General features: G+C 36.6%; 1 protein-coding gene across 1 annotated transcript; it reads right to left on the reverse strand.

Annotated features, from left to right (window-relative positions):
* Nucleotides 1-4317: 4317 nt before the first annotated feature.
* Nucleotides 4318-59627, reverse strand: ZC3H6 (zinc finger CCCH-type containing 6). The gene is made up of 12 exons (XM_059188373.1): nucleotides 59166-59627; nucleotides 33860-34040; nucleotides 32216-32338; nucleotides 22465-22714; nucleotides 20393-20526; nucleotides 15339-15455; nucleotides 14595-14708; nucleotides 13780-13887; nucleotides 13114-13367; nucleotides 11099-11595; nucleotides 10134-10367; nucleotides 4318-6805 (listed from the first exon to the last, which is right to left on the reverse strand). The coding sequence occupies exons 1-12, from the start codon at nucleotides 59195-59197 to the stop codon at nucleotides 5337-5339; spliced, it is 3513 nt and encodes a 1170-aa protein (XP_059044356.1). The 5' UTR covers nucleotides 59198-59627; the 3' UTR covers nucleotides 4318-5336.
* Between the last annotated feature and the right edge of the window lie 518 nt (nucleotides 59628-60145).

Consider the following 60145-nt stretch of genomic DNA (forward strand, 5'->3'; position numbering starts at 1 on the left):
GCTAATATTTTTCTAAAATGCTCTAGTTAGCTATATATTAACTCTTTCCTAACAAATTCAAAGTCTTAAAAACAAGAGATTCAAGGATAAACAAGACTATAAAATACTAGTCTAAGAACTCACAATCTTGTTTGAAGAAATAGATTTTTCTCTGTGCCCACAATGATTTTGCCCACTGTAACATGTGACAGTTCTATTCCAAAGGCGAACGAATGGTATTAAGGAACACACAAGACCCAATGTAGAGTCCAAGTCATGACTTTAAAGGGTAAATTACCATTCAAGGTGTTGGGATTAAAAAAAAAATTAAATGCTATTGGAAATTCACTAGGGTAGGCATAACTTCATAATTGTGGCTGATATTTTGAGAATGGGAAGAGAGAAATTAGATAAATATATTTTAAAATAAAAATATGGCTCTGATTATGCAGTGCTTTCTGGCTGCAGAAAGAATCCTTCATAGATCTACAGGAAGAAATTACCAATCAATTCAAACTTCCACCATGAAGGAGTAAAGTTACCTTGTAAGTCTAGAGAATTCTTAGAGTTATGAATTATTGTAGAAACTTTTAACTCCTAATTAAAGCTGCCATAACCCTACCTTCGCATTGTTTGGTTGGGAGAGGGGAGGGGAGACAAAGAGAGAGAGAGAAGGTAGGTTCCTGTGTCTACTGCAAGAGGTATACTTTATGAATTGTACTCTTGGATACAATCATGGAATGGCTGTGCCACATCAAAATCTAAACTTGGATGGATGTCGGGAAGCAGTTAACAAGCAATTAATAAAGCACCCACCCTAGAACCAGGGTGGGTGCTTTATTAACAACCAATTAATAAAGCACCTGCCTAGAACCAGGCTTGTTGCTGTGGGGAAGCAGCAGAGCAAGGAGGCACATACTGCCCTGCCTCCAAAAGCATAAAATACCATTTAAAATGTGCTTTTTATTTCTTATTTAAAAATTAGAAATTCTAAATATTATGTTGATATTAACCTAAAGTCCCTTCTCAGGTCTGCATCCTTTCCAAGGAAAGCAGGTTAATTTGGGCTCTGCTACAGCTGGCAGATACTGCTGATAAAGAACATACTCAAAAACAAAACCCCAGCAACTTGGTGATCAGTAGCTACTGAGACTGGTTCTATAAATCACATTAAACTCCTTGGAGGAAAGGCATTACCTAAATGCCAAATCTCAACACAGATGTGAGGAAAACAGCTTTAAACCGTCAAGCCCTGTTCGGTTACATTTTGTTAAAGCTTACAATTCCTAACTAAGCCTTATTTAAACTAATTATTTACTAGTGACTTACATACCCTACTAGATTTAATTTTGACCATAAATATGATCAAGAGCTGCCAACCTACTTCTGAAAAGATAATTTACAACTCTTCATTTTAGATATCCACAAAAGCCCAGTTCCTGAAGTTTGCAGGGGCCCTATCAATGGACCACTTGCCTGCAGACCACGCCCAAGTCTGCGTCTTCCGCACAGACCACCTCTCTGAGATGTAGCCCTCAAGCCCAGAAGGGTAAACTCAGGAAGAGCATCTCTACCTTGACTTTGTGTTGTGCAATTGGGAAGATTTTGACAAGACCTCACATCTAGGTCCCTAGGAACTTTCAGACTTTAAGTTGCCATGAACCAAAGGAAAACAATACCTTTATCAAAACAAATAGTCACTCCAAAAGATCTCCATGTCATGTGCTAGCAGAAATGTACACTAAGAAGTGGGAGTAAACATCTCTAATGTTTCTAAGAGCTAATGGCTTTTATAATGAATACACTGGCCACTCTGCCTATACGATACATGCTATAATTGAAGCAAATACACCATGCAATATGGACTGTCATAGCATTTTTAACCCTCCATCAATATTCAACTTGAATAAAATGGGCAGTCAGATCTTGCACAGACGCTACAAGTCCATACAGCTATAAATTACGAAAGTCCTATGTCTTACTAACAACACACAAAATGTTAAAGGGAATTGCTAACTTGATGGGTTCGTATTCTCTAAAACAACTTCTCACGCAATCCTATTGTGTCTTCAATATATATCATCTGAAACAACATAAAATTGGTAAACCACACAAATCATGTTATTTGGAATTTGTACAGCTTAATGCACCCTAGTGGAAGTGTAATGTTTATGTCCATAAAAGTTATAAATTATAATTTATTCACTCCTTACAGCAAGTCTGTGAGCAGTCAAAATTATACCCATTTCACAGGTAAGGAACTGGACATTGAGAAAAAACACCTACAAATCACTTCAGAACAAGAATATGAATTTATTATGTTTAGGCCACCAGCCCTCCTGAGTTCTCCTCTTTTCCTCTATTTCTTCCAATTAATTGAGTGAAGTGGCTTATATGTACACTTATACAGGATTTCTTTACTAATCAACTGTTCTTCCACTCTAAAAATAAGCAGGACAAGCAAGGAAAACTAGTCCTTATGGTAGGGTAAAAGACACACAGAAACTGAAGCAAACATCATCCCATCATTAGGCTACTTCAGTTGCAACCTAATTCTGGGGTTTGGCACACACAGCTGGGTAACACCGGGGTCCCTACAGAAGCAGACATAATTGCTGAAGCAGAATTTGAAATCACTCCAGTATTTGGTTTACTTTTAGGTTCAGAATGAGGTCCTAACTGGGAAAGCTCCAGAGACAGGAGTTTGGAGCAAAAACTAAATATAAAATGTGGGAAAGTAGTTGCCCAAACTAAATTGTGGTCACCTGGATATCCAATTCAACACACTGATATATCCCACTCTACTTGACAGCACAGTAAACAGGTATAAACCTTATGTCATAAATCAGTATGAATAGTTAAGTTATACCTCAATCAATGAATCTCATCAAGACTCTTCTAGAGCACAAGTTATTTCTGTTACCTGTAAATGTTTGGCTTATAAAAACAGGGACACAAAGTATTTTCCAGTGTGCTAGTGTGAATCAACTTACATGGATTCTAACAAATACCGATTCATCTTAAAGAAGACCTCATTCATCAGGAAAAAGGGCTACTTATTAAATTTTGGTGAGAAAAAGAAAAAAAGAAGACTAAAATAATCGAAACTGACAGGATACAATAGATTACCTCCTAAGCTAAAGTTATCTCAATTAAAAAAGACCACAAATTAAAATCATTATTTTAAACATAAATATTTTCATATAAAATATATTGTTAAATTTGAAACCATGCCCACACTTTCTTATAAAATAGCCTCTAGGACACTAGCTGACATAATAGAGACTCAAGAATATTGAACAAATGGACATGATAATTTGCATTCATTTTTAAACCTTATTTTTTAATAATCTTTCAACATCTCTCTTAAGTAAAAAGGATCTTCTGTTAAGGATTTGGATTCTATTTGGATCTTTAACAAGCCAAATTATCTTTTTGTATGATATTTAAAATATGAACATTATTACTTAATGTAATTATAAAATATACGGGGGAATTAAAGATTCGCTAAAAAATTTCAATTTAATTACGATAATTCAGCAATTTTACTGATTTTTTTCCTGATAAATATTATATATTTGTATGCATAGAAGTGTATGTGTGTATATACACACACACAACTTTTTTCTGTCAGTTTTACCATTTATTTACTTTTCAATTAACAATAAAAGTTCATGTGGACAGTAAATCAGAAAATACTTTCTATGGTCGCTTTAAAGGACATTTTTTAAACCCAAAAATGTTATCCAGAGCCATTTTAGGCAACAATGTAACCAAAGTATAAAGTATAAATTCGCATCCCCTCGAACAACTGTCCTTCCACTTAGAACACAATGACCTCCTTAGTTCATTGTGAGCAGAGTTCCTGTTCACTTAGCTGCAACATCATTTAAGTATGGAATCAAAGAAAAAAAAAAAAAAGGGAATAGAAAAATATGTATTAATATTAAATCATATGCTAGCTGAATGTTAGGTTCCCACAGAAATATTTTGCCGTAAATTTCTAAAATCACTTCTCAAGCATAGCTATTTTCATCCAAGGACCAATTTCCTTTACTTCCATTATCTTTTATAGTGAAATGCTCCATCTCAACTTACTTATCGGAGCCATTACCAGCAAACATGGTCACACACATCTAGTTCAAGATATGAATATGAGTGTAATACTTACTTTCCGTTATAAATCTGTATAAAACAAATAGGGCTGCCATTACTTATATACTGCAAAAAAGACACAAGAATGAATACAAATTATTTTTCATAAAAATGAAATTTCTAATCAATTTAAGAGATTTCCAACTATGAGGACATTAAATACTTAAAATACCAGGCAGTCTCTTCTGTTACAGAATGCCAGTCAGGAGAGATCTGAAAGAGATTCTTTATTGGTAGCCATATACAGTTGATTATACCATCTCTGTGTTTTCTTGCTATTTAAAATATAGAACCTGGACATTTAAAACATTACCAATGCAATAATCACTACAGACTGTCACTGGATCTTTTAAAAGTTTGTTAAAAATTACCAAAGTCATGATGAATACAATTATTGCAGCTATATCATTTGAAAATGTAATATAAATTATGCTGCTAACGACAAAAACATTGAGACACATAAACATCACAATGTAACACAGCAAGAACTCATAACTATTTAATATGAAAATTAAATTTAAAAAGTTATGTTAGAGAACTTGGGGAATATTTCATTTTAGCAAAAACAATCTATCTCCAACTTCTATGATACAGTATGCAGTAAAATACTTTTAAAAGATATGACATTCAAATGCTTCATTTACACAATATTGCCAATACTAATAAAAGTGATGCCCTTAAACACAAACTGCTCTGCTGATTGTGATTTTAAAAATGTTTTCTTTACTTCATTTTACATTTTAGTTAGCAGTTAGCATTACATATTAATCAGTTCTGTTGACAAACAGAGAAGATCCTAGTCAAAATACTGTTGCTCAAAAGTAATGTACATCATATTGCTTGAAACTAACAACCATATAAAAGTGGTAATCATTTATCTAAACATTGATTATGAAAGACGACTGGCATATATTTGGGCAGAGTGTCAAGTTCATGATGGGTTATTTACGATAAAAGTACTTTTACCGAAGCTAACATGATATATAGGTTTCTATGTCAATTACTACAGTCTCTTAAAGTTATAAAAATATTATATAAAATACCACAGGCTTTAGAGGATATAACTTCATGTGGTTCTGATACTAGCAGCTGAAAAGTATTTATAATTTAAAAATAAATAAACTATAGAGGTAAACCAGTTACAAAACAGCAGAGGACTGCAATAGTCACAGAGTGAAAAGAATTGCTTAATTACACTATAGCTAACAAAATGGTGAAGCAGTCGGATCAAAAGTTTTAAAAACCTCTTTCAGAGATTTGTCATCTGGTTCTCTACTGGGATCACTTTCCGGGGTGGGACTCGTATGCCCTGGCTGCCTGGACTGCCTTGGATCGCTGTACTGCGGTCTAATTAAGCCTGTTAATGCCTGAATAGGAAGACTGTGCACTGCTGGGACCTGAACTGTACCAGGACTCTTGAGGGTGTCTGCCTGTGGGTCAGCCGGCCCATCCACGGCGACTTCCACATTTGCACTGGTTTTCTGTGGCAGGACTGCTTCTCCAGGAGAAGGCTCATTTTTGTCACTACTTTTTAAACCACCACTTTTTTTCGGGTTCTCTGTATTTTCTGCTGCTAGCTCTGACGCAGATGATGAAGCATGCTCCCTAGGGTCATACAAACTAATGCCACTAAGAACTGAACTTGGGGTTCCCAGGGGAAGGCCAGCTGAAGAGGAGAGTTTAGGGGCATATGGAGGCAAGGCCCCCGGCCCGGAACTGCTAGTCACGGCCCCTGAGGGCTGCGACGAAGCAAGGTTAGATCTGGCTAAGTGAGGGGTGCCCTTTAATGTATGTGAGTCCTTCATAACCGCTGGGTGAGACTCTGTACTGTGCAGTCTATGAAGTCTAGGATCAAAATTTTTTTGAAGCCTAGGATCTCCTAATTTACTTCCTGAACTATGTAAGTCTCCAAATTGTTCTAGGTAGCCTTCTCTGTTTGCGGTGTTCACTTTGGCTTTGGCTGCTGATTTTGAATCAGTGGGCACTGTATTCTGATGAAGATCGCTTTTTGTATTCCACAACCTACTGAGCCTCTGGTCAGCTATAAGAGGGGGCAGAGGTAAATTGATTGAAGATACTGGGTCAGGTTTAGGTAAAGGGACTGGAAGTAAGTCTTCTGGAGCCCACACGATGTGTTTTGCAAAATTGGGTTTGGTTAGGATAATATCCATTTTAATGTGACTGAACTGCCTCAGCTGTGACCTCGGATCCTGGAGCATTATGCCAGGGGAAGAATCCAAAGGTATTAAGAAAGCTTTTTCTCTCAATTCTCTTTCTGTATCTTCATCATCATCATCTCCTCTTTTGTGTTTGACAGAGCTGGGATTTGCATGATGCGAATCAAATTTTGTTCCACCAACAGACGATCCTATGTGACCACTTCCATTCCCCCTCAATTTCCTGGGATCCCATGCTAGTCTAAGATCCAGTGGGGCAGACTCAGAGGATTTTCTCACGTCTTGCCTTGGGATAGTCTTAAGTCTAGGGTCAACAACTTGGTTTCCTTTGCTTTTCTCTTTAGCGAGTCTTGGGTCAGTAGGAGTGCTGAGGTCTGTGGAAGGCTGTTGCTGATTCCTTAAAGTTTCTGTTTGTTTCTGTAATGTTTTCAGTATTGACTTCACACTGCTTCCTTCTTCCTCTTCACTACTGGAATACCAGTTAACAGTATCATCTAAATGCAGATAAAAACTTATTGTAAAGAATGAAGCATTCATATTTTACCTTAATTAAGATAATCGAAAAACATGCAATATTTCTAGAAAAAGTGTAGTCTAACTTCAAGAAAATGCATCAGAGAAATGCCAGAGTTTCAACACTGGAATAAAATTAGATGCGGAATGACAATAATCAATTCAGTCATCATACTCTATAGAGAAAGAGGTGTGATATTAGAATACGTGTAGCGTCCTTCTGATCAGGGAGAAGTCAGGACCTTTTATTCGGATTGGCCAAAAGGGAACTTAAGAGTATGTGTGGCATGAGAGAGTTGGGGAAGGAGGGAAAATACTCTTGGAAAAGAATACTAAAATGTTTTGGATCGCTTTAATTTAAGTAATACTTAAGCTTTGTAGCTCTGGATTTATGGAGATAACAAGGATGCAATGTTTTTTAAAAATCTGGAAAGAAAACAAAACAATGAAGTACTGATTAAGGGCATTGGGAAACAAGCAAATGAGAGATGAGGTAGAGATTTTTCATCTATAGCTTATTATATTTCTAGATGTTTGACATATGTGAATATATTAGCTATTTAAACATTTTAAAGTAAAAATAACAAAACTAACAACCTGAAATTTATATACTTTAACTTTATGGGAACACTTTGGGCCGTATTCCTAAAGGCTTATATTTAACCCTAGTGTGTTAGACACCCTGTTAAGAAGCTTAACTGTCAGAGGTATTCTTTCTAGTAGTACAGCAGGGATTATGAACTGATGCTACAGGAGACAGTCCTTCCTTTCCATTAAAACATACACATGTTAAAAAAAAACATACATATGTTGACTCTGACTTGGTAACACACACACACACACACACACACACACACACACACACACACGTGTCCTAGAATGTCATGGATTAATAGAATATTGGGCATATTCTCATTTAACTCATCTCACTGCTCACTAGTACGTTTCTACTACACATAATTTCAGTGTTACACATATAGTTTGAACAGAGTTACAAAACAGGCATTGATATTTAGGGTGGAATTACGGCTTAAAATCATACAGACTATATACCACAGTGGAAAAAAATTTTGGCTTGTTTTTAAAGTTTTCTTTTTAAGGAATCTCTCCATCCAAAGTGGGACTTGAACTCACAACCCCAAGCATCAAGAGGCTTACGCTCCACTGACTCAGGCGTGGAAAAAAGTTGCATTCATATTTCAATGTCAGTGTCAGAAAAAACTACTTCTAGACACTAGATCTCTTTTCTTCCTCTCTTTGATCTTGGGAAGACCAAAGCTGAACTAGTGATTCACTTTAACCTGCTGCCATTATTTTAAATATTTCTGCATAGCAATTCATTTCTCACAGAATTTGTTACTTGATCCAAATATGTAAGATGATCCAAATCTGACCTACAAAAGGAAGATGCTATTTTAGTTTGCCTTTCTTATCAATATATTTCCTAAGCCATCTTCAATCATTTCTGGAATGAGAAGGAAAGCAGACCAATGGGTAGGCCAATGAAAAGGAGATATTAGATAAGAAATGACAGTTAACAGCTTTTTCAGCTTTTTATCAAAGGAGAGATTAAAATTATAAGGGCATTACAATTTATAAAAATGAACATGAACACACACACACACAAAAATCTAGCTGTTCACTACTAGGTATTTACCCAAAGATACAAATGTAGTGATCCAAAGGGGCACCTGCACCCCAATGTTTATAGCAGCATGTCCACAATAGCCAAGCTGTGGAAAGAGCCCAGATGTCCATTGACAGATGAAGGATAAAGAGGAAATGGCATGCGCATGCGCACATGCGCGCACACGCGCACACACACACACACCATGGACTATTAGCCATCAAAAAGAATGAAATCTTACCATTTATAATGATGTGGACGGAACTACGGGGTATTATACTAAGTGAAATAAATCAATCAGCTAAAGACAATTATCATATAATCTCACTCATATGTGGAATTTAAGAAACAAAACAGAGGAGCACAGGAGAAGGGTGGGAAAAATAAAACAAGATGAAATCAGAGAGATAAACCGTAAGAGACTCTTAGTCATAGGAAAAAAGCAGGGCTGCCAGAGGGGAGGGGAGTGGGGAGGACAGGGTAATTGGGTAACAGGCATTAAGGAGGGCACATGATATAATGAGCCCTGGGTGTTATATACAACTGATGAACCACCGAACTCTACCTCTGAAACTAATAATACACTATATGTTAATTAACTGAATTTAAATTCTTAAAGAAACCTAGCCATTCAAGATTTTTTCTGGACACAGAGAAAAAACCTTCATAAAACATCACCAATTATATTACTATAGTACAAAATTTTATATCCAGAAAAACTGTAAATTTTCTTATTTATGAAAATGTAAATCTAAGACTTTATAGAAAGATAATCATTAAAATTTTTTTTAAGTTTAAGCACTTTAAGAAGCAAACATAAATTGTATAGAAAACTAATTTATTAGGAATCCCTAATTTCCCTGTGATGTTAAATAAATGAAGTGTTAATGCTACCTTCTTTGAAAAGGTAACAGATGTTTATATAATAGCTTGTAGCTACCTAATGTTACCCAGTTTTACATATTTATAAATTTTATGCTTAAGAGTAGGCCAAAGGGCACCTGGCTGGCTTAGCTGGAGGAGCACGAGACTCCTGGCCTTGGGTCGTGGGTTTGAGCCCCATGTCGGCCATGCAATTTGCGTAATTAAAAAAAAAATACACACACACAAGAAAGTGGGCAAACATATCAATTCTGTAATTCATAAGAACTGGATGTGTTAAGCTTTCTCTCCTCAACTGAATTAAGTAACTGTTATATACTTATCAATATCAAAAATACTAAGGTAAACTTGAGGTTTCCACATAATCTTTTATGTTAAAAATAATATTCCTTCATAATATAGTAGAATACAACCTATGCCCATAAAAACTCTAATAACTGAATCATTTTAAACTTAGGCTAGAAGTCAAAATTTCTGCACTGGAAGATGTCTGGTTCCTGTTTTATTGGAAGATGTCTGGTTCCTGTTTTATTTCCTTCTTCCATAAAAGGCTTCAGCCAGGCCTCACACTATAGCTTCCGATCTACTCTCTGCTTCAGGTAAAATTCTTTGCAATTAAGTACTAAAGCATTAATGACTCTGGAAACCATGACCAATTCCAAGCAGATAGAAGCTACAAGATAAGCTGGAAGTAGAATAGATAGTTCAAAGGAACTTATTTTTCAAATTTTAACCTATTCAAGGGCATTTCAGGAACTGGGTAATTCCAAAGTAAGATACTACCATAACAACTGACACACCTTCGTCCTTGCTTGGTGCCCTTTGAGGTTGGGTGCTGCTTGGTTCATCTTCTTCTTGGTACTTCTGAGTAAGTCTGACAAAAAGAGCTCTCTGCACTGCAGGGAGGAGGCCTGGAGCAGGCAGGGGGCCGTGGCCTGTTGTGTTGCTGCTGCCATCAGATCCACTCCCACGGTTAGGGGAGTCTTGAACAATGGGAGGCTGATGCTGGGCAAAGTCAACATGCCACATCCCATCTATACACATAACACAGAAAACACAGATACTGATTTAGCACCGAACTCCACTAGAGAGTGCCGCGGTCAGTTACAAGAAATTGAAGCTTTAATAGTAACTACATTTAATTACCGTATTACTATGTGATTGTAAATGTTTTTTTAAAGATATTATTTTATTTATTTTAGAGAAAGAGAGCATTGAGGGGAGAGGCAGGGGCAAGCAGACTCCATGTTGAGCGTGGAGCTGGACGCAGGGCTCGTTTCATGACCCGGAGCTGAAATGAAAACTTGGGACTCTTAACCGACTGAGCCACGTGGGCACCCAATTGTAAATATTTTTTTTAAAGCTATCTAAAGTTCTGGTGTAGCAAATGTTTGGTTAAATTTAAAATATATTTTATGGCTTCAATTTCATTACATTTCACTTAGCTTTATTAAAAACACACATTCTTATCATGTTTTCAATGAAAAATAGAGAACGCCAAAGATTTTAAATTAAAAATGAGTTGGGGTGCCTTGGTGGCTCAGTCGCTAAGCGTATGCCTTTGGCTCAGGTCATGATCCCAGGGTCCTGGGATCAAGCCCCGCATCAGGCTCCCTGCTCCCTGCTTCTCCCTCTCCCACTCCTCCTGCTTATGTTCCCTCTCTTGCTGTGTCTCTGTCAAATAAATAAATATAATCTTTAAAAAAAAAAGAAAAGCTAAGCTTAAAAACAGTTAAAAATGAGTTATTTGAAAAGGTAAACTCACCACCAGAGTTACTAGGTGGCTGAAAATTAGGTATAGCATGCTGTGAATAGTAATTATCATAAAATTCAGCTGGGTTTTGTAGGGACTCATAACTGGTGTTGAGCTGCATTTCACCAGGACTTTGCAGGTATGAGGAACCTGGAGAACAGTGATTCTCTCTGGGTACTTTCATCATGTGTTCTGGAAAGCCCGAGCAATGGTAAGCACCACTCATATTCTGTGGTGTCAAAGGTGCATCTGGTTGAACAAGTACTCCAGCTTGACTGTGAGGACCTAAAATCCCAGGCGGAGCAGGCGGCAAAGGTGGGCTGTGTGGCACTGCGGCGCATGGATGATGTCCGGGGGAGCCCGGGTGCATCACAGGACTACTGTGTCCCTGAGACATATTAGGTCCAGGACCCGGACTTGATCCAGAACTATAGATATGCTGAGGATGTGGGCTGCTTTCCTGAAACTGTGGTCCTGGTGGTGAGGCACTGTTATAAAATGCTGGTGGCCTGTAGACAGAAAGAAGAGTATTTCTTAGTTCAAAGAAAAGAGGCAAACAAGAATGTTGTATTTTAAATATGTGCGGTTAAGTGTGTTTTTCTGTATCAGAATGTGTTTTTAAGAAGCAGTTTATTCTACATTATCTCCAAATAAAAATGCAAATAAATGCATCTTGCCTTCATTTTAGCCCACAGTCTTAATCAATTGACACTATTAGCTGTTCTAAAGCTTACAACTATTTTGAAAAATACAGAAAAGGGCAAAGATAAGTAAGAATCACCTCTAACCCTGCCACCCACAGAAATATTTTTTGGTTAGTTATTATTTTTTGGTTAGACTTTTTTCTAGGTATACATGGACCTTTCCTAAAATATAACAAAGTAGAATTGTACTATACAAACACACACCTTTTCAATTTCTAATGGATTACTGTCGGCATATAAAAAGACCTTTAGGTTTTGAGTGTTGTTGTTCTTTCTGGACATCTTACTAATTTAATTACTATTTCTAATAGTTTTGTCAGTTGATTTCTTCAGGTCTATTGAGGGAGACCACCCCAAAAATGAGCTCCCTCTCCATTTCTTTCTTTCTTTCTTTTTTTTTTTTGCCTCTCCATTTCTATCTTTATATCTATTATGTCTTTCTCTTTTTGCATTGGCTCGCATCTGATCTACAGTATTAGAGTATTAGCCAAACAATGGACATACTTATATTCTTCTTGACCTTAAGAGAAATAATTTTAATGGTTCACATTTCCTGTCAATTTCTTGTTCCTCATTTACTGAGATCTCACTGATTTTCTGAGTGTTCAGGGTTAAAATAATCAACAGTGGGACTTGCAGCCCAGGTGCACAGACTCTGGGAAAGGGCAGCAGGACTGGAATGGTGTTGTTAGAAAATGCAAATCTGGATCCAGCTTACCAAAGGCTTTCCTCCAATAGCCTAAGGAAATATTTCTCTAAAAGAATCAAATATTCTGGGGCGCCTGGGTGGCTCAGTGGGTTAAGCCGCTGCCTTCGGCTCAGGTCATGATCTCAGGGTCCTGGGATCAAGTCCTGCATCGGGCTCTCTGCTCAGCGGGGAGCCTGCTTCCTCCTCTCTCTCTGCCTTCCTCTCTGCCTACTTGTGATCTCTCTCTGTAGAATAAATAAATAAAATCTTAAAAAAAAAAAAAGAATCAAATATTCTGGAGACATGCTAATGCCACTATTTGAAGATGTTATCAATGCTGAATGTAGCCTCCTAATGAATTGGGAGACATACCAATTCTAGCCACCGGGCAGTGTCTCTCAGGGTTACTCTGTGGAGAGATTTTTAAAGCTATTAAGGATTCCACAGAGAGAAACACTGATGGCATGCAGCAGGGGACAGAGACAAAGGAAAGCAGGAAGAGCATTTGTGGTGAATGCCGGATATCTGCTATCTCTACCTAAGTTTAATTACATGATTAACATGGAATACAAGTTATTTTCTCAGTAGGAAATTTTAGAGGGAAAATGATGCCATTTTTGAAGATTTTAACTTACTTCTTCCCAATCTTATGTGCTAAATCCACAGTAGGTTTTACAACTATTTCAAAAAGAGATGGGATTTTCTTGAAATCATCAGAGAGATCTGTCTGAAAATCATCTTCAGGATCAGAAAAGGGAAAATGCTCTGGTGGAGTTGGCAGAAGCCCAACTCCTGGAGGTGGTTTGGGAAGAGGAGTTATGCCCCGTTTTCTAAGTTCTTCTAATTCTCGTTCATCTTCATTTGTGGCTTCTTCTTCAGTGTTCAACACCTAAAAATGATTGGCAAAGATTACTATTCCAAAACAAGCTTTCTTCCTTACATTTAAAAACTGTGAAGACTTCAATAAACCAGTTTTGTTATGAGAAAAATATCATTCTGAAGTCAAAATGGGTCAGAGAGAGCTAACTCATTTTTGATAATAAGGTTCAAAGTAGTAAAAGATATTTCTCAAAGTACATTAGCTTTTTAATGGCAAAACAAGGGTAAGAATGAAAGATTTTAATTCCTAGTCCAATACTTCTGCTTTTCTAACATACTACACTCATAGATTAAAACATAAAATAACAAATCCTTGATTTCTCAGGAGACTTTTCTGAAATATGATTTATAAAATATGATTCAAGACAAATGACTCTGTGGTGAGACCTAAGAAATAACTGAAGTACAAAAATATTACTTACTTTGTCCAAAAGTTTCCTTGTTTCTTTAGTCAGATCATCATGTGAAAATTTACAGTTGTCTCCTTGATAACATTTTGCTCCACTATGGTAGAACTTACACGGAAATTCATGTAAATAAAAATATTAAGGAACAGACCAAGTGACATCAAACTCTAATATTTTGAAATCCAAAAACATATCGGTGCTGAGTCAATAAGACTGTATTACTATATATTGCACTGAATTTTTTACACACGTCATATCAGACAATTTTTAAGATGAAATATTTCAATTATGCAGCAAAACATCCAAAAATTTTAATCTTCCTTACTATATTAAGCTAGAAAATATTTTAAAGAAAAAATAATTGTTATAGCAAATACAATAGTATTTCAATTATGTAAGTTCTGTTACTTTCCACAATAAAAATTGTAGACAGAGTAAATAAATTTTGTAGCAAGAGCTTATATCTATAAAGGAAACAAAGGGGCTTGATATGTCATATTAAAGTCAAATATCCCAATATGAAAACTATAAGCTAAGCTACCCCATGATTTTGGAAACAAATTTTAAACTTCTAAAGAAAATTTTAAATCCAGAAGTTTATTGAAAAATATGCCATTTTCAGGTGGCTTACATTCAGGGAATTTCTGAGGGGTTTTAGGAAATTTATTATTGTAATCAACACTTTGACAAGATCAAGAGGAAAAAGTCATATGACCATAGCAGATGCTATTTTAAATTTAAAACCAAAGTAGGTTTTCTAGGGATTTTGAAAAACTTCAGTAATGTTTTATAATCTCAATATTTTGGTTAACATCTTTTTAATAAAGGATATTATGCATATAAATGCAGTTCTCTCCTTTGGTACAATATCCTTGTAAATAAAACTTGCAGATCTCCTTTCTCTTCTCCAACTCTGCATCATGATCAAATTTACACTGATCTCCCTGTCACAAAAGAGAAAAAAAGAAACAATTGAATTTTCTCTATGGTGTTTCATGGTGGAACTACGGCAATATCTTCAGTGTTTAAATCATGATCTAATAATAATTCAAACAATCTCTTGGAAGTCTTGCCCAAGTCAGTGGGTGTGGCTATGCACAGAGGCAGAGGCAGCACGGAGAGCATGGCCTCAGAGCCTACTGCCTGGGTTCCACCAGCACTCACCGTTTCTAGCTGAGCCACTAGGGACACTTATTTAACCTCTTGGTTTGGCCATGTTTAAAATGGGGCTATTAACAGTACCTACTTCGTAGGTTTGCTGTAAAGATTAAAACATTTAATATTAATAATCCACTTTAAACAGTACTTGCCACACAGTCAGCATTTTGTGTTTGTTAAATAAAATCTGGGTTCAACAAATTATATTACTGCCCCAGAACAGAATTATGTATGCTCTGATGTACAGTATTTCCATAGACACACTTTGAAGATACTCTTTGAAGAACCAGCTTTATAATTACAAGTATATGAGAAATGAAAAAGAAAAAAAAACCCTAATCACCCCGTAAAAAGACTTTACATTTTAAAGATTATTGTGGAAGTTAAAATTCTTTATGATATCCCCCTAAATTTACCTTAATACATCTCCCTTCCAGAAAGTATTTACAGATTTGTTTTCCTTTGTGTTCCACTGTGTGCTGATTAATGAATTCCTGAGTCATAACCTTCCATTTTTTCCCTGGTTTACTATACTGTAAGAAAGAAAAATTCATTTAAATACAACATATAAAATATTAAATATGTACTAAAATGGACAGTCAAATGGATTAGGAAAGCAGTACAAATGACTATTTAAAGTGGTCAAGAGTGGACATTCAGATACTATTCATTTACTTGCAGAGACAGGCTTCTAATACACTGCTCATTGCTACTAGTGGTTGCAAAGAACCTATTTCTATTTTTATGAGGAAGTACAACTACTTTTTAAAAATAAAATTATGAAAAGCTTGAAAATTAACAATAATACTCTGTTGGCAAAGATGTTAAATATGCTTTCTTGTGATTTGCTGATAGCTATGTTATAAAAGATTAATAATACCCATACTGTTTGACAAAATTTGTACTTTTCAGGAGTATTCTGAAGGAATTATCAGGGAGGCACATATACTTTATTCACGAAAATAATTACTGCAGAATTACTTTGCATGATAAAACAAACAGACAGACAGACACCTAGAAATTACACATCCCAAATGATGAGACTAGTCAAATACATTAAGATGTAGGTCAGTGATAGATTAGTATGTAATCATTACAAACTGAAGAGATGGAGTGACAATTTAGGAACATAAGAAAATGTTCACGATACTGTAAGTATCGTATTATCGTATCATAAGTAAGTATCGTAAGTATTAAATGTTCACGATACTTAAGTGGAAAACTGATCTGAATTTTATAATAATAAAGACAAAAGATAAAAGACTCAAAGAATATATCCCCACATTTAAGAGTGTATGTCTCTAGATGGATCTCCAAAAAATCAGAGATTTTTTGCATGTGTGGTTATTCTGTACTTCCTTTAGGAAAGAAAAAAAAAAAAAGGAGGGAGGATGTATTTCCTTAAACTTTTAAAAAATAACAAAAAGAAGTATATGGTAGAAAATCTCACAGCCCTACCTGTTTTCCTTACTTCTCCTTAGACCCCTGTTCAACTTTTGCTGAGTACAAGAAAATTGAGTAACATGAGTATGATGCTTAGCCAGGCTAAGGACTTACATTCATGAGCTCTATAAAATAGCACTGTTTTTCAAACACCCGGTATGCATCATACTTTATATATAGCAGGAGTTCACAATAACTATTTGCTCTTCTAATCTGATTTGTTTCCCTTTCCTTCAGTTTGCTAGGAGATGGAGAACAAAACACAACCTACTGAAAATAGGAAACTGCCTCACAGCAACCACTTGAGGCAAAAGATGGCTAGACTTAAATCTGATCCTCAGTGCTCGCATTTGAAATATATGTTTTACTGTAAGAATTCTGGGGAAAAAGTACAAAAATACCAAGAACACAGATAATCCTATAGGTTTTTAAAAAATATATAAGTATACCGAAATTGCCCCAGGAAAAATACAATAAAATTGTTTATGCTATTCTCTAATCGGATCATTTAAAATGTCTTAAATTTATGTAAATTTGGCTCACAAACATTTTCTATTTCCAGGCTCATTTAGAGCAAGAAGATATAAGAAAATAGGAAATCCAGGAGAATGCATTATACAAAATCAACAGGCCAAATAGAATATAACAAAAATTAAAAAGTAAAATATTAGGTAATCACCAAAAAAATCCAAAACCACCCTGAAAAATGCACCAAGTTGTACCTATATTTCATCAATAATTCATTCTATGACTAATGATGTCCCTCACTGTTTTAATAGAGGGTTATAGGTTTTTCTGTTTTGTTTTTTAGTTTAGTTTAGTTCAAATGAGTAGAAAGTGTATCAGTATTTATAACCATGAGAAACCTAATTATAATGAAGATACTCTAAAAAAATCTAAAGAAACTTTAACAAAATTTTAGGAGAAAATAACATGACTAGAAGATCTGATCTTTCAAGTCTAAGCCTATAGAAGCAACGTGAATGTCCTCTACCGTTAAGATCTCTTGTAATAAAGGAGTTGGAAGAACCACAGAAATCATTTAGTTCATCACCCTCACTAGACAAATGTGAAAAGTGAAGATTAGAGAAATTAGTGACTTGCTAAGGGTCATATGGCGAGTCAGCAGTCAGGGTAAATAGAACTCTTTGCACTGTATTATACTACCTCTAAGAAAACACAATTCAGGGCTCCTGGATGGCTCAGTTGGTTAAACGACTGCCTTGGTTCAGGTCAGGATCCTGGAGTTCTGGGATCAAGTTCCACATCGGGCTCCCTGCTTGGCATGGAGTCTGCTTCTCCCTCTGACCCTGCCCTTTCTCATGTTCTCTCTCTCTCTCATTCTCTCTCTCCCTGCCTCTCAAATAAATAAATAAATAAATAAAAAGAAAATACAATTCAAGAAAGAGGGAGGGGGGAGAAAAGAGGGAGAGAAAGGAAAGACGAAGATAGGGAAAACTAAATTATCTACTTGGTTATTTCAAAATGTACTTCCTCTAGAAGATGTATTATACTGGCATAAGAAACAAGAGCACAAATTTTTTTTTTGAAATATGTAAGGAAGAGGGAATGAAAAGATTTGCTGGCAAAATAATATGTATTTACAGAAAATGTAACAGGTGTTATAAATACAAAAAAAAAGTTAAGAGGTTTTATGGCCAACAGACTAAATAAGTTCTTAAAACCTATCAAACATTTTCTTGTTCTGTGGCCACCCTGGAGTTTTCAAGACAGTTCATGTGAACATGCAGATATCTGCGAATTTATCTGGCTTTTAGAGGATCTCATACTCCTGGAAAAGATGAAAATAGATGTATGTTGGCCACTCTAGCATGTTCACTGTACCCTCGACAGGTTTCCTCCAGACCACTCCTAAATATGAGCTACTTGCTTGGGCTCTGGCACTCTGTTTGTTTCTAGAATCATAACAAGAAATCTCTCTTGACAGCCAATAAACTGACACAGTTGATAACATTTTAATATATTTTTTTAAAGATTTTATTTATTTATTTGACAGAGAGATCACAAGTAGGCAGAGAGTCAGGCAGAGAGAGGAGAAAGCAGGCTCCTCGCTGTGCAGAGAGCCCGATGCGGGGCTCGATCCCAGGATCCTGAGACCATGACCTGAGCCGAAGGCAGAGGCTTTACCCCACTGAGCCACCCAGGCACGCCAGTAACATTTTAATCTTAATAAGCTAAAGGAAAAATATTCTAAATCTAATGAGTGCAAAAGAAATAATTTATTCTGATTTTCTATAACATGATAAAGAATTTTTTAGTTGCAACCCGGATTTTTAAACATGTTAGTGCTTGACAATCTCCTTAGAGTTAATTCAACACCATACTTTCATTTTATAGATTAAGCAAACTGAAACTCAGAGACAGGTAGTAACTTGTTCAAAGCTACACTTTGTTGGAAGCTAATTTTTTTTTCCAAGCATAGTATGTACCTATTGGCTATAGGAGAGAGCTTACTTTCAGACAGCATTCATACTAATATGGTCTAGGGAAAGCAACATATTCTAGAGGAATATAGGAAAATGGACAGGCAGGTTACAATCACTCAGAAATTCTAAATTTGTCTCCAAAGCTGCTATTCCATGGAACAGTGAGTGGCTCAATCAATGTTAATAGATTGGGCAGGGGTTGGGAGAAGTTCAGGGTCAAGTACAATATAAAAACAATTGAGGGGCGCCTGGGTGGCTCAGTGGGTTGACCCTCTGCTTTTGGCTCAGGTCATGGTCTCAGGGTCCTGGGATCAAGCCCTGCATCAGGCTCTCTGCTCAGCAGGGAGCCTGCTTCCCCCTCTCTCTGCCTGCCTCTCTTCCTACTTGTGATCTCTCTCTGTCAAATAAATAAATAAAATATTAAAAAAAATACAACAACAACATCAACAACAAAAACAATGGATTGAACAAAGTAAAATAGGCTTTTTTATACCTAACTTGCAAGAAGCCTTTAATACATTAATGTCAACTTAGAATCCCCAAGAGTAGACTGCCATGTGCTGGGTTTCACAAATTTATTTGGGCCTGAACTTCTTTTTTTAGGTCATACCTATTAACATCTCCTTAAATAGTATACTTAGAGTACATATTAAGAAATCTTTGCTCCTTGGGGCGCCTGGGTGGTGCAGTTGTGAAGCGTCTGCCTTCGGCTCAGGTCATGATCACAGGGTCCCAGATCTAACCCCGCATTGGGCTCCCTGCTCAGTGGGGAGTTTGCCTCCCCCTCTCTGCCTGCCTCTCTGCCTATTTGTGATCTCTCTGTGTCAAATAAATAAATAAAATCTTAAAAAAAAAATTTGTCCCTTATTTAAACCCAGACATCAGAAAATCAGGCATTTTCAAATTACAATATATAGCTATCCCTTTGCTTTCACTTAAGGTTGTAGCTTTTAATACCCTACTCTTGCTCTGCATAATTTAATCAGTCTTGCTGAAACAGTGTCAGAATACTAGATTTGGACTACTTTAATCCCAAGAGTCTGTACAACAAGGCTGAAATGTACATGTTCAGAATTCAATTCAATATATCTTTATTCAATATTTACTATACATAAGGTACACAAATTCATCTTTCCAACCATTTATATTGCCTTTTCTTCTCTTTCAATGTTTTCGGTTCTAGTATAGTATCTCCCTTCTTATTAGCCATGCTTCATATTGAGCTATTAGCATTTTATTGCCCTTTGCATCTGGGATGACTCCTAGCAAAGGAAAGTACAATGAAGAACTACTAGGGTCACATTTTTGCTTTCCAACATACCAGTTTTACTTGAGGTGCTTTCAAACACATTAATTTTATTTCGAGGTCGCCTAAATTTGCATCTTTATACTAGTATCTTGACTAATTAAAACCATAATTCCTTTAATTCTTTTTTTTAGAATCTATTTACACTCATTTGATCTTAGCTGGAAATTTTTCATTTACTAGGAAAGTAGCATTAAAATCACAATGCTTTCTTTGCAGCCAAATAGGTTAAAAGATGGAAAAGCTCTCCTCATTATCTATAAATTCTCAGTACCTCTTGATAGTCATCCATTCCTGAAAAAATATTAGGCCCTTTATTGGTTCTTCCCCCACGGTCTTTGCGTTTGATTTTCTTCGGCAAACCACGTCCACGACCAACATTAAAACTTTTAACCCTCTGTTCAATACCTAAAAGAGTTAAAATGTACTTCAAATATTATAGAAAAACAACATACCTGTCAATCTATTAGTTTATAGGGAACAGCATATTTTAAAGAGTCTATAATATACAGTGCATTTTTTTTCCTCTCTAGATTCAATGAAAAAAATTAAATTTAAATTAAGTTAATTTAAATTAAATTAATTAATTTAAATTTTAAAAATTTAAAAAATTAAATTTTTAAAAAAGAAGTTAAAAATTTTAAAATAACATACAAATTTTTACCTCAAAGAATAGCGTTGGTAGGGAGTTGAGTAATTGGCATTTTCACATACTGGCGGGGTGTTATATATAAATTGGCCTATCAACTTTTTGGAAATCAACTTGGTGAGTGGATCAAAAATCTTCAAATGTGTGGCTATAGTTTTTGATTCAATTCTGCATTTCAGAATTTATTCTTAAGGAAAAATATTTGTGAAGATGTTCTCTGAGACATGTATAAATATACAGGGTTAATCACAGAGTTAAGAAAAAACTTGGTGTCAAAAAAAAAATCTGGGTGCAACTTAAATATCAAGTGATTATGATCACCCAAACCTAAGAATCTATTAGGCAAGCTACGGTACTTCTGTTTAATTGAATAGAATGTTGTTGGCATTAAAAGCTACTCATTAACATAAGAATGACTGAGATTCAATTCACAGTTAAGGGAAAAAACAAGTTAAACAGTATGCATAGTTTTTTGTTAAAAATAATTGTCAGAAAAATTCTAGAAGAATGTACACCAAAAATATTAATAGTAATTAGTTCTGAGTGTAGGGATTCAAATTATTTTTGTTTTATCTTTGATCTTGGTTAGGTTATTGTTTCCACACCTAGAAAAAGTTTTCTGCATTTGACCATATATTACTTTCATAACTGAGGGAGTAAAATGAATGTCAAAAATAAAAGAATACTCAGTTATTTAACAGAACAAACAGGAAAAGATGAAAGGGAAAACCCCAGGTGGGAATGGATGAGCAAAACCTCTCTATGTTCCCTTACTCCCCAAGTGGAATGATTCCTGACACCACTATGTCTAGACTTCAGGAACAAACTTACTAATTACAATAGCATATGTACAGACAAATTCCTTTCCTTTTTAGGTCAGCAAAGCCTGGATTCATATGTTTCAAAGGAATTTTGCTAGGAAATCAAGAAAAAATAAAGTCGTAAAAACAATCACATTTACTCATAACTGCTTCCTTTTTTCAACAATATAGAAAGTACAGTGACATTGGGTTTGGGGCTCACTCCTTCACCTCAGCCTCATCTTACTCCAGTTCTCTTGAAGCAGACATTGAATGGACAATTCAAAAGGTTGATGTGACTTTTATGTGACCCATAGTTTCTATGGCAACTTGCCCTGGTCTCTCCAGGGATTACGTCCCTCAATACAGCGGATGAAGTGATGATCACTCCAGAAATTTTTTTAGTTTATGTTCTTATTTACAATCTTGAAGGATATCCATATTTCCAATCTTGAAGGATATCCATAATCCTAAGTATAAGTACATTTGCACAGCCAAGATGATCATCATCTTTTCAAGTCTAATAAAAGCTACCCAGAATTCTGTCTGTATGGGTCTAAAATAGGCAATGTTTAGAGTAACAGAAACAACTGAAAAATGTAAGCCATTTTTTCCAGTATACAGATATTATACAAGGAAAGGGAAAATATGTAATGGGAAAGTTGTTTTTTTTTTAAATTTTTATATACTCTAAAAATATTAGCATATCTTTCTAATTCAAATATTAAGGTATCATGCAGCCTGAAATATTTGTAGATGTTTGTCCTCAAAATCTATAAAATAAAGAAAAACAAATGCAGGAACCACGGGAATAAGCTGATCTTGAGAAGGGACTAAGAAATTTAAGTTGTTACTCCACAGTTAACTGCTCAAAAACACTGACAATTTCACACTTACCTTGCTGAACTTTCATTCTTTGTTTTTTCCCTGGTTCTTTAGAAAATGATGATCCTAAAGCAGTAGTTGAGGTTTCTTTAGCTTGTCTGTATTGTTTCAGCTGACTGGCAAAATCTTCCTCTGTTTCCTGACTGTAGGTACCGAAGTTGTCATCGCTGTACGTACTGTACTCATCATATTCTTTACTTTTAAATTTTTTGTTATGCTGACTCCTCTTTGATGTCATGTAGCTTCCTGATAAGTGTCCATGCTAAGTGAAAATGGACAATCATTATAAGAACTTTTCAGTTAAATAAATGAATTGACAGTAACACAGGATATCTTTTTTCCCTCAGAAATTTGGAGAAAGAAAGGGTAGATTGTTGTAGTTCTGAGTCTTGGTTAGTATCTGTCTATAATGGTATTTAAAATTAAGTTCAAAAAACTAACTGCTACTCTGAGGCGCCTGGGTGGCTCAGTGGGTTGGGCCTCTGCCTTCGGCTCAGGTCATGATCTCAGGGTCCTGGGATCGAGCCCCGCATCGGGCTCTCTGCTCAGCGGGGAGCCTGCTTCCCCCTCTTTCTCTCTGCCTGCCTCTCTGCCTACTTGTGATCTCTTTCTCTTTGTCAAATAAATAAATAAAATCTTAAAAAAAAAAACCTAACTGCTACTCTGGTATTATTAAATATTATAAAGTTCACAGATCTTGCTGGTGAGTGTGTTCTGTTCAATTTTTGTTTTCCACCAGTGTCTCGATATTTGTACATAAAAGTATACTTAGAAATCCACACCATTATACATGAATTCCTTCTCCAAAATATCTAGTCTTTTTGAAAATATGGAAAATACAGTAAAATAGCTTGAAGTGGAAGAAAATATATATTCTCCTAATATTGTCCCAAATGAAAAATTTAAACATATTATACTTAATAAACAGAAATATGTGTGGAAATTTTAGAAAGAAGAAATATTTATATCAGAGGTCTAACAAGAACTTCCCTAAAAGTTAAAAACATCTAGTGGAAACATTGCTTGTTAGGAAATATTTATTGTAATACACATTATTAATTTTATTAATAATTTATTTTACTAAGGCATATGAAAACTTAGAATATACTTTAGTCCTCCAATTTTTTGTAAAGTAGCATGGAACCTAATGTGGGGCTTGAACTCATAACCCTGAGATTAAGACCCAGATACTTAACCAACTGAGCCACCCAGGTACCCCTAGTCCTACAATTTTATTTAATGATAGTATTCAATTCTATCTATACTCACTAAAATATTTGTATTAGTTCAGTCATATCTTCTGTCCAATGCTTTTAAAAGGAAGAAAAAATGCACCTAATTAAAGTTTGAAGATCTAGTAAAAACCAGACCATGACTCATCTTCAGCTTAGCACATTTAAAATATAATATAAAAAATACTGTCTGCGCTGGCAGATTACCAACATGAAACTATGATTTTAATAAAATGCAGGGAAATATTAAGATCATTTCAGTAATTATAAGATAGAGAAAAAAATAACTAAACATACCAAGAAAATAAATTAGCTCAACAATTTTAAATTTTAGAGATATTTTATTAGGTATCTGACTTATTTTAAGCAGTGTTTTCAAAATTTTTTTGTTTGTTGTTTTTAAAAATCAACTGTTCTCATCTAGCACTTTCAAAATTCAGAAGGGGATTTATAATTGTAGCCAAAAGGCAATGTTTCTGAAATTTTTAATAAAAACACTATTAAAGTAAAATAAAAATAATTCTTAGATTAAGGTGAAGATTAATTAATTAGTTGAATGATGCCGACTTTTCTTTTTATTAAAAAATGTGATTCTATGACACACTAGATTTAACAGATACATTCAGAATATTCTACCCTAAAACAGAATACATATTCTTTTCAAGTGTACATGGAATACTCTTCAGAACAGATCATGTATTAAGTCACAAAACAAACATCAAAAATTCAAAAGACCAGTTATACTATGCATCTTTTCCCACCATAACGTAAACTAGAAATCTAGAAATCAATCACAAGAAAAAAATCTAGGGATGCCTGGGTGGCTCAGTGGGTTAAGCTGCTGCCTTCGGCTCAGGTCAGGATCCCAGGGTCCTGGGATCGAGTCCCGCATCGGGCTCCTTGCTCAGCGGGGAGCCTGCCTCTCTCTCCGCCTCTGCCTGCCTCTCTGCCTGCTTGTGTGCTTTCTCTCTCTCTTTCTGACAAATAAATAAATAAAATCTTTAAAAAAAAAATCTAGAAAGAGTGCAAATAGGAAATTAAATAACATGCTACTAAACAATAAATGGGTCAACCAAGAAATAAATTAGAAATCAAAAAATAAATGGAGACACTTGAAAGTGAAAACACAATGGTCCAAAATCTTTGGGATGCAACAAGAGCAGTTTTAAGAGGGAACTTTATAGCAATACAAGTCTAACTCAAGAAGCAAAATCAATCATGAATCAATCAATCAATCAATCAATCTCAATAACCTCATCTTATACCTAAAGGAGTTAGAAAAATAACAAACAAAACCAAAAATCAGCAGAAGGAAAGAAATAATAAAGATTAGAGAAGAAATAAATGATATAGGGAATGCAACAGAACAGAACCAGGAACTGGTTCTGTGAAAAGACAACAAAACTGATTAAATCTCTAGTCAAACTCATTAAAAAAAAAAAAAAAAAAAAAAAAAAAACACAGGACTCAAATAAACAAAATAAGAAACAAAAGAGAAGAAATAACCAATACCACAGAAACACAAGAGACTGTAAGAGAATATTACGAAAAATATACCACCTAACGGGACAACCTAGAAGAAATGGATAAATTCCTAGAAACACATAACCTACCAAAACTGATCAGGAAGAAATAGAAAATTTGAACAGACTGATTACCAGAAATTAAATAGATTCAGTAATCAAAAAACTCCCAATAAACAAAAGCACAGGACCCAGATGGTTTCACAGATGAATTCTACCAAACATTTAAAGAAGAGTTAATACCTGTTCTTCTCAAACTTTTCCAAAAAATAGAAGAGGAAGAAAAACTTCCAAATTCATTCTATGAGGCCAGCATTATCCTGATTCCAAAATCAGATAAAAATACCACCAAAAAAGTGAACTACAGGCCAGTAGCTCTCATGAACATTTTTGCAAAAATCCTCAACAAAATATTAGCAAACTGAATCTAACGATACATTAACAACGACATTCAAGTGGGATTTATTCTTGGGCTGCAAGCGTGATTCAATATTCATAAATCAATGTAATACATCATATCAATAAAAGAAAGGATAAAAGCTATATGATTATTTCAATAGAAGAATAAAAGCATTTAACAAAGTACAACATCCATTTCATGATTAAAATCCTCAACAAAGTAGATTTATAAAGAACATACCTCAACATAATAAAGGCCTTATATGAAAAACCCATAGCTAACATCATACTCAATGGGGGAAAAAAAAACAGAGCTTTCCCCATAAGGTCAGGAACAAGACAAGGATGTTGACTCTCACCTCTTTTATTCAACATAGTACCAGAAGTCCTAGACGCAATAATCAGACAAGAGAAAAGAATAAAAGGCATCCAAATTGGTAAGGAAGAAGGAAAATTTTCACTATTTGCAGGTGACATAATACTATATATAGAAAACCTTAATGTTCTACCAAAAAACTACTAGAATTGATAAATGAACTCAATAAAGTCAGAGAGCCTACAAAATCAAAGTACAGAAAATTTTTTCATTTCTATATACTAATAATGAAGCAGTTGAAAGAGAAATTAAGAAAGCAATCCTATTTTGGGTTATACCAAAAATAATAAAATACCTAGGAATAAACTAAACCATAGAGGTGAAAAACCTGTACTGAAAACTATAAAACACCAATGAAAGAAATTGGAAGATAAGGGGGGCCTGGGTGGCTCAGTCAGTTAAGGATCTTGTCTTAGGCTCAGGTCAGATCCCAGTGTACTGGGATCAAGCCCCACATTGGGCTCTCTGTTCGGCGTGGAATCTGCTTCCCCTCTCCCCTGACTCATACTTGCACTTTCTCTCTCTCTCTCCCCCTCTCACCCATCTCTGAAATAAATAAATAAATAAATAAATAAAATCTTAAAAAAAAAAAAAAAGAAAAGATATTGAAGATGACATAAACAAAGGGAAAGACATTCCATACTCATGGATTGGAAGAACAAATATTACTAAAGTATCTATACTACCCAAAGCATTCTATAGATTTAATGCAATCCCTATCAAAACACCAACAGCATTTTTTACAGAACTATAATAAACAATCCTAAAATTTATATGGAATCACAAAAGACTTTGAGTAGGCCAAAATAATTTGATATGATTCTATTAATTCTTCAATGATATATTTCAATAGTCTATGACTAAAGAGTACTCTTTAAAGAGTATGAATTTTTCTTTGCAGATTAGATGCTTATTATCAAAACTTCTAATTCTTTTTTTTTTTTTTTTTAAGCAAGCTCCATGCCCAGCATAGAGCCCAATGGAGGGCTTGAACTCACAACCCTGAGGATTGAGACCTGAGCTGAGATCAAGAGTTAGATGCTTAACCAACTGAGACACCCAGATACCTCCCACAAAACTTCTTTTTTTTTCAGCAGGCTCCATGCCCAGCATAGAGCCCAATGGGGGCTTAAACTCATAATCCTGAGGATTGAGACCTGAGTTGAGATCAAGAGTTGGATGCTTGACTGAGCCACCCACATGCCCCCCAAACTTTTTTTTTTAAGATTTTATTTATTTGATAGAGAGCACAAGTAGGTAGCAGTAGGCAGAAGGAGAGGGAGAAGCAGGCTCCCAGCCAAGCAGAGAGCCCGATGCGGAGCTCAATCCCAGGACCCTGAGATCAAAACTGAGCAAGAGGCTTAACCCACTGAGCCACTCAGGCGTTCCAAAACTTTTAATTCTTAGTTTTAATTTAATTCTCTGATTTTTCACAGCTTTTACAAAAATAATCTCCACATTCTTACTTTTCAAAATAGAATTATTCCTAAATGTTCTATTAATCCCCCTAGCCAGCTTTCCCAATTGCAAGTATTCCTAATAGCCCTCTAATGGTGTAAACCTCCCCACATCCCAGGGCTCCTTCTGCAGTGAGACTCTAATGTTTGGGTCTGGGCATCACCCATGCAGTGCTAGTGCACCAAAAAGCACTAAAATGATGACATTACAGGAGCAGCCCCAGGTCTCTAGGAGACTATCTCCTTATACTTCAAATGTTCATCATTTGGAATGAACAAAATGCATCCATCAGCGAGGATCTAGCAAGTATTTCTTAGTCTTCCTGCAAGACTTAGACTTCCTCTTAGACTTCTTGCAAGAAGATAACGAAAACGCAAAAGTCTGTAAGTTCTTCCAAAGGTACAGTTTCCCCAATTACTTCGCTGACTGACTACTGGGCTATACTCTTGGTTAGAATGTCTGCAGGGCAGACTGGCTTTCTGTAAAATGAAACTGGTCCCATGACAATAACTGTAAACATGAAATAAGGGAATAGTAGGCCTTGAACAAGGATGAGGAAAAGGGAAGATACACTGACTCAAGTTTAAAGCTAGATGTTAATACGATATTCTATTTTTGGCCTAAACTATAGAATTTATACATCAGACATTTGTTAACTAGGAAAACAGAATTTTTAGGATGTACTTAGGGTATTTTCTAATCTCAGTGAGTCAACTCTAAAACAGATGTGGAGGAAATGGTACTGAACTTTCTTTCTCCTAGCAGACTAAATAAATTCAGATCAGTTCTCCTCCTAAAAACTGCAGAAAAGATAGACACCATATTTTTTAGATCCACTATAAACATCAGAGAGTTATCAAATGTGTGAGGGATTACTAGACCATTAATATTTGTGGAGTAGACGAAAATCGTGAGAAATGAACAGCATCTGGAGTAGTTTTTGTTCTGAAAACATTAGTCTGACATGAAAAATCAGCTGAAAGGTTCAAGAGAGCACTTGTAACTACCCCTTTAATCTATGGGAACAAAAGAAGAAATTCAGAGTCCAGAAAAAGTAGAAGCCTTTGTAATTCCCATCCACCAATTTTGGGTCAATCTCAAAATGTGGATTGGAGGCTACAGTCCAACCTGTCATCTGGGTGGCCAAGAAGAGTTTCAAACACTCAAGTTAGAGTTAAGTTTGTAAGGGTCACTAAAAATTTGTCACAGCAAGTAAGAATCTTCTCTGGAGGAAATGAATATCATCCCAGGCTTCAAATTATTTCTACAAAATGCACCATATTTTGCAAACACAATGCTCAGTACACAATACAAAAGCAAACAAAAAATGCAGTCGTATGAGGAGACAAGATCAGCAACAAGAACAGTGAAAAGCAACCAGTAAAAGAAACAGACTCCAGGGGTGCCTGGGTGGCTCACTCAGTTAAGCGGCTGCCTTTGGCTCAGGTCATGATCCCAGGGTTCTAGGATCGAGCCCTGTGTTGGGCTCCCTGCTCAGCACAGGGAGTCTGCTTCTCCCTCTCCCTCTATCTGTTACTCAGCCTACTTGTGCTTTCTCTCTCTCTGTCTCTCTGTCAAATAAATAAATAAAATCTTAGAAAAACAAACAAACAAATAGGCTCCAGATATTGAAATTCATGTGACACCGATTTTAAAATATCTGTGCTTGTTATTTTCAAGTAAATGACATGAGAATTTTAGCAGCAAACTGGGAACTATGAAATTACCCTGATGATTTGAAAAAAAAAAATCAAATTTCTAGATTTGAAAATACAAACACTGGAATTAAGAACTTAATGGATGGGCTTAAGTGCAAATTAGAGCCTCTAATGAGAAGAGAAAAGAAGAGAAGAAAGGTAAAGGATAAAACAAAGCATATGCAATAAAATGTTAATATTCTGGAAATCTGGGTGAAAGATACACAGGAGTTCTTTGCACCATTCTTGGAACTTTTTTACAAGTCATTATGACAAAATTAAAAGTTATTAAAAATGACAGTAAAACAATTTCCCCACATATAAGAGCTAAGAGATTTTATTGATAGTCAAACTGCACCACAAACAATGCTAAATAAAGACTAAGTTTTTACATTTAAAAAAATTGATACCAGATTGAAATTCAGATCTACACAAAGGAACAAAGAGCACTGGAAGTGAAATGTGGGTAAATATAAAATACCATCCTTTTTCTTTTCTTGATTTCTTTAGCTGAATTTTTGAAACAAAAATAATCACACTATATTTGTAGGGATATATAATAATATAGTGACAATAAGTAACTATAACGTTTGAGGAAATACGAGTCAGTTAAAACAAATGTAATGTTGTTTATACATACAAATTGATTTTATCCTCCAGAGTAGCCCCCATAGAAGGCTATATATTTATTAAAATACTTGTGCCACTGTTTTAAAATATTCTATACTTCCTTTTCTGGAATAATTTTTAGTGACAGCTTATGAATCAAGAACTTATACATCTCACTATTTGATACTTTCAAATGCTTTGCTATCTGAAACAGTAACAATCATTCTGAGCATTTTTGCATTGTTTGGAATAGTCTCTAAACAAGTTTTGATTATTTCTAAAAAAATAAGTCTACCTGCAAATGATGAAATTTAGGTATCAAATCAGTGTTTGATACACTTAAAAATTTTGTCATTAGCGATAGAAATAATTCTAATGACTGTTACACTGTTCTGAGAAATGGAAGCTCCATTTACTCCAGAATCAGCAGACACTGAATATACAGATACATTCACCTAACTTGATAAAATTATTAACTAGAGTAGAATTCTTTTCAAATTTTAAAATATATTAAAATAATCATTTATTCAATAAATACTTACTGAGCAACTTCAACTATAAAGAAGGGAATAGAGAAACAGAAGGCAATGAAAGAACTCTAACACACACAGTATTTTGTTTTCTAAGCTCATAAGAGATTAGGAACATCAAATTAGGAAAAAGAATAGAACTCTGTAGACAAGCATATTGACAGATTGGCAGAAATCAGAACTCAGAAAATCTGTGGTTTTTCAAATAAGTGCACATTGATCTGAATATTCCCCAGTGTTCCTGAGAGCATCCTGATTTTTCTAGCACAAAATACTATTTATATTGAAGACTGTTCATACAGGACAACATGCCTTACAAAGATATAAAGTATATCATGTTCTTTTCTATTTAAAACACTTCAAATAATTTTTGCACTTAAAGAGATAGATGTCACAAAATTCATGTGAAAGCCCTAACCCCTCCATACCTCAGAATGTGGCTGTATTTGGAGATAGGGCCTTTAAAGAGGTGATTAAGTTAAAATGAGGTTGCTAGAGTGGGCCCTGATCTAATCTGACTCATGTCCTTATAAGAGGAAATTTGACACACAGAGACCCTAAGGGTGTGCATGCACAGCAGAATGACCATTTAAGGACAAAGGAGAAAGATAGTTGCCATCTACAAGCCAGGGAGAAAGGACTAACAGATCTTTCCCTTGTGGTCCTCAGAGGACACTATCCCTGCTAGAGTCTTGATCTGGCACTTCCATCCTCCAGAGTACTAGAAAATAAACTTTGTTGTTTAAACCACTAGTCTATAGATTTTGTTATGATAGACCTAGCAATCTAATATATTATGATTTCCAAAGATTTAAAATTTATAGCATCCATCTGCATGTTTCTTTTTCTATATTGAAAAATATAAAACATTTTTTCAAAATATCAGAAGGCAAAGAATAAAACCGAAAATTTTATTTTTCCCCTTAAAAGGCAATACCTCAGGGGTGCATGGGTTGCTCAGTTGGTTAAGTGTTTGCCTTCAGCTCAGGTCATGATCCCAGGGTCTTGGGATCAGTGCTGAGTTGGGCTCCCTGCTCAGTGGGGAGTCTGTTTCTCCTTCTACCTTTCACCCCTGCTCATGCTCTCTCACTCTCTCTAAAATAAATAAATAAATAAAATCTTTTTTAAAAAAGGCAATACCTCAAAATCACAACGAGAGGTCATTTCACACACATTAGGAAGGCCATTATAAAAAAAATTAAAATAAAATAAAATAAAATAAAACCAAAGCAACACAAAGCAAAAATAAAAACAAAAACAATCACCACCCAGAAAATAACAAGTTTGGCAAGGATGTGGAGAAACTGGAAAACCTCATGTATTCTGGTGGTAGGAATGAAAATGGTGCAGTTGTTATGAGAAACATTTTGGTGGTTCCTCAGAAAATTAAACACAGAATTACTATATGATCCAGCAATTCCACTCTTAGGTGTTTGTTCCAAGGCACTGAAAGCAGGGTCTGGAAGAAATATCATCCACCCATGTTCATAAAGCAGCATTATTCACAACAGCCAAAGGGTGGAAGCCATCCATCTGTCCAACAATAGAGGAACACACAAAATATGGCATATACATACAATGGAATATTATCTAGCCTTAAAAAAGGAATGAAATTCTGATACATGTTAGACGAACCTTCAAAAAGTCATGCTAAATGAAATAGGCCAGACAGAAAAAGACAAATACAGTATTATCCCACCTATATGACTATAGAGTAGACAAATTCATAGAGACAAAGTAGAATAGTGGTAACCAGGGGCTGGTCGGGAGGGGGAAGTGAGGTGTTATCGTTTCATGGGTACACAGCTTCTATAGAGGATGATGAAATGGAGAGTGGTGACAGTTACACAACAATGTGAATACACTTAGTGAACTGTATGTTAAAAAATGGTTAAAATGGTATCTATATTTGATCACAATTTTTTAAAAAAGGCAATACCTGAGAAAATGGAATGTCATAATCCCTGTAGAAACCAGCTCTTTTTTTGTGGGAACTTTCTGTATGTTCAACATCTGAATCAAGGCTGTAGTCTGAACTATCATCACTAGATGGAGAATTATGCTAAAAGAAAGGAAAAAACAAATAGTTATATTTGCAAAAGGAAAAAAAATTTAACTAGTAACTAGATAGGCTTGTTTCAGCCCGAAATGCCAACCATAGATTATATCATCCTCTAGTAGGTTCTAAAGTATTAACCCAAAAATCCTTGTTCCGGGGGCACCAGGGTGGCTCAGTCAGTTAAGCGGCTGCCTTCAGCTCAGGTCATGATCCTTCTCCCTCTCCTCTCTGTTCCTGTTCCCTCATGGTCTCTGTCTCTCTCAACTGAATTAAAAAAATATATATTTTTTAAAAAGTAGAGTAATTATTAACCTGAAATTAGCAGTTGGACTATATTAAAAATAGCTAGTAAACAGAATAGGTATAGATATGGTATATCACTTCTGAGATTAGGTTATAAAAGAGCCTAGAGCTTTCATCTTGGGTGCTTTCTCTTGTTCTCTTTCACTCACGGTTCACCTGCTTTGGGGGAAGCCAGATAACATAATGAGGACATTGACGCAGTCTGTAGAGAGGTCCACACGGTGAGGAGCTGACACCTGCCAAAAGCCACGTGAGTGAGCATGGAAAAGGACCCTGCCTTAGTCAAGCCTTGAGATGACTGCAACCCCATGAGAAAAGCTGAGCCAGAAGCACCTGGTTAAAGCTGCACCCAGATTCCTGGCCCACAGAAACTGGGAAATAAATTTCTGTTCTTTTAAGATTCTAAGTTTGGGGTAATGCTGTGCAGCAACAGTTAACTAATAAGATTTTGGTGTCTGGAAATGCTGTATTTCCATAAGAAATATCTAAAAAGTAGGAGGGATCTTGGAAACAGGCAGTGGATAGAAACTGGAAGGACTTTCAGGACAGTATTAGTGAAAATCTAAACTGCCTCTAGTGAGAGCACCTGGTTAGCTCAGTTGGTGGAGTATGCAACTCTTAATCTCCAGATCATGAGTTCAAGCCTCACACTGGGTCTAGAGATACAAAAAATAGTAATAATAATTTAAAAAAATGGGTTGGGCAACCAGCTCTTGGTTTCCTCTTGGATTACAATTTCTTAGGTCATGAGACTGAGCCCTTCGTCAGGCTCCATGCTTAGCAGTGAGTCGGCTTGGGATTCTCTCTCTCCCTCTGCCCCTCCCACAACTCGTGCACATGTGTGCGCTCTCTCTCTCTCTCAAATACACAAATCTCTAAATAGATAAATAAATTGCCTTGACTGATTGTTAGTAAAATTCTGAACTTTAGGGCAACTTGAAGTGGGATATCTTATTGAAATCAGAAGAATAGGGGCGCCTGGGTAGCTCAGTGGGTTAAAGCCTCTGCCATTGGCTTGGGTTATGGTCTCAGAGTCCTGGGATGGAGCCCCGCATCATCGGGCTCTCTGCACAGCGGGGGGCCTGCTTCCTCCTCTCTCTCTGCCTGACTCTCTGCTTACTTGTGATCTCTGTCTGTCAAATAGATAAATAAATCTTTTAAAAAATTAAAAAAAATAAAAATAAATTTTAAAAAAAGGATTCAAAGTAGATTCTAACTAACCTTATGTTTTTCACGTTTTCTCCTTTTGGATTTTTTCTTCTCTCTTTCTTTCTTGTGTTTTTTCCTTGATTTTCTATAGGCTTTTTCATTTTTCTGTTTTTCATCCTCTTTTGCTTCCTGTTCTTGTGTTTCTTCAAGTCCTGCATCATCTATTTCACCATCTTCTAATTCGCCATCTTCTCTGTAGAAAACAATGACATTTTTATTTTTAAATGTTATTAAAAAACGAGTCTTATAGGAACATTTCCAAAAGAAAAAAAAAGCAGATGCCAAGAATTTAAGTTACATTCATTTAAATCAGGAATGGCAAACTTTTCCTGTAAAGAGGCCCAGTAGTATATTTACAGGTCAAATACTATTTCTGTTGCACATTCTTCCCCCTTTCTGGGGAGCAATCCTTCAAAAATGTTAGAACCAGTCTTAGCGGCAAAAATTTGCCAACCTCTGATTTGGATTAAGATCACGGACTCTTACCAAATGAATGAATGCATGCATAAATGCGGTGGTATTCCATTGTATTACAGTAGTTGCCATCTATTAAACATTACCTTTTAAAAAAAGGTTGAACTAAAACATTTCAGTAAGTAAACATTCTTACTACAAGGAAGGGGTTTTTAACTTAGCGTCACATAAACAACTATAATTAGCTTTAAAATAAAAGTAATCTGTATTAATTCTCACCATCAAACTTCAATAAGAAAACAAATTTCAATAAGTAGATAAGGAACAAAATCTGAGCTACAGAAGAATCATAAATTAACCTTGAAAAAAAATTAAACTTGAATCTGCAAAAAATAATGGTAGTAAAATCATGAACGGAATTCCACTTCCCAAATACTAATATGTTTGCTATAATGGAGACCAAACTAGAAACAAACTTTTATATTGCTTATGACCTTTTTATACTTATAGAAGCCAAAATATTAATAGTATTTTAAAGACAAATTAAACAATGACCTATCTACGTAAGTATATAAAATAAGTTTAGCATTTAAAGTTTCCATACAGTTTGAAAAAATGCAAACTTCTATAAATAGTACAGAAAAACAAATGTCTGTATGACTGGAAAAAAATGAGACGCAACTAAACGATGGTGTGTGCATTGTAAAGATACTTTTAAGTTGCTAGGGTGATTGCCTGGGTGGCTCAGTTGTTAAGTGCCTGCCTTTGGCTCAGGTCATGATTGCAGGGTCCTGGGATCAGCCCTGCATCGGGCTCCCGGCTCCGCAGGAAGCCTGCTTCTCTCTCCCTCATTCCCACTGCTTCTGTTCCCTCTCTCTCGTTGTGTCTCTGTCAAGCAAATAAATAAAATCTTTAAGAAAAATAGTTACTAGAGATACGTGATTTCTAAAATGCAAAACTGATGATGTCATTCTCCTGCTCAAAATCCTCAATGATGATGTGATGTCTCAAATTTGCTTCAGAACTATCCACTGGGGGAGAAAGGAAGTGGTATCAACAAGATTGGTCATGAGTTGGTAATTGCTCAGATTGTGGGATGTGTAGGTGTTTGAAGTTTTCCATAATAAAAGGACGATACCAGTGATTCCCTTCTGACCTGAGGATGACATCAGAACTCCATGATATTACCAAAAGGCACTTTATAACTGAGTCCCTGTTTGAGTCCCTATTCCCCAGCTACTTTCAATTTCTCATGTCTGTAAGCTTTAAACATCACCTTAAAAACTCTCATTGCCCTGCTCCTCTCAACACCTATCCTCCACTTCCTTTATCTGGCTAACTCCGGCTCATTCTACTGGACCCAGTTCAGCTGTCATTTCCTCTGAGATGCTTCCACTGATGACCCAGGTTTAGGTGAAATGTTTTACCCGAAGAACACTCCTAAGAATTCTCATTTCTTTATCACTACACTCCATGCATTATGTTCAAATAATGTGAACATATTGGTTGAGGAAAGTAGGATGCAATTGAGTCTTTCATAGCTGTATCTCTAATCCCTAGGATGGTTCCCTGCGGTTCACTGAATGAATGAATGTATACTATCCATAACTCCTACTTTGAAGAATAGGCACATGATACCACCCAAAACTGGTTGTGAAGTCAATGTTGTTTTCCCCCAGTTTCTATTACAAAATCAAAGAGGTATATATATATCCATTCAGGCAGACTAGAAAATTTCTTGCGAGGCCGGGTTGGCATTCTGGCTGTTTTAACAAAAAACGTTCTGAACTTTTATAACACTATAAAACCTGAAGTTCCAAGAAAAATGAGTACATATATTCATCAAAAGATAAGCACAAGAATGTTCTTTGCAGCTTTAGTCATAATAGTAAAAAACTGTTAACAACCCAAATCATCATCAACAGGTGAATGGATAAATTTGCTTTATTTATATGATGAAATGCTATAAGGCAAAAAATAATTAGCCACTGTTACACGCAATATGGACAAATCTTATAGACACAATTATGAGTAAAAGAAGTTAGACATGAGGGTATTGTTTGATTCCATTTATATGCATTTCAGGAAAAGGCAAAACTAACCTATTGTGACAGAAGTCAAAATACTAATTACCTCTTGGAGGGTTGTAACTGACAATAAAGGGGTACTAAGGAATATTCCGGGGTGTTGAAATATTCTGCACATTTATCTGTGTGGTGATCATTATATATATATACATATTTATGTGTAAAAATTCATCAAGTTGTACATTTCCAAACAGTGTACTTTCAAACTGTGTACTTTACTGCCTATACTCACACCATAACAAAATTTAAACAGCACCAAAAAAACCTATGGACATTCACCCTTTATTTTACCACCCTTCTCCTCCAACATGAGCTCCTTAAAGCATAAATCTTTTTATATCTTAAAATCACTAATTCATACTTATCACTTTGACTGGAGCTATTTAAATACCTAAGTATTCAAGCTAAAAATGCCGCATATGAATTTATGTCCTACTTTACATAAATTCTTTAACTGTGAAATATGGGGTGTTTATATTTGTCATTCGACAAAAAGCAATGAAAGATATTTTACATTTCTTTCTTCTCCCTTAGCCTATTAACCATTTCAGCATTCATATAATAACAAATTTAAACTTGGGAATTTATGTATGGTTACAAATAAGAAGATAGAAAAAGCAAATAAAGAACACTGATCCCCATTTCCATGAACTGTTTATAAATGCTTTACAAAAATCAGCTTTGGGGGCATCTGGGTGGCTCAGTTGGTTAAGCAATTGCCTTCGGCTCAGGTCATGATCGTGGAGTCCTGGAATCAAGTCCCGCATCGGGCTCCCTGCTCTGCGGAGAGTCAGCTTCTTCCTCTGAAGCTCCCCCTTCTCATGCTCTCTCTCTCTTTCTCCCTCACTCATTCTCTCTCAAATAAATAAATAAAATCTTTTTTAAAAAACCCAAAAACCAAAAATCAGCTTTGGGCACAAATGGAAAGCATGTATGGCATGCTGGAAGAGGAGACTTCCAGGGAGGATAGCTGGCTTCTAATTCCAATTCCGCCACCAAAACAAAATAAAGCTATCTTGATTGAGCACCTACTAATGTATCACACTCTAATCTAGATCTGTGAAAAATAAAAAACAGAAGAGATAATGTAAGTAAGAGTGTTTAGCATTCTCTAGATTCTGAATTAGCTCAACACCATTATGAAAGCTGTTTTGTTTATTAAACCCAAGAAACTTGTTTAAATTTAATAAATCAAAAAGAGAAGTTCCCAGTTCAATTCCATATGGAGACTTTTCATTAGTGTAGAATAATAGAGTGATTATGTCTTTTTTAGGAAGAGGCCTATTCATGTTTATGAACATGTAAATAACTGTTCAGTTAACCAACAAAATTATTCTTAAAATAATTTATCTCTTAGGCAAATTCATAGAGACGGAAAGTAGATTAGGGATTGACAAATAGATCAGAGGGAGGAATGTGGAGTGACTGTCAATGGCCACAGGGGGTTTTCTTCTTGGAGTGATGAAAATGTTCTAAAATTTAAAAAAAAAAAAGGTTCTAAAATGAGATAGTGGTAATGATGGCACAACTCTGAATTTCCTAAAAACCAGTGAGTTGTACAATGCCCTCACTGATTAGGACATGTTCTTATTCTGAGGTAAATTTCACTAAACCCTTATAAACTGATTTGTTTCATAAAGGACGCTACTTTTTCCCCCATTCTGATATTGTTGCTATTAAAACAATTTAACCTGAACCATTCAGTCTTACCTCCACAAGTAGTTTCTGCTTTTTCTTTATGCTTGCCTAAACGCTCCTGCTACAAGCTACAGATCAGAAACTGAGTCTTCTGGAAGAAACACAAAAGCCTCAATAAAAGACTATACAAGTACTTCTAATAGTTGATATTACAAAGATGTTACTCATAAATACAAGCATCCTGGGAAAAGCTGACATGATCACCAGAAAAAAGACATTTCTCAGAAGGTATCAAGTGAAGGTCAAAGATGTCTTTACATCCCAGAAGCAGATAACTTCATAGAAGTAGACTGCTTATCCTAAGACCAACAGAACACAAATTTCCTAGATACTTGAAACTACTGCTTGTAACACTTTTCTTTTCATGCTTTTGTTCTAAATCACCCTGTCATTTCTCCTATACTGTGGATAATGGAGAAGAACTACTCTGAACTGATGCGCTGGTAACCAGCTCATCATCCACCTAGCTCACCACCGGCAAGGCTCAACCGCAGGCTGACCTCAGACCTGGCAGAATGCCTCATGAGCCTCCAGAATACGGAAATAGAGGCAGTCTTGGGAGGTGCTGCTACATAGCTATTTTTAACCCACCTCCATATATCTCCTTGTATGGTTGCTGTTCCTCAGCCACAGGGTACCCTACCACTCATGCTGCCTGTGACTAATTTGGCCTCTTTGGTTTCAGTGTTACCCAGTAAGATGATGGACACGAGGAGCTGACACCATGGTGATCCTACATTTGTTGTCAATATAAATAATAAAGTGAATTTTACTGGCTGAATTTGTCAGCATGCACTTGCTTGGGTCTAGGCTTGCCCATGCCTACTCTGATCTTTTCCCTCACCATATATAGCTTATGTATGATCCTCTTGATAAAGTCTTGACCTAACTCCCTACATTATACCTCCCAAACTCGTTATTTCTTCTCAAGGAAAACGCTGTCCAGTCATGGAAGAGCTATCTGACATGAGTTTCTGTGATTTTATGTTTATCCCCAAACTGAACCTTGGGCTAGATGGCTTGCTAGGTGGCTCATCTTACCTGTTTCAGCAAATGTTTCTTTTACAAACTACCAGTGGTAAAATCTGACAGATATCTACAACTCTCAAAGTGTTTTTCTCTTTATCCTTTATCCAACACATTCTTACACCCTCTGGAATGTATTTGGTTTGCAGAAATTAGGGTTATCCCTTTTTGACTATCTACAGCTATAGCAAGTTTCACTCTCAAGCCAATCTCAGAATTTGCAAAAGCCTCAACTCAAAACAATTCCTTCGAGAATGAGACTTGGTACAAATTCATGGGCAAAATTATAAATTTTAATTAGCCTAACATCCTCCATAGTTTTATGACAACACTTCCAACTTTTCCTTAACTCTATGTAAGTTATCAGGATCCCAGAGATAACAAAGAATCCCTTTCTCACTTTTTTTTTTTAACAAGTAATTCTACTTCTGTTTTTACGTATGTAACCCTTCTAATCTACATTTCCTGAATCAACATGTTTATTCATGTTTGTCTAATCAAAACCTAACTTGCATATGCACATAACTATATATAAAAATATAATAATTAATCAATTTGAGATTATTTCCTTCCCATGTCCTTCAGGAGACTATGCTTCTGTGGGAGTGTCTGAAGGGACACTGATCTCCCCAGAGCAAAAAACAGATACTCTTTTTACTAGAATCATTTGGGATCTATTTTCAACTAAACAGGTCACATAACTTGAAAACGTTATCCAAAATATGTTATTAACATTGACTGAAAAGATAAATAATACCGCAAAGCCCCAGAGTTACAACAAACCAAAGTCATTGATCTAAGTGGTTGTAGATAATAGCATAAGCCCTAGATTTCTCGCTGGCAAGCCAAGAAAAATTATGAATTACTGCTAATACTTCCTTCTACCCAGGAAGTAATATCACAGGGAAAGTTGACCAATCTATATTCAAATAAAAGATAAGACAACTTAGCTATCAAAAGTGGACACAGGGGCACCTGGGTGGCTCAGTGCGTTTAAAGCCTCTGCCTTCAGGTCAGGTCGTGGTCCCAGGGTCCTGGGATCGAGTTCCACATCAGGCTCTCTGCTCAGCAGGGAACCTGCTTCCCTCTAACTCTGCCTGTCTCTTTGCCTACTTGTGATCTGCCTGTCAAATAAATAAGTAAAATCTTAAAAAAAAAAAAAAAAGTGGATGCAGGAGGCGCCTGGGAGGCTCTGTCAGTTAAGCTTCTGCCTTTGGCTCAAGTCATGAATCCAGGGTCCTTGCTTGTCTCTCTCCCTCTGCCTCTCCCTCTCACACGTTCTCTCCTCACTCAAATAATTAAAATCTTAAAAAAAAAAAAAAAAAGTGGACTCAGAAGTAAGAAAGATTCCCTTACTTTGGTCATCCCTCTAAAGAGCCTTCTAAAATTAAAAAAAAAAAAAAAAAAAAGGAAAAAAAAAAAATAAAGAGCCTTCGCCTTCTAGTCTCTTCTTATAATTTAGTCATGGCTATTCTTGTCTCACAGTTTTTCAGTGCCTGGTCTCCAGAGTCATATATGCTTCTGCATAGCTCTTATTTCATCAGATGGTACAAATACTCATTTGGTAACAGAAGGAAAACAAAAGGACTCTGATATTCAGTCAGGCTAAATACTAAGGCCTTTGATCATAATTCCTACAAAGATCATAACCCATACAGCAGTGAATACATAGCACGCTGTTCTATAAGGGTAGGACTAAGGCGGTACTGTTAAAATAAAACTCTACCAAGTTCTCAGCATGTGCATATAAAAGTGCTGATCTAAAAAGAAAAAAACAAAAGTGCTGACCTTATATCTCTGAATCTAACAGACACTTTCATATCCCACCTCAGAACTCTTTATAAAGCAATCTCTATGCTTTTTGTGACAGAACAAAATCAAAAGGAAGAATTTCTGGTTCCCAAATGACCCAATCAGAACATAAAACCTAGAATTCCTAATATATAATAAACCTTCTATTTTCCTCTTTATCTTTCCCACTTTCAGCATGGAGAGAGAGAGTGAACTCATTTCTTACCCAGCAAGCAGATTAACTAAGCTTCAAAAAAAAAAAAATCTTGAGTGAATTATATTATTCCTTGAATGCTATTTATAGAGCCTTTTGTTGATCAATATATAAACTATGTTAAAATTCTTAAGATTGAGGTGAAGCTAGGACCAAGATTAATTTACACAGGGGTGTGCCAGAAATCCTTTACTAATTTTTATGTGTGAGCTGCAAATTTGGCTCTGAGCTTCAGGGAACAAGGATTAGGTTTAAGACAATAGTGCTTCTAAGACAAAAACAGACCAGTTGCTAAAAAGAGGTTCAGTTTTTTCTAGTAGTGAGATGAGAAAGAAATTTCTTTTGAGTCCTCACAGAAACAATATTATCTGATAAAATTGTCAGTTCTTGACACAATGGACACGACTTTCAATAGTGTCCATACAACAAATGCAATAGTTTATCACCTACAGCATGCCCCAATTTGAACCAGGGCTTGCTGTCAAAATCCAATTGTGAAAAAGCAATTATATAAGAAAAAAATAATATTGTCCAAGTATGCAATTATCTGATGTTCTGACTTGTTTAAAGATTCTATTATTTTAAGTAATCTCTTTACCCAGCTTGGGGCTTGAACTCACAACCCCAAGACCAAGGGTTACATGCTCAACCAACTGAGCCAGCCAGCCAGCCACCCCTCTGATATCCTGATTTAATCTAGGGATAAAATCTACAACATCAAGAGCAGAGATTCTCGGGGCGCCTGGGTGGCTCAGTGGGTTAAAGCCTCTGCCTTTGGCTCGGGTCATGATCCCAGGGTCCTGGGATCGAGCCCCGCATTGGTCTCTCTGCTCAGAGGGGAGCCTACCTCCCTTCCTCTCTCTCTGCCTGCTTGTGATCTCTGTCTATCAAATAAATAAATAAAATCTTAAAAAAAAAAGAGCAGATATTCTCAAAAACTATACATATATTAGAATTTTTCTGTCCTCCTAACAAAAAAAGGGGAGGCATTCATTCACTTAACATGTATTTATTCACCACCTTCTCAGTGGGCATACAATGACAAACAAGACATGGTCTCTTCTTTCAAGAAGTTTTTAATCTAGTGATGAGGGAGATAGACATCAATGAAAAAACCATATAAATAAAGTAACAACCATACACTTCATGGTGTATTCTCTACTAAATTTATACTAGGAGAAAGTCATCTGTCAGAGGCACCTGGAAGGCTTTCCCTAAGCAAGTCATGAAGTGACTAATTCTAATGAGGAGTTCTAGCCTAAGAGATAAAGGGCTGCAGAGGGATCCGTGGCAGGCAGAGATAATAGGATAAGCAAAATTTCTGTGTAGAAGAACTGAGACAATGCCAAGGTCACTGGATTATAAATAAAATGGGAAAGCTGGTTTAAAATTATGCTGGAGTGACGGGTGGTTCTAGATCATGCAGAGCTTTGACCATGTCTGGGGTTTATTTAATATAAATGAGAAAACACTGAAGGGTTTCCAGGTGAGGAGCTGATGTAATTAGATCTCCATTCTGAAAGAGAACTTTGAGAGTAAAAAAACAAGACCTAAAGGGGAAATAAAACAGATAGCAGGAAAGCAGTTAGGATGCCACTGCAATAAACAAGCAAGAATCTAGGGGCACCTGGGTGGCTCAATGGGTTAAGCCTCTGCTTTCAGCTCAGCTCATGATCTCAGGGTCCTAGGATCGAGCCCCGCACTGGGTTCTCTGCTTGGCGGGGAGCCTGCTTCCCCTCTCTCTCTGCCTGCCTCTCTGCCTACTTGTGATCTCTCTCTCTCTCTGTGTCAAATAAATGAATAAAACATTAAAAAAAAAAAACAAGCAAGAGTCTAGAAGAAGAATGGAACATATTTGGAGAACCTAATAGCTTGACATTGCTCCCTCAAATACACACAGTATGAATGGGAATGTTTTTTCTACAACAGCGTTGAAGCAAAAAAAAAAAAAAGGCTGAAAACTATCAATTCAAGAAATTAGTAATTATTATCATTCAGGCGACCCTCCATGAATATTATAAACACTCTCATGATTGATATGTTTTTTTAAAAGATTTTATTTATTTATTTGACAGAGAGAAAGAGAGAGATCACAAGTTGGCAGACAGGCAGGCAAAGAGAGAAGAGGAAGCAATCTCCTTGCTGAGCAGAGAGCCCCATGTGGGGCTTAATCCCAGGACCCTGAGATCATGACCTGGGCCAAAGGCAGAGGCTTAACCCACTAAGCCACCCAGGCGCCCCAGATTTGTATGTTTTAAATGTCACCTCCTTATTCCTTAGGTCATTCCTTTGAACAGGATCAACATTTTTCTTAAAAGTAGTAAGGATATGAATGAATAATGTGTAAATATTCTATATCACAGGAGCACACAATCCCCATCATTTCAGCCTCAAAATGTTCACAGCAGGCATTATAATGATCTGATGCAGGTAATGAATATATCAGTAACATAATAATGGAACATATAAATTCAAGCAATTTAAACTTCCTGGTGAACCTCCCAGTAACATAATAATGGAACATATAAATTCAAGCAATTTAACTTCCTGGTGAACCTCCCACTATAAATTTAGTAAAGAATACACCATGAAGTTATTAATTAAAAGACTTAAAGAAAAGGAGTCCTTAGAAGGAGATCTATGTGGGACGCCTGGGTGGCTCAGTTGGTTAAGCAGCTGCCTTCGGCCCAGGTCATGATCCCAGCGTCCTGGGATCTAGTCCCACATCGGGCTCCTTGCTTGGCAGGGAGCCTGCTTCTCCCTCTGCCTCTACCTGCCACTCTGTCTGCCTGTACTCACTCTCGCTCCTCTCTCTCTCTGACAAAAATATATAAATAAATAAAATCTTTAAAAAAAAAAAAAAAAAAGAAGGAGATCTATGCTTTTATTTAAACACGTTTTTTCAGGAAATAAAAGGTTAGAAATAAGTGAGCTATACATTCAACTAAAGAACTCAGAAATGGGTAAACCCAGGAGAAGAATGAAAATAATAAATATAAGGGAAGAAATCAACAAAATACAGAAAACAAAAGAGAACATAAATAAAACTAAAGGCTCTTCTTTAAGGAAAGCATTAATATTTAAGGAAAGCACTATAATATTCATTATAGTGCCAGTTTGTCTTCATAGTCCTGCAATCAATCTCTCACATCTAGATATTAACAAATAAAAAATGCAAATAATTCCATTTTAGCTGTTCCTTTTCTAAAAAAGGGTAAACTAACTTTGTTATTTTCCCCAGAAAGGCCATAATACTGCCTAGAACAGAACCTTTAAAAAACAGGGTCATCAGAGGATTACGGATATGTGACTTTAACAAATACTTTAAAATATAATTCTCAGCACTTTTTTTGTCTATACTTTTTATTATCTAATTCTTTTACTATTTAAGGTTATCTTCAATTCTAGCAAATGTGTTTATGATCAAGTAACAGTAACTCTGAAGTAAAATAACACCTTAAATCAAATTTACAGTAAAAAAAAAAACCAACATGATAGTTAATAATTACTGAATAATTACTATGCTACAGAGATGTTCAATCAGTTCACTTCATTTTCATGTTAATTATGAAATATGTTGTTATCCTCATTAAACAGGTGAAGAAAAGGGACAAAGTGCTTAACTGATTCTGCTAGTAGATGACAGAGCTAGAGCCCAAACTCTGTCTGATTCCCAGATCCATAATTCTTTACCATGTTGTTATAACAGCTACACACATTTGGTGTTAGGAGGAAACTGCAAATAGCCAAACCACTTAATAGCCACTAATGTAAAGAAGATTATTTAAGAAGCTCACCAACTGGTGGGTAGGATATCGGGGTGTTTACTGTAAACTTTTTTCAACATCTTTGCATATTTGAAACTTTTTGTAATAAATGTTGAAAAAAAGAAACTTCATCCACACACATTTAAGTGATATTTTAAGAGATGACAGAAAAACTGTTAACGTCTAAGAGTTGCATTTCTAACATGCAAAAGTAAATATGAATTACTTCAATTCCACAGAAGTTATTTTATGTTATTTTTTTTAAGATTTTACTTATTTGACAGAGAAAGAGAGAGAAGGAGAGCACAAGGAAGCAGAGCGGCAGGCAGAGGGAGAGGGAGAAGCGGGCTCCCCACCTAGCAGGGCGCGCAATGGGGGACTCCATCCCAGGACCCCAGGATCATGACCCGAGCTGAAGGCAACATGTAACCGACTAAGCCACCAAGATGCCCCCCACTGAAGTTCTTTTAATGTTTATAAGGAAATGGCAGCCACCAGGCTAGATCAGTTGGACTGATAATATGGGACTTAGAGTTATAAGGTACTATGGGGCTTTCTTTTTACTGAACAGTATTTTTTTAGGCGCTCAAAGGAAATTGGTCAAAAATTTTAATTGTATAGATATTTTAAAAAGTAAAAATAATCAAATCACATAGAGGTGGAAAATAGGTTTCCTGTTCATTTCAGGGTCCCAGACAAGCAGATAAAGTAGTGGTCCAGTTTAGTTGGAATGTAGATCAGTGCATCCACTGTGCAAAACAGTATGTAGGGTCCTCAAAAAACTGAATATAGAAATACAATCCACTAATTCCACTACTGGGTATCTATTCAAAGAAAATGAAAACAGTAATTTGAAAAGATATATGCACCCCAGTGTTTACTGCAGCATAATTTAAAACAGACAAGATAGGGAAGCAACCTAAATGTCTATTACTAGATAAATGGATAAAGAAGATGTGATGTATAACACACACATACACACACATAGGAATATCACATATAATATATGTGATACATATATATGTGTGTGTATATACACGTACATATACACATACATACAGAGTAGAATATTATGTGATACACACACACATGCACACACACGCACGGTGGAATATTATTCAGCCCTAAAAAGAGAAAAAGATCTTGCCATTTGTGACAACAGGGATGGGCAATAGAGGGTATTATGCTAAGTGAAATAAGACAGACAAAAACAAATGTCATATGATTTCATGTAAACATGAAGAATCTAAAAAATAAAACAAGCAAGCAAGCAAACAAAAATCAGAAATAGATTCATTCAGAGAACAAACCAATGGGTGCTAGGGTGGAGGGCATTAAAGGAGAGGTCAAAATAGGTGAGGGGAATAAAAGGTATAAATTTCCAGATATAAAATAAATAAGTCATGGGGATGAAAAGTACAGCATAAAGAATATAGTCAATAATATTGTGTAATAACATTCTATGGTGACTACACTTACTGTGATGACCAATGAGTAATGTACAGAATCGTTGAATCACTATGTTGTACACTAATCTAACATAGTATGTCAACTGTACTTTAATTAAAAAAATTTTTAAAAATATATATTATCAGGGCACCTGGGTGGCTCAGTGGGTTAAAGCCTCTGCCTTCGGCTTGGGTCATGATCCCAGGGTCCTGGGATCAAGCACTGCATCAGGCTCTCTGCTCAGCGGGGAGCCTGCTTCCCGTCCCCTCTCTCTGCCTGCTTCTCTGCTGACTTGTCATCTCTGTCTGTCAAATAAATAAATAAAATCTTTAAAAAAATACATATATATATATATATATATATACATATATACACACACATGTATTATCCCACTGTTTTCTGGCTTCCAGGGTTTCTGATGAGAAGTACTGTTTAATTCTATTTAAAAGTCACTTATATGACTTGGAAAAAAAAGAAAGTGGTGCAGTTTAGATTAACAGCTCTCATAAGATGAAAGCCTCCACATCAAAGTCAGAAGAAGGAAAAAAAAAAAAGAGAGAGGAATGCTGGAAGTAATGGAAACTGCTATGTTATCACTAAAGGTTCGCCATTTAATAAAAACAAAAAGGAGCTAAGCACCAATATCCAGAAAAGAGAGTCAAATACTAATGAGGTAGTTGGCTGCCAGAAGAGTAATTTTCACCTAAATCTAAAGAAGACCCAAACCAAAATCAAACAAACAAACACCTTATTTAATGAGGACCCAGGATTCTGGCAAAGTGAGCTCACCTGAACCTAGAAATTAGAGCAGGAATGTTAAATAACCAAGTTTGTGACATGTTAAAACCAATTACTTAAAAAGGCATTGTGTAGGGGGCGCCTGGGTGGCTCAGTGGGTTAAAGCCTCTGCCTTTGGCTCTGGTCATGATTTCAGGGTCCTGGAATCAAGCCCTGCATGGGGCTCTCTGCTCAGCAGGAAGCATGCCTCCCCCGCACCCCCTGACTGCCTCTCTGCCTACTTGTGACCTCTCTCTGTGTCAAATAAATAAAATCTTAAAAAAAAAAAAAAAAAAGCATCATGTAAGGTAGAAGAACAAAAGCTCTAGAGCCAGAAAGATATGCACTCAGATTCTGCTTCCCAGTCATATATTACCTATACTGACTTGAACCAATTATCCTTCACCTTAACATTCAGTTTCCTTATCTGCAGATAGGATCAATCAATCTACCATCACAAAGTTGTTTAATGATTAAGTGAGATAAAGTTAGTTAATTACTTAGCACTGTTCACAATAGATAGCCCCCAACTGAAATTTCCTCTTCTCTTGTGATTTACCTGAAATATGTGCGTTTTAATAGAATGGGTATGGAAGATGACAGATACTTTCACAGAACCTGGGCAACGTTACAAATCCCAAAAGCATGGACTTCAAAGGGGAAATTTCTTTTATTCTTCCATCAGAGAATAACAATGAAAAATTATTTCAAATAAGTAAATGCAGCAAAGAAACTGTGGTGGACCAAATCTGGAGTCTGTTCCTGAGGCTTTTCTCCTTTATCCTATCACTAAGCAATACTCAGCAACAGTCTGTGTGAAAGCCTCCTATATTTCCGAAGTCTCCTGGACCCAACAAGAAAACACAAGATGGAACATAATACCTAGGGTTCATAGTAATTATAGTGACAATAGATATTCATGATGAACCAAAGTAATTAAGGAAAAAAATAACAGTAATTGTCTAGTTAGTAAGAGAGGAAGGTATGCCACAAATTTTATTTACAAAGCGATCCTTTGGAAATATTTATAATAAAATTATAGTTTCTGATAATAAAATATCTATTGATGCTAAATTTCCTGCCCAGTGCCAGATAGAAGAGGCATTGCTGTATATTAATCTCGGGAAATGAAGAGTTGTTGTTGTTTTTTAAGATCTTATCTATTTGACAGAGAGAGACAGTGAGAGCAGGAACACAAGCAGGGGGAGTGGGAGAGGGAGAAGCAGGCTTCCCGCCGAGCAGGGAGCCCCATGTGGGACTCGATCCCAGGACTCCAGGATCATGACCCAAGTAAAAACAGATGTTTAAAGATTGAGACACCCAGACGCTCCTTGGGAAATGAAGAATTTTCAAATATATCCTTGAGCTTGTATGGTTGACATCATGAAAGAAAACTGTATTACTCCTCAAACATCCTTTATGCCATAAGCTGAGATAGACTATTACGGGAATAAAACAATATTGTGTGTTAGGTTGCCATATGCTTTTTTGAGATTACATTTTTTTAAATTATTTTTTATATTTCATTTGCTATCTTGTTAACTCACTAAGCTAAAATTCATTTCCTTTCATTTCCTTTCAATTTATCCTTTTGACTTAGGCTCTCCAGTATAAGCTGGGGAAACTAGAAACTCAATAGAAACCAATCTCAGCAAATAAAATACACAGAATTTGAAAGCTAGAAAGTAATCTTCTAGGGGTCATGACATCATAACAAAAGTTGAAAAAGTTGGGGCATCTGGGTGGTTCAGTGGGTTAAGCCTCTGCCTTCGGCTCAGGTCATGATCTCAGGGTCCTGGGATCGAGCCCCATATGCGGCTCTCTGCTCAGCAGGGAGCCTGCTTCCCCCCTCTCTCTCTGCCTGCTGCTCTGCCTACTTGTGATCTCTCTCTGTCAAATAAATAAATAAAATCTTAAAAAAAAAAGTTGAAAAAGTTTTGATGGATGAATCTAGAGTAAACTGGGTAAAATTACCTACAACCCAATAATATTCAAAAAAATCCCACTTGGTTGGTTAAAGTTCCCAATATGCCAAATTACTTGCTATCATATTACCTATGATATGAGGTATCAGGGCTCTAGGTTTTGGGGAGTGTTCCTGGAGTTTTTTTTTTTTTTTAAACATGTCAAAATTAGGCTTTGGTCTAAGTATCCAGCTAAAGCATGTTTCTCCATTCTGCCTTGGTCTGCTTCAAGTCATTTCTGGATCCCTGAATATGACAAGACTAGAAATTACATGACCCTTAGGTTAGTTACTATTATATCTAATCAGCGTAATAGGTCATATATACTAAAAAAACCACGTCATCTGGATTTACTATTATTATCTGATCCATTTTCCAGGTTAAGACAGTATTTTAGGTGTAGCTTACAACAAGAATCTCCTTGTGTGCTTTATATACTGAAATTTTATCAATTCGATGAAGTACAAATGAACACTAAGGTAAGAGAAAAATGTGCAATTAATGATTATGAAAACCATTTTATGTACAAAAGAAACTAACAATCTTCAAATAGCCAAGTAGAAAATAGGAGTAATAATATTGAGAGAGTAATCAAACCCCACACACAAGAATCAGCGATCTAGTACTTTATAGTCAAGTGCCAGTCATCAAGAAAATCCAAGCAAAAGAGGTGTTGGTTCTTCTGATCTCTATGCATTTTTAATAAATTCTCTTAATAGGTTAAAACCTGTACGAAATAGAATTCTTGTTTTCTATAGCTAAAAATGTGCTGACGTAGGTAGATTTAACTGATCTCATACTCTTTTAAAAATATGTGATAATATTCTTTATACACTCAATTTTTAATGTTTTAGGATTTAGAAAAACTGTCATATAAGATGAATTTGTAACAAAGTAGGTCGAAATTGCCTGGGATCAAGTAACAGCTAAAAGGAAAAAAAACCCAAACCCCTTTATGGATCCAATATCCCAATCCAGCATCTGGTGTAAGATTTTTTTTTTCTTTTAAATCCTAGTTTCTTTATTATGGAAAATCATCAACTGGGTGTTGGGACTGGTGTTAGATTTAGTACCATCAAGAGGCAACAGTGGCAAGTATGAAATCAAATGCTACACAAACTGTCATAAATAGTTATTTACTCTCTAAATCAGTTTCCTAAACTATAAAATGAAGATATTGCTATCTGTTCTGTCTACATGAATCATATGAATTAAAGTACATGAATTATAGGGGTACCTGGGTGGCTGAGTCAATTAGGCATCTGCCTTTGGCTCAGGTCATGGTCTCAGGGTCCTGGGATCCAGTCCTGCATATGGCTCCCTGCTTCTCCCTCTGCCCCTCCCCCGACTCATGCTTTCTCTCTCTCTCTCTCTCAAATAAATAAAATCTTAAAAAAATAAAGTGTGTGAATTGTAAATAATATATGTAAAATATTGAGTATCACAAGTTCTAAACCTAGAACAAGTTCTAAACCTAGTTTTCTATCACTTTCGTAAATAGATTGTTAATAATTAGTACATGGTGTTATAATTTTAATGATAATTAACTTAGGATTCCCTTTAAACACTCCTTGGGACTTGCTTTGGCTATTTGCCACTCAAAAATGTGGGTATGATTTATAAAAGCTGATATATTATAAGAGTTCATTTGAAGTAGTAATATTAAGACATTAACTCACATTAAAAACAAAGCAAAGCATGGGGTGCCTGGGTGGCTTAGTCAGTAAGTGTTATGACCCCATCTCAGCTCAGGTCTTGGTCTCAGGGTTGTGAGTTCAAGCCCTGAACTGAGCTCTGAGCCTACTAAAAAGAAAAAAAAAAAAAAAAAAAAGGAAAGAGAGAGAGACAGAAAAGAAAAGAAATATAAAGCTATTTTACACTAGAGAAAGGTTGTTCTTTGCCAAGAGTAATAATAATCTGCTGAAACTGCTTTTGCAAAGGTCATCCAATGACTGCTATTTAGGTTGGTAAATGGGATCAGCAGTTAAGCAATACCTCCCAGGACCCAAACACCTCAAAAAAGATACTAGAAATAGTATTTCCTCAGAATAGTATCATCTCAGAAAGTTCAACCATAAAATCAAGATAAGGTGAACCAAAACAGAGATAAGGAAGTCAGATACACAGGACCAAGTAAAAGATGACTAACTAAATTTAAGATATGAACATGCAATGAAAAGAAATGTACCTATCAGAAAGGTGGGCTGGTTAGCAACAGAAATGATGAAAAAGGAAACACAGAGAGAGAGACAAATGTGGCCAGTGCTGATGTAGAGTGCCCAGGGGAGAAGATATTTTATAAGGGTGATAGATGCAAGTAAGTGCTTGGTAGATACATTATAAAGATGGAAAGATCACTCTATCTGAGCACGAAGCCATTTAAACTTCTAGTCATTTACAATCAACTCCCTCATTCTAATCCCATGCTCTTATTCATTAGGCAATATTTGATAATTTGGTTTTCCATATAGCATTCTACATGGAAAGAATACCCTCCCTGATGCAAATATCTAATTCTCATTTTACATTACTGAATTGGTATTCTGATACACACACACAAATACACATATTCTCTTGTGATAGGGATTTCTATCCTTGAATAAAAATGCAGGTTCTAGAATCAGATTACTTGAGTTCCCACTGATGTACTCTGCAACCTTGGGAAATTCATCAATCCCTTAGTGTCTATTTCCTCATTTGTAAAATGAGGGCTCCTGTGTAGGGCTGTCATGAAGATTAAATGCAATAATTCATTGTAAAGCACTCAAAACAGAACCTGGCATATAGCAAGCACCAGGTAAATGTTAGCCACGTTTATTACTTTTTAGGATGAATTAACATCTCCAAGTTTGATCAGCTGAGACCTATGTGTTTCTGAATCTGAAAAACTGAAACAAGGCCACTGGGGGCATCGATGCACAAAAGAATACTGGGATAGCCCTAGACTGACTTGAGGCTTAATGTGATAAATTCAAAGCCACCCGTTTCTGTGAGATTTTTTTGGAAACCAGATCCCCCGTCTGTCCAGGTGAAAACTTCATTCATATAACAAAGGGTCACAAACTCAACTGCCTACATGATCAGGCAAGTCACCTAATGAGCAGACCTCAGGTGCTGAGTTTACAAAGAAAAGTATCCCTGAAAAGACAGTGGAGGATGAAGAACACAAATCATATCTAATGGCATTCAAACACAAACATTTTTAAACATCCTGTTAGGCAAACTACAATGTAGACAGATTTTAGGTGTGAAGGCCAGATGCTTGCAAGCCCTGAAGCACTCTTTCATTCATCCTTTTAAAGGTCCTAACTTAGGATATCCTGTGGCCAATTTCTAACCCTTACCTTTATCTGCTCTGTGATCATCCCTTCTTTGAAACTTTCTCCTCCCTTGGCTTCCAGAAAACTTGTCTTCTTTATTGTCTACCACATAGCTCGTCATTTTGACTGACATCTTCGCTAAAAACTCTTCGACTTTATCTCCAGTTTTATGAACTCTAAGAAATATCTCATGAATGTTGCCTTTTGTCTGCTTTCTCATTGACAATGCTATTGATCAGGTCCTTGTTACCCAATTTCTAGACTTTTACAGTAGCTTTGACTCATTCCTTTCTTTCATATACCGCACCCATTGGCAAATCTTATTGGTTCTATCTCTGAACTATATCCAAAATCCAACCATCTTCTCCTCAGTGGCCTAAAACCATTATTACTCCTCACTTAACATTACCATAAGCAACTTCTTTTTTACCATTCCTTTACCACAGCCTGACTCTGTTCCTCCTCTGTTCAAATCCTCCTGTGGCTCCTTTACCACTCAGAGTAAAACCCAAGTTCTTTATAGATTTTATTATTTTTATTTATTTGACAGAGAGAGATCACAAGTAGGCGGGGGGGGGGGGGGGGAGAAGGCTCCTCGCTGAGCAGAGACCCTGACTCAGGGCTTGATCCTAGAACTCTGGGATCATGACCTGAGCAGAAGGCAGAGGCTTTGACCCATGGAGCCACCCAGGTGCCCCGAAACCCAAGTTCTTTAAAGTGGCTTTACAAGGCCCTACACAATTGCCCCTGTTGCCCATCTTATTTCATCTCTTACTTCTCTCCCCCTTGCTCACTGTTTTCTCTAACCACACTCCTCCCTTGTTCTTTAATTACACTAAGCTCATTCCAGGTTCTGGGCTTTTTTCACCTTCTGTTCCCTTTACCTAAAGTGCTTTTCCCCCAGACATACTAGGCCTGGATTCCTCTCTTATTCCAGGGCTTTACTCAAATGTTACCTTTTCAGCCGAATGTTTCTCTAAACACCTATATAAAATGGGAATGCCCTTCCTACACCCAAAGGGTACCCCACCTCCCTTTCTACCTTATCAGCATTGACCACATTTGTTTTTCATATTTATCGCCTCTTTCTCCAAATAACATGTAAGCTCCATTAGGCAAAGGATTTTTTCTTTACTGATGTCTTCCCCAAGTCCAAAACAATATATACTGAATATTAGGTACTTAAGATTTAATGGAAAGTATTGAAAAGTTCCCTAAATTGTCTTCCTTCTACTAATCTTCCCTTTCTATAATCTGCCTCCTCCTAGCCCTGAGGTATCATGCCAGAATGGCATGATCATGTGAGTTTGAGCCCGGTTGGATATAGAGATTACTTAAGTAAATAAATAAATAAACTTTAAAAAAAACTTTGAGGAGATCTTTATACCACTCAGGGTCAGATCCCTAATTCACTGAAGACTTTTCCTCATTCCTGAAAATGTTGTACACGCTTCACATACTAACATTTTATCATCTCTGAACCTACCATGCCAGTTCACTTCTTCACGCTTTTCATATATTTGACTCTGCGTGGCCAAATTTTACTCATCTTCCAGATGTAGCTACTTCCATGATGCCTCCCTGAAGCTCCCACCTATGCCACCACGGCACTCAATTTATATCATCTTCCCCTCATTGGCCTAAAACTATCATCACCCGTCACTTAGATTACCATAAGCAACTTCTTTTTTACCACTCCTTTACCACAGCATGACCCTGCTCCTCTTCTGTTCAAATCTTCCTGTGGCTCCTTTACTATTACAGGACTTTACTATTATAGGACTAGTGCTATAACTATGTATTTACCAATCTGTTTCCCCTACTACATTGTAAGATCCCAGAGAGCAAGTCTGGTGATACTGTATTGAGATTTGCTTCCCCAGTGCTTAACACTATATACTTGGCATAGAAATCTGTTGAATGAAAATTTAAAAGTAAATGAAATAGTTTATGAAGGGCTAGGAAAGGAAAAATAGAATCTAAGAGTCGAAGTGCTTTCCAAAGTTAAACCTCAATGGGGGCACCTGGGTGGCTCAGTGGTTAAGCCGCTGCCTTCGGCTCAGGTCATGATCTCAGGGTCCTGGGATCGAGTCCCGCATCGGGCTCTCTGCTCGGCAGGGAGCCTGCTTCCTCCTCTCTCTCTCTGCCTGCCTCTCTACCTACTTGTGATTTCTCTCTGTCAAATAAATAAATAAAATCTTTAAAAAAAAAAAAAAAAAAAAAAAAAAAAAACCTCAATGTGATGTATAGTTTGAGTTTTTTACATTTGCTAAAGAAAAGCTCATTTTGATAGTTTTAACAATAAAGTAGTAGACTCAGGAGTAAATGATAAACTAATGATAGAATTTAAGTTTTGCAAGATGAAACAGTTCTGAAGCTTGGTTGTACAACAATGTGAAGGTACTTAACACTACTGAACTATCCACTTACAAATGGTTAAGATGTAAAGTTTACATGTGTATTTTACCATTAAAAATAAATTAATTAGTAGCCCAGTGAAGGGGGGGCATTTGCTCAAGTACACATAGGTATTTTACAGAACATTAAGTGAACTCTCACGTGAAATAAGGCTTTGCAATTTTTTGATTAAAATTACTGACTTATTAAAGTAGGAAGGAAGATTCAATATCACCTAGTTCAACTACCTTATTTCACAAATAAGAAAAATAATCATGGAAAATAGAAAAATATTAACTAAGAAAAAAAAACCGGAATCAAAACCCAGGTTTTACTGAGAATGGAGGGCTCTTAATTGTACACATTACAATCCCCGACAATTTAGAAAATAAAGTCTATGGGCACCTGGGTGGCTCACTTGGTTAGGCAACTGCCTTCGGCTCAGGTCATGATCCAGGAGTCCTGGGATCAAGTGCCACATCAGGTTCTCTGCCCAGCAGGGAGTCTGCTTCTCCCTCTGACCCTCCCCTTCTTGTGTTCTCTCTCTCTTTCAAATAATAAAATAAAATATTAAAAAAAGAAAGAAAGGCTAGAACTTCTTTTATTCCATCCCCATGCAAAGATAATGAAGAGTGAAAATAATACTGCAGGCAGGAGTTTGCATACCTAGGCTCTATCTAGCCCCTATCTGTGGGATCTCATAGATAGGTTACTGAGCATTGTAATACTATACTGCCTCATAGGACTAATGTGAGAATCAAATGAAAACCCTGTAACACATGGAAAGTATAATCATCAGCTCTATCACCAATCCCTTCAGATTCTCCAGTGTAGTCTCTTAGCAATGTTTTAATCATTATGTGTCAGGGGAGACAGAGCAGGGAGAAAATATAACCTACTACAGTTCTGACTAGTTGGGAATTTGGTTCTTGTTTTACATGAGGAAGGAAAATGGGGGAGAGGAGGGAAAGAAGGTAGGAAGGTTGTTCATAATGGGCAAAGAATAACCTCTTCCCAAAGGAAGGTTACACAAAGTCTTATTAATTAAAGACTCTCAAAAGCATAAGCTCTATTACTCATGCTGAAATTAACATTCTTCCCAGTTCAGATCCTGTAAAACTTTTTACTTTTAGCATATTTCAGAAAATTATGTAATAGTTTTATAGGTATATATTTATCTTTCCTACTCTACTGTACATGTGTCCAAACAGGCACTCATAGTATTTAGCCTTTAAAAGTTATTTGTGGGGGCGCCTGGGTGGCTCAGTGGGTTAGGCCACTGCCTTCGGCTCGGGTCATGATCTCGGGGTCTTGGGATTGAGTCCCGCATCGGGCTCTCTGCTCAGCGGGGAGCCTGCTTCTCTCTCTCTCTCTGCCTGCCTCTCCATCTACTTGCGATTTCTCTGTCAAATAAATAAATAAAATCTTTTTAAAAAAATCTTTTAAAAGTTATTTGTGTTTTATTTTAACTGGGTCAACATCCAGTGAACTATAAAGCTAGATGGCTGAAGTTGTGCCTAGAGAACTGGAAGAAAGGGAAGAACTGAATGAAAAGAAAAGAATTTTATCTCCCTTTGGCTTCCCCCAACTCCACCTCTATTCTTTATTTCTCAGATCCTATGCAGAAGTTCTCTCTACTAATATTCTATATATCCACAAATTTATTTATGCATATTGTTACATTAGTGACACATATAAATATATTGAGTTTCACTCACTATAGTGAAACACCAAATTGGTATTTTTTAAATAAGCAACCTCATTTGGCAAACAAATCTTGTGCAAAATGTTCCCCATATAAACCATGTCCAAGAAAACTAGCATTTCTCAAAAGAAAAAAAACTGCACCTTCTGTGAATTTCCATTTCCATTTAAAGTCTCATTCTCATGTAAATTATAATAGCAATATTTTAATTTATATAAAGCAGTTGTAAGTAAAAGTCATATATTCAACTTTCATCCTTGTACTCACAATAAGCCTTAACTTTCAAAAACGTTAGAAAAAGGATATCCTTGAAACAATGCCTAGCACCAAATACCAGAATTCATATATCTTCTCCAATAATTCACAGAAACTTGTATTACAGTATAGAATAGCTATCATATGGAAGCACCGAATATTTCGGAATTTCACAGACTAGTCCATTTTCCCCCACATTTCTTAAGAATCACCTGGGCAGGCTATTAAAAACAGATTACCACAGTCCTCCCTAGAGATTCTGATTCAGTTGCTCGGGCAAGACAAAAATCTTCATTCCCTAAAGTGATTTTGAGGTTCAGCTAAGATTGTAAAACATTAATCCAGTAGAGTCGTTCTCAATTTGGCACCTAATAGAATTACCTGAGGAGCTTTAAAAAATTTTCAAACCCAGGCTGAAGCTCAGACCAATAGAAATGAAAGAAACACTTTTTAAAAAGCTTCCCACAGGAGGCTGAAAAACACTGACCTTGTAAGAACTTGAAAAATTCTTGTAGAACCCTCTTATCAATAAGGAAAGTAGGCTTGCTCAAGTTCCCAAAACTCAGGGGTAGCATACCGGAGTTAGACCATTTCCTGACTCACAATTCACTTTGTTTTTTGATGTAATTGTTTGTTTTCCACACAGGTTGACAGAAGAAAATGTGAAAAAGTTAAACTGTCTCTTCTTGCCTCAAAATAATACTGTCATTTAATAACTGAGTAAGTTAAATGAAGCTTACCTTTTTATTTCAATAATCACTAGAACACATTATTTTTAGTCCTAATATAAAACAAAAAAAGACTAAATATCACTATTATTTAATCTTCAGTTCTTAGTACTAAGCTGTTAATAAATCTTACAAAAACTTCTTCAAACTCTTTTTAACTTCTAATTCGATATTTCAAAATTCCAAATTCTTTTTAAAGCCTGGCATCACAGTTCCTTACTGGCAAAGTTATTTCAATACTTGAATTTGGTGACAAGGTTTCTTCATTATATAGAATACATACTTCTACATATTGAAGCTGCTTTATGAACAAAGAACACATTTCCTTCCTCCATACAAAAATAATGAACTTTAGGGATTGTTCACAGATATTCTGAGTGGGAAATTCAGAATGGAAAATTTCTCAAAATACTAGTTAACCCATTCCAAGAATTCTATCATTTTAATGACAAAATAATGTAACATAATCATGAAAAATATACCAAGTGCAAGCTTACATTGCCATAATTTTTAAGTGTTTTTTACCTTCTAAAAATTACTGTTTGTTTAATTGACCTGTCTTCTGGAGCTCCACTTTCATCACTAGGATATCAAAGTTTTTGAAATATTTTTACCACTCTAAAGGTTGCCAAACGTTTAGATATTTCAAATTTCAGTGACTCTTATTTCTGCTTGTGGGGTTTAAAAAAAAAAAAAAAAGCGTGTGGACTGCTTCACAAAAAGCTTATCACATTACTTCACAGGTAAAACTTAGGCAATCTGCATCTAGTTTAGACTAGAGTACAATGTATACTTTTGATTACTTCTATTGACAAAGGAGTAATTGCCAGGTTTCATATTTTTAAATATTCTAAATAAGAATTAGATGCAACAGACTTTATTGCAGTAATTTAATAAATTAAACTCTTTGTTTTTACAAGGTAGGTAGCATAGTAAATTAAAAACCTAACCAAAACCTAAGTATGCTATTTGCGCTTTTTAAAATATGAAAATACCTCCAAAGCACTAAAAGGAACCAAGAACGAGCCCTTAAAGCAAAAATAAAATATCAGAATCTCCATTAAATGTTCAAATTATACACAGTACTTAGAAAATGCAGTTAGAGGGGATAATCCGGGGAGTTTTTACTTTAGGAGAAAGCTGTGCTACACTAAGGTCTGAGAAGCCTCCGTACTTTGTGTTAGCATTTTTAACTTGAAACTCAAATTATGAGGAGTAAGACTATAAATACATGGCCTTTGGGGGTTGTTTAAAATTTTCCTTAAAAAAAAAAAAAAAGTTTATTTTTAGGAGTGTGCTAGGGCAGCAAAGAGAACACCCGCTATTACAGATTCCTGGCTGGTCCCATCTGGAAGCGCACAGCGGACCCTGGGCTCGGAGAGGCTTCGTTTCAGCCCAGGCTGGACCGCAGCACCGAGGCAGCACGCGGGAGGCGCCGGGCGCAGACCGAGCGGCAGACGGAGCCGCCCGGGGGCGGGGGGCTCGCACGTGCCGGCCGGGGGCGGGGCCGGCCGGAAAGGACCCCGGCGCGGGGAGGCGGGCGCGGCCGGGCCGACCTCCCCCGCGGCCGCCAGCCTGGGCTTTACATAAGGGCGCACGTCATGGAACTGATGGAGCCACACAGAGACGTCTAAGTCATGCAGGAGGCGCGCGGCCCCGGCCCGCTCCCGCCGCCCCAGACCCCTCCTCTCATCCGACAGAAAGACAGACAAGAAGGGTTCCCGACCTGTCGTGCCCTGCATGTTCAGAGTCTGTCATGTTTGGTCAAGAACGGGGCGGGGCTGGAGGACAGGTCTGCGAGGCCGGCGGCGGCGGGGCGCGGGGAGGACCCCTGCGCCGCCTGCGGGTACCTGCTCCCGGCCGCCGCCGAGAGGTGACGAAGTGGTAAAAACTCACGGTTACTAGTGAGCGACACAGACACAGACTTTCCAGTCTATTAACAACCACGCCAGAGAGATGGGGCTCTAACTGCAAACACTGGGCAACGGCCCCGCGCTGCCGGCGCTGCCGCTTTAGTCTCTATTCGCCGCCGGTGGCTGAGGCTTGGGAGCGGGCGGGCGGGCGGCGTGCAGCGACGCGGGGATTTGGACACTGGCCGTAACGGTGATTTCTCCTCACCAACATGGCGGCACCCGAGACAGGCGGCTCGATAAAATGGCGCCTGCCGCAACACCTAGCCCGGGACTAAAGGGCAGGAGAGATTCCTCCGCGTGCCGCGGCCCTTGCCCGGCCCGTCGGGGCAGAGCGCGTTGGCCATTGGAGGAGGAAGCCCGTCAATCACTCCCAGGGGCGGGTTCCCATACTTCTCTCTGAAGCGGCGGAGGCGGCAGTCTGCTGGTGGGGCCAGGCGGCGCCTTGGGTAGCACTGGGCGGGGGAGGAGGCCTGCGATCCCGGTGCTGTCGATTCGCGCCTCTGGGCCCAGCTCGTGCTGGCCCGCTGGGAAACGGGCGCGGGGGCTCAAGACGCGCCCTAAAAAAGGGCCCCAAAAGCCATGCTGCCGCGTGGTTTGGGATGGGTTGATGAAGCAGAGGCGGGTGTTGAGTCATTTTTAAAAAATCACTTCGGTCGCTTAAATAATGGGAAAATGTGCTTCCTCTACAAGTTTGCGCCTTTTTTTGGTAATGTCTGGTGCTGATAATTGCGTTTTGAAGAAAATAGCATGGCATGTGACTTTTTCTGATTCTAAATTTACTTACCCAATTATT

This window comes from Mustela lutreola, chromosome 9 (genome assembly GCF_030435805.1).
Source record: "Mustela lutreola isolate mMusLut2 chromosome 9, mMusLut2.pri, whole genome shotgun sequence".
Lineage (NCBI taxonomy): Eukaryota > Metazoa > Chordata > Mammalia > Carnivora > Mustelidae > Mustela > Mustela lutreola.

Coding starts and splice junctions, on each gene's coding strand:
- ZC3H6 (XM_059188373.1), bottom strand. CDS start 59,197: ATGACAGACTCTGAACATGCAGGGCACGACAG. Junction 34,041..59,165: donor GAACATGCAGGGCACGACAG/GTCGGGAACCCT, acceptor TGTTTTCTACAG/AGAAGATGGCGAATTAGAAG. Junction 13,888..14,594: donor ACTGCATTTATATGCATAAT/ATCCTTTATTAA, acceptor TTTTATTTACAT/GAATTTCCGTGTAAGTTCTA.